Here is a 64,170-nt window from a genome sequence, read left to right on the forward strand (position 1 = left end):
TACCACCACTCCTTCCGTATGCATCTATCGCCATATTTTAAAGGGCACGCGGAATAACTATGTCCTCAGATTTTCAAGTGTGATAAACTTACTACGCTGAAGAACTAACACGTCAGTGAACCAGAAGTCAGAAAACAGTTGTTTCCTCTCAGCGCAGACAACCCCACAAACACCAAAATTCTAAATCATTAACTACTGAATAGCAAGCTTAAGGATTCGGAGAGGAATTAAATAACAGCATTACCATCACCAAATCACGATAAGAAAGGGAACATAAAACGAAAATGAATAATAAGGCAGCAAAACTCGAAAAACAAACAACCATTGTATCCAAACCTTCATCTATTATTTCACTGAAATCCTTCCAACAAGTTATACTTGAGCTATATGAATACACATATAATGAGAAGGAAACACGCGACACTACTTTTCCTCATGCAGATGGTCTGCTAAGATATGAGCTGCATCACTGCTTTCCTCAGAAAGATCGTCTCTTCACATGAACTAATTATAGAATATGACGTCGCAATCAGCTGTCGAATCCACAGGCTTGAATTCCAAAGCAGATATAACCAGCCATAAACAAAACAAATAAGTCATCCCCAAATAAGTCGGATACCTCGAGCATTCTATTAATCATTTAAACTTTTGTGAAACAGACTGCTATGATCGTGCATCGTTTCCTTGACCACTTCCCAGAGTACTCATGTGTAGGAAACAGACTTCCATATCATACAACAAAACATTTCAACCACCGGTGTTCACAACACATCGCTGTGCTACGATACAAACTAATGAATGACAATAATCAGTTACAACTGGAATACACCACAAAAGCCTGTTAAGCCTTCAGATAATTGATTGCTTTCAAGTCTTGATTATACGTAATGGATGTCTATATGAATAAAGCTGGCAGCGTAAATTTTGGAATTCATTCAAAGCCACAATAGCAATATTACGATGAGTACTTCTTGGAAGATGGAAATGTTTACTGAACCATGAATCCATTCCTACACCAGATAGATAGAAATGGGAAGATCGCAGTCTAATATTAGTTTCACTTCTGAATGTGATCTCCAGAAATACGCCCACTGATATGCCCACTAATACGAACAACTAATGAAAAGGTCAAATACAGGAACTACACAAGTTTCTTATGAAAACTTTGACCAGAGAGCTTACGGGAATACACTCGTCGGTATTTATGAATTGCCCTAGCCCGACCTTATAGGTGACACGATTGTTATCAAGCGCCCGCATATTCGCCTCCTATTGGTCCAATTTAATAAATGCTTTAACGCATCGACCGAGAGTTAGCTTACGAAAAATACACCTCTCCCACGTTTCAAGTTCCTTAGATTTGAAAGAGAGTTTTTGCTGTCTTAAGGTTTCTGCCTGTTCTCTGGCGAAAACCAACCAGTTTGAAACCGCTGTCAGGTCAGTGAAACCTTATCAAAATGGACCAATAGGAGGCGAGTATACGGACGCTTGGTAGCGATCGTGTCATTTATAAGGTCCGGCTAGAGCAACTCGTAAATGCCGGCGAGTGTATTTCCGTAAGCTCTCTGGTCAAATTTCATACGAAACTTTTATAGTTTCTATATTCGACTTTGAAATAATGCTGGATTTAATATCCACTTCATTTTTCTAACATTTGCATCGCCGAACTAAAGCCATTTGGTTTTTTATTTTACTAAACAAAAAGTCTTTTCCTAACGATGCTCTACCAGAACCCTATATCCGATACATTTTCACAGGTGTTATAAATCCAACTGCTAACTTTTATCAATACGTAAAATATACGAGGGGGGTGGGGGTTGTAATAATCACCATGGCGGAATTGTGGTGTCTGACATGTCTTCTTATATATCCTAAAAGAAAAATAACAAATTATTTCAAGTTGAAGAAACATTGGGGTTAAAGGGTTTTAAGATATCTTCTTTCTTGTGGTTATATCAGTTACTTTAATAACATTTTTGTTCTAGGTGTTTATCAGAACATTTCAACTACCCTTCTAAAGTTTCAGCTCACTCGCACTGATACATACACTCATACAGAACATAAAATTACTTCTACAGAATATTTTACATCATTTGATGAAACTACATATATTTTCATCAAATATTTTTCCGTATCACAACCACATACCACAACCTGTAACCCACAGATAGTCGCTCTTCAAGTCCATGTTTTGAATGTACAGCCAGTCACCTATGCATGAACTGACGACAACAGTAAGCACATGAAATATGTTCAGCGGTTTGAATTGTTTTTATTTCAGTTGCTTCGGGAACCGTTATTGCATTACAGCATCATTTTGTCTATTAATTACACTTCTTCTTATATTTGGTTTTCCTTTGTTTTTGGAAATGAAACCAGAATTTTCAGGAGCAAAAGTATTTCCAGACCAAGTGTTTCCAGACAACGGGAATGGCAATTGTCGACTGAGCTGCAGAAGGTCCACGTTCACTGGAGGAAATGTAATTGTTTAGTAACCACAACCTTTTCATGTTTGGAATACTGGCAAGAGAAACTCTGATAAGATCAAGCAAAGGCATATAAACTTCAGAGATTCACCACTAAACATTTGTTCTGATCATAAAAATTCTAATGTTAATCACGCAGTAATTTGTGATAATAACAGCTGCTGGAATCACCATAGGAATCCCACACTATTTTTTATCAATATTAAAACAGGCATATGGTAAACAAATAAGCAAGTTTATGTGATTATGAAAATCTCATTTGATATGAAAGGTCTGATGCATCTAATGCATTGTAAATCAGACCTCCTTCTTCACGTTACAGGATATAAGAAAAGTTTCTGACCTCCTATCAAAGAAAAATTCTCCAGTGATAATATATGTAGGTGTACTAATGAATTTTATCGTCTTATATAACTAGTCAATGCTTGACCACACCACAACGATTTACAAACACGAAAATTAGTTACCCGTCTTTACCATAAATACATATAGCAAAATAAATAACAAAAGGCATTGCAAAGTGGTTCATATCCCGTCTGATCGTAATAATAGACGAGCACAAGATGAACTGCCTATAGTATTCTGTACTCAATTGCCACATAACGTTTTCTGTGGAAGAAAGTGCATTGCTCAGGATAACTCGTCATAATGTTTCTTACAACGTTATAACCTTGACATCCTGTGGGTTTTGTCTGCGCTGATTGAGCATTAGCCCATCGCGATCTAGCAAGTTAGCAGCAACATCATTTAGTTTGGCTGTATATTAGCTAGCGTAGTTGACCGAGAAAAAAATAAGTGAAGAAATGTATTGAATAACGTATTTCTTCAATTCCATTTCAATACAGTACGAAAAATTATTTTCACTTCTTCAGAAAAAAAAGATCAACTGAAATTCCTTCACGTGTATTCTCCTAAAAGGAATTACTTGATATAATTATTTTTTATATTTTACTAAGATTTAGTTTTTCTCTATTTTCATGAATTCTATGAATGCTTTTCTCTATTGTAGGGTGCAGTTCCTTATCGCGTGAAGCAAATACATGTAATGAATGCCTCACTTATAATAAGAGCAATTTATTTTGCTGCTCAATACGTTCTGAGCGAGAAGATATACAAGAGGGTGAGTTTGAACTTTCGCCGTTATAAATGTTTTAAAATTTTCTAATCGTTCAGTTTAATGCTTTTCTTATTGAAAACCTCGAACTTTTTGCAGAATGGAATAAGACTTTTTTATGCTACTCCTATTTCTTCATCCGATATTCTTAGTCAGGAAAATATTTCAATTTTTTTTCATTTATAACAATTCTGCAGCTCTTTAGGAAGTTTCTTCTAGTATGGTACATAATCCACAAATCGAGTCAGAGATTAAAATTTTTTCAAGCCATTTTGGCATATGAATAAACTGGGTATTAGCTCCTTTACACCAGGAAATAATATCATCTACAACCTGAATAATTATCACAAACCTCCTTACCATCTCCTAAACTCGTATAGACTTAATGCATTCACCACTTAAACTGGTAAACTGTATCGTTCACTCACTCACTACTCAACGAGAAAACATCTAGTTCTAGCCCCCGTCGTTCTTAACCATACACAAAGGTATCTTCCATTTCTCATCTCCCACCTTCCATATGAATAAAACTTTCATAGCATAATACCTTATAACACCTTTTCAAAAGGTTAAAGATCCCCATCATATCACCATTCATTCTCCTGTTTAGTGTCCTGTCTCCAGCCCACATGCTCTCAATCTTTCCCAGTAATCTGCATTCCGTAATTCGGATAGTATCTTTTTAGTCTTCTTTGCGCCCTCTTATGTTTTTTTTATCACTACTGAAATGTTTATTCTCCAGGAGACCAAATATGCGCACATTAGTCCATGTGCTGTCATATCAAGACCTTTTAAACATGCAAAATGATTACATTATTCTATTTGTCAAAATTGGTTTCGAAACCCATACTTCAAATTCTTATACGCCAATGTCACAAGTCCCGTCAGTTTTATTTTTTATAGCATAATTCGCCAATATAATATTCCGTTAGAAACATTATCTTGCCAACGAGTATAACTTTACATTTACTAACATTAAGCTGAGAGTCATTATCATTTGCCCACATTTCCAGCCTGTTCATATAATTCTGTAAGTGCCGGATATCAGTAGCATCCATGATTAACCTGCCTATGTTGTCTTCTTCAACAAACAAATGAACGTCCCCATCAGATCCTTCCCAATACCATTAATTGAACAAAAATCTCCCAAGAACTGATCCATGTAGTAGACCACTCGTCACTTATCGAAGTCAGTAGTTTATATTCCTTCCAGTCACATATTCTCCAGTTTATGCAAAAGCATTTCATGTGGTGTCATTTCATGTGCCTTAGCAAAGTCGAATAGTATCATAGTTTAACCAATCCCTTCATCCAACTCACCCATTACATAATTTATTATAAATATGAACAAATTGCTAGAACATGGCTTCACTTGAGTAAACCCATGTTGTTCTTTGCAAAGTACAGCTCGCCTTTCAAACCATTTCTGTATGTTTCTCACATACTTCACAAATATCTTCATCGTCACTAAAGAGACATTGATAGGTCAGTAGTTAGACACATTGGTTTTTCCACCAACCTTGTACAACGAAATTTGGAGTGGGTAAATAGAGCAGCAGAATTTTGTTGAGGAATAAGGCAAGAACAAGGAAACAATAAGGCAGTAGAGGTCAAAAACAATGATCTCATGAAGGTAGTTTCTATTCTTATAGCGAAAGAAATAATGCAGTGTGTAATTTAGACAGTGACGATGGACGGTGTTTGTTGTAACTGCAAATTTGCATTCTGTCAAGAATAAGCTGTTTGATCCGTATGATTATAATTGATGTTGTATGTTATTTATAATGGAATTTATGCCACACATGTTGGTTGAATTAGTTTTTTTTTATTCCTCAGATGTGAAAGTAGATTGTGATAATGTGTTCTACAGTTATATCAAATTTCGTTTATATTATTATTATTTTTTTTAAACGGATTTCTCGTTTATGTCTATAGGATAAGAATTAAAACGAATAATTCTTCAAAGAATAATATTAAACGTGTTTTACGTTTTGTAATAATACAATAATTACTTAAATATAATCAAAATATAGAAAAACTAACTAAATTATGAAAACAAAAGAAGACAATTTGAGTAAATTAATCAAAAATTCTAAAAGGATAGGTAGGAGGAATTCTTCCTAACATTGCCTCCCACATACCACTGAACAGTCTCCACGCAGGACCTAGCAGAGTACGTTGCCAGCAGCATTGTGCACTAGCTGACTGGGATGCCTTCTGACTTGTTTTCTTTCTGACGTTTGAGTCCGTGTGCCTACGTCATGCGATACCACTGTTTTAACTGTTGTCTCCCCCCCAATGCCAATGAAGAAGATATGAAGTCTCCAAGTACATTTGGCCTGCCCTTCAAGGAAATGGAGGCTTCCAACCTTTACGGCTGAGTATAGAATTCCAAAACCTTAGGAAGAATTCCACCTACTCATCCTTTTAGAATGTTTGATTAGTTTACCCAAATTGTCTTCGTGTTTTTTCTTTTTTTAAATTTAGTTAGTTTTTCTATATTTTAATTATTTTAAAGTATTTATTTTATTTTATTTTATTTTATTTTTTTACAAAACATAAAACACTTTTAATATTATTCTTTGAAGGGTTATTAGTTTTAATTCTTATCCTATAGACATAAACGATAAATCCTTTAAAAAAATTTGATATAACTGTAGAACACATTATGTTATTTCTAATTAGACTGTTTTAAAGTCTAAACGTATAAAACCAGTGCTTCATGTTTTCTGTGCTGTTGCAGGTTGTTTTTCATGCTGATCTGGAGTCGTTGCATGAGTATATTCCTCCAGCCCTTCTTCCTTCAGATTACAGCGGTTATCTTGGGACAATACAAGAGCTCTCGGTGTATGATAAAATTGTCAAGTGGTATCCCCAATATGCTCAAGAACTTAACTTAAGTAAATGAAGAAGGAAGTCCAGAGGGCGGCTGGATGACTGGCCACCTCATTTTATTGATTGCTCACTTATAGAATTTCCAGGGAAGTGTAAAATGCATTGTGTGATTGTAAACATGAAATTCCACACCTGAAAAAATTTAGAATTTCTAAATTTAGCATTGTAATTCATTGACATTAACGAAAACGACGATTAAATATTTCTTATTTTATACTTAATGGTGTTAACTTTGAAAAGTGGTACATAATTAATTCTGAAATTTTCATTTTATTCCACTATATGAAAAGATATGGTTATGTTTTTGTAATAACTACACATTTTCGATTTAATTAAACACGAAGATAAAATATAACGTTGCTGAGTTATTGTGGGAATAAACATCATTCACTGAAATCAACCTTGAAAGACAACTGCAGAAACTTAAAATTAATTAAACAACCTGTACACTCAATGAACAAAACCTTACAGATAGGGGTGATCGGAAGTTGACTCTGGTATCTCCCGCGCAGAGTGAAACGTATGCACACCGAACCCATGTGGTAAATAGGAAGACATCGGGGCTTCCCAATAGTGTGTCACAATTGACAAACGTGGATAAATGTGGCAATCTTTTTTCTGTTCAGAGTGGTGGGGACACTGTGACGGTTTGGGGAGCCTTCTCACGAGATACATTAGGTCCCTTAGTGGGCGTGTGAAGAGGACCTTAAACTCTGGGAGCCACCAGAATGTGATGGCTGATCACCGACACACTTTCATGGCTTTCACGCATGCTACAGCTGATTGTCGCAACCACCCAGACAGGTCTCAAGGAACAGTCATTTGAGTTGAGGGCCATCCCGTGTCCCCTAAGGTCCTTGGATTTAAACCCGATCGAATCCCTCTGGGATGCCGTTTAGCGAGATATCCGTTCCATGTATCCAGCACCGACGTCTCAGGCGCGTATTGGACAACACTGGACTAATGCCATGGAGGGGTTGGTAAAAATTTGTGCTGTTGCACTTAATGCTAATATTCATTGGATTAGGCATTCAGGAATGTGCAAAAATTGTTATTTTGCAGTATGCATTCAAATATTTGTAATAGGGCGACCAATTTTCCTTTCGATTATTCGCTGCGGTTATAGTAGACCTTTCGGGGGAATCCTGTAACCCCTAGAGAACGCATCTACTGGGTGGCGGATAGGGGACCCCACCATGTATGTATGTGTGTGTGTTGATTATAAGGAAAATGTCACTCCTATGGTCCCCTATCTGGATCTATCCTCTTCCTCTTCTAATTTGAGGAAGATCCACTCACTTTAATCTTTCCTATGAGGCCTTATCAGCCAACTCTTCTTATTTTACGACCCTTATGCTATTAGAGTACTCGAGGGCCATGGGGTCTTTCCATTTCTGGCCTTATAACTATGTCCCCTCGATAAACCTTTACAATAATTCTTCTCTATTCTTCTATAATCTATTCTTTCCCCTTCAATATACCCTATTCCAGTTATGGGTTTAAATTTGGAAGAAGGCTAGTTCAGAAACCTTAAAGTAACAGCCCTAACACTGAATTATCTATCGTCAGGCTAGTCACCTGACATGGAGAACATAATTCTACTTTTGAACTGACAGATGAAGGTAATCGGAATGAATCTATCGGAAACGACCCTGGAATGGAAAAGATAAAAGGATAATGGAAACGACAAAATATAATACATATAGCAAACTGGAATGTAAGAGGAATAGCATATAAAGAAAGAGAATTAGACCAAATATTAAATGAAATAAATTTTAAAATAGCAGTAAAAACTGAAACAAAAAAGAAATTAAAAGGAACCATGAGAACAAAAAATTTTAATGTGATATATACAGTGGAGTTGATAGAGACCAAAGAGCACAAGCGGGAGTCATGATGTGGATTCATCACTCCCTTTCAAGACAGTTTAAACATTAAAAATTATGGAAATAAAAAATAATAGAAGCTAGAATAAAAATAGATAGAGGCTATTTAACAATAATTAGTTTATATCCCCCAGAAGAAGGAAGATAACAATAATATTGAATTTTATAATCAGCTACAAAACATATATAATAAAATAAATAAAAACGATTATGCAATTTTAGCAGGAGACTTTAATGCAAGACTTGTAAACACGAAAATTAATAATAATATAGGAATATATCGAGAACATACTCTAAACAGGAATGGTAAAAAATTGATTGACTTTGTAGTTTATTCTAACCTACAAATAATGAATTCTTTCTATAAACATAAAGACATACATAAATATACTTGGGCAGCAAGAGGATGGAAATCAATATTAGATTATTTTATCTTAAATGAAAAGACATCAAAATTTTCGTTAGATGTTAGAGTTCACAGAGGATATGAAATAAGCAGTGACCACTTCCTCGTTAAAATAAAATGAAGATTAAGATCTAAATGGCTACAATTAACAAGAACAGAAAGGCAAATTTGAAACATTTGTTTATAAAACTAGACTATTAAATGACACAAATATACAACGAACAAAGAATTAATCAATATCTAGATAAAATAAAAGAAAATGAAGAAATAGAAATAGAATGGCTTAATATAAAAACAATACTAAATGCAGCAGCAAATGAAAGCTTAACAAAGATCAAAAAATTCAATAAAAGGAAAAATCTGAAGAAATGGGATGATACAACCAAACAAATAATCAAAATTAAATAAGAAGCTTATCATAAATGGTTAAGCAGTAAAAGAATAGAAGAGGAAATAGAATATAAAAGAATAAGAGCCATAGATAAAAGAGAAGTCAGAAAAAGACATAGAGAATCATAGAACAAATTTGTTTCTAATTTAAAACATTTACATAAAATAAGACCCACTGTATATAAGATTTTGAAAAACTTAAATGCAGATACCAAAGAAAACATAAAATTAAATACCGAATTGAAATTAGAAGAATTTCTAAATTGCTACACAGACTTGTGGACAGACAAATATTTAAAAAAAGACAACTGGCAAACAATTAACGAAAAAAAAAACTAAAGAAGAATTAGAAATCAGCCTGAAAGAAACAAGAAATGGAAAATCACCTGGAGAAGGTAAGCTAGGCTCAGAACTATATAAATATGAAGGAACAAGATTCAAAGAAAGACTACTAATAATTTTTAATTAAAATCTATTCAACTGGTATTCCCCAAACGGAATAGAAAAAGGTTATTGTGTTTCCTGTCTTTAAAAAAGGTAGTAGAGATGACCGTAAAACTATAGAGGTAAAGTATACTAAATTGTTGTTACAAAATATATAGCAAACTTTTAAATAGCAAACTAATGGAATATTCCAAAAACTTTATTTTAGAAGTAGAGAGTGGATTTAGAAAAGGACGATCATATATAGACCCGGCCTTTTGCCTATAATAAATAATAGAGAAAAGAAATGAATACAATTTAGAAACACATATTGCAATTATTGACTTCGAAAAAGTATTTGATAAAATTAAAAGAAGCATTTCATTTAACATATTAAAGGAAAGACAAATACCAAATAATATTCTAAAAGCTATCACAAGTATATATGAAAATAATCAAATACAAATAAGATTAAATCACGAGCTATCATATACTAGAGAGATAAACCAAGGGGTTCAACAGTAATGTCCCCTCTCAGCAACTCTTTTTAATATTTACTTAAATGAAATAATAATAAAAAGGAATAAATATTTCCATTAAAGTATTAAACTTTCTCCTACTGTTAAGTTAAACACTCTCCTTTTTGCTGATGATCAAATCATAATTACAAATTCCGAAGATAACTTACTGAAAGTCATTTTACATCTAAATGAGATAGCCAAAGATTATGGTATGATAATATCAACAGAAAAATCAAAAACTATGGCCTTTAAAGGACAAGATCCAGCAAGAACTAAAATAGTAATAGATAACAAAATCTTAGAACAGGTGAATTCATTTAACAACCTAGGATGTATGATCACATATGAAAATGAAAAATATATAACCCTAAAACTTGCAAAATATTTAAAAAGAACAGGTGTAATTAAATCTATATTTAAACCAAAGCTAGTTCAAAAACAAACGAGACTAAACGTATACAATACATTAACCCTACCAGTCTTAATGTATGGAAGTGAAATCTGGACAATAAAACAAAAAGACAAACAAATTTATGAAATAAAGAGAAATTTAATCCCACATTGAAATAATGTGGGATTAAATATCCCCTTAATTTAAATAATAGACAAACAACGATTAACAACAGCAGAAATGAAGTTTATGAGAAAAACTGCAAAGTATACTCTATTTGATCACAAAAAAATAATTAAATTATGAAAGAATTAAACCAAGAATCAGTAATAGAAAAAATTAAAAAAATATAAACATAAATGGATGAAACACGTTCAAAGAATGAAAATAGAAAGATAACCCAAACAAGCCAAGTACAAGAAATTAGGAATATTATCATACTTGATAGGCATGATGATGATGGTTATAGTAGACAATATGATGCTTTCAGATTTCGATTGTAAATGCGGCTCTACTTTAAAGACACTAACTTAAATCAGAGCCGCATTATCACTTGTCTCTTTATTACATTACACTTGTATCTTTATTACACTTGTCACATTGTCACAGGCTTTACAGATGATAGTACGCTCCATTCCTAGTACCCTCAAGCATACTTTGCAATGCTCAAACTGCAGACCTTGAAGATGGTCTATATTCTTGGGATGATTTTGAAAAGAAACTTTCCCTGGACCAAATCAAGTATATATATATATATATATATATATGTTAAGAATACCAAGCAATTTTTTAAACCTGCTTTTACTCCATTTCCCAAGTAAGCAAACAGACAAATAAGTCAAGTTTGCGTCTGCAAGTGATGCAAGTCTAGCTGATCCTACAGGTAGTGCAAGACCAAGGCAACTCGTGGTAAAGGTGGAATGAGCTCTGATGTTGATTATTTAAATGGTTTAGGAAGCTTCGTAGTCCCTCTAAACCATGTTCCCAGATAAGGAAGACGTCATCTATGCAACGTAACCACAATTTAGGTTTTAATATAACGATCGAAATAGCTCTCTTCAAAATCTTGTAAAAAGATGTTTGCTAAGACTGGGGACAGAGGGCTGCCCATAGCTAACCCGCTTGCTTGTTTATATATTTTTTCTTCATAGCAGAAATAGCCGGAATTAATGCAGTGCGTTAGTATAGGAAACATTTTCTTAGAAACCTTGTCCTTAAGAAGAGTCAGAACTTCATCTGTAGCTACATTCGTAAAAAGAGACACGATGTCAAAACTCACCATTCTGTCAGAGTCTTTGAGATTTAAATTTTTTATTTTTGAGATGAAATCCTCAGAGGTTTTGATAAAGGAGGAGGAATTGCCAACTAGATGTTTTAAAGAAGCTACAAGATATTTAGACAGATTGTAAATAGGTGAGTCAATACCTTTCACAATAGGTTTTAAAGGAGTGTCAGCCTTGTGGATCTTAGGCAGGCCGTACAAACGAGGAATGAGGAGATGGAGAGAGCGGAGAGATATTCTTTTGTGTCTAGGAAGTTCAGATGTAGATTTCAGAAGATTGTTAGTATGGTTATGAAGTTCTCTTGTGGGATCACTTTCTAGTATAGAATAGGTATAAGAACTTCATAAGTTGTTAATCTTTGAACGATAGTCAGATTTGTCTAAGATTACAGTTGCGCGTTCCCTTTATCAACAGGTAAGATAATAATATCATCATCATTGTTAGTAACAGGTGGATTGCTTTTCTTTCTATCGGAGATAGATTATCTGTAGGACGACGACTGTTGTTCATAGTGAAGAGACCATCGATGCTAAGCAGACTCGCAGTTTGTTTTGGTAACTGCGCAGTATCCTTTTCGACTTTTGTAGGAAAGAGTTCTTTAGGAAAAGAGGTCGGAGAAGGAACGAAGTTAAGACCTTTTGAGAGCATACTAAGTTCTGCAGGAGAACGTGTGTGTGCGTATTTGTTAATCACAACATTTTTTAAATTTTGTGAGTTGATATGAGGTTGGAGATTAACCTTCAGACGAGGTTAATGTACATTATATCAGGGAATATCAGAAAACTTTGGCAAAAATTGGACTTTTCATGAACAGGTTAGTCTTCTTGAAAAGATGCAAGTTTCACTCTCTCATCCCCAAGTTTTTAGAGTTCAAAGAATGGATTCGCACTAAACGTGCTTATGATATCTACCGTAAGGCTAAACTTGATTTATTAAAGGAAAGAATCGCAGATACCAAGTTCACTTTAGCTTCTTTTTTCTCTAAAAGAGATTCTTTGGAAAATAACTTAAGTTCATTTTTAGATAACAGTTCCTGGATTGATATTAAAAACATAAACTCTCTCCGTGCTTCTCTCGCAACACTCCAACAAATTAATTCTTATCAGAAAATTCAATCAACTTAAACAGGAGCAAACTCTCCAATCTCATATCAACTCATAATATTACAAAGATTTTGTGATTAACAAATCCTCATACAGACTTTCTCCTGCAGAACTTAGCGTGCTCTCAAAATGTCTTAACTTCGTTCCTTCTCCGACCTCCATTCCTAAAGAACACTTTCTTACAAAAGTCGAAAAGGCTGCTGCGAGGTTACCAAAACAAACTACCAAAAATAAAAAATTTAAATCTCAAAGACTCTGACAGAATGGTGAGTTTTGACATCGTGTCTCTTTTTACGAATTTAACTACAGATGAAGTTCTGACTCTTCTTAAGCACAAGGTTTCTAAGAAAATGTTTCCTCTACTAACGCACTGCATTAATTCCGGCTATTTCTGCTATGAAGAAAAAATATATAAACAAGCAAGCGGGTTAGCTATGGGCAGCCCTCTATCCCCAGTCTTAGCAAACATCTTTTTACAAGATTTTGAAGAGAGAGCTATTTCGATCGCTACATGAACACCTAAACTGTGGTTACTTACATAGATGACGTCTTCCTAATCTGGAAACACGGTTTAGAGGGACTACAAAACTTCCTAAACCATTTAAATAATCAACATCAGAACATTAAATTCACATCAGAAATAGATATGAATGGCATTCTTCCATTTTTGGATCTAAAGATCAGTAGATTACCTGACTGTCTTAAATTTTCAATTTTTCGAAAAACCACCCACACTGATAGATATTTGCATGCCTCTTCTCATCACTTCCCTCCTCAAAACCTTGGCATCATCCCCACTTTTGCACATCGTGCAAGATGTCTTACTTCCACAGAAGAAGACTTTCAAACAGAACCCAACTTCCTGAAAAACAACTTCAAACAGAACTCAACTTCCTGAAAAACACCTTCTTAAATAATGGATATTCATCTCGTAAGATCACTAAACGTTTGAGACCACGTCAACAACCTCGACACGAAGATGTATTCAACCCTATCACTCACATCCAGTTACCGTTTATTAGCCCTCTTACCCCAAAACTATCTAGGATTATGAAGAAATTCAACATAAAGACCGACTATACCACTCTGCCAAAACTTCGTTCTTTTCTGAGTCGACCAAAACCAAAACACAACCAACTGCATTTTGCAAGTGTTTATAAAGTTATGTGCGACTGTGTTCTATCTTATTATGGCTAGACAGATAAATCTATTTCAATACATCTCGAGGAACATAGAATTGACATTTCCTAGAGTAGAACACGAGCGAACGCCCTTTCCAGTCATGTTCTTTTCTGTGCCAACTGCAACCTAGAACAACATCAACACCTAATTGATTTGAACCGCACGACCAATTTATATATATGCAATGATGAATTTGAAAGATGAATTGTAGAATCCGAAGAAATAGTTCTGGACCCTTCGCACATGAACAACAATACTGAGCTACAGTTTGCCTGATTCCCATAGCGCAGTAATCCAATACTGGAGCTCTAAAATTAGCTGTCCCTCACATTCAACACACGCTAACAATAGCATGCGGTCACCAATTCAAATATGACTGTTACTATTCTTCTTCTTTTTATTAAGCTAGAAAGTCCATGTTTTTTATCTTGTTAGTTTTATAAGTTTTGTGTTATTTCTTACTCACCTGAAGAAGTCGGGACACCGATGAAACTAGTTGTGATAGATTAATTTTTTTTGTGTTATACTTTCTCGGGTTCCAGTCCGTTAAATATTAATTTTCTAAATGTATACATCCCGAGTAAATTTTAATAACAATGTATATATATATATATATATATATATATATATATATATGCATGAAAATGAATTTTTAACTTGGGGATATTGTATATTAGGATAACGAAGTAATTTTATAAGCGTGGTTATTTTTACTCCTAATCCCAAGTAAGCAAACAGTTAAGTTTGCACCTGAAACGTAGTTCATGTCTAAAGATGGTACAACACCAGGGCAACTCATTGTAAAGGTGGATAAAGCTCTTATCACTATTCTTAGTATTTCCCATAATGTAAGGCACATCTCACTAAAAGATGTATACTGCAATACATTATGGGTGGGATCACTAACAAGACCGGTTTCAACCTTTTTTGAGGTCTCCTCGGTGAGTAGCTAGACCCTAAATACCAAGGTTTTAGTAATACAGAGCCTTATCAACTTTACCTATACAAGTTGCTACAAGGTGCTTTTATTTTTAATAAAAATCTCTGGAGGAGATATAGATGAAAATGAATTTTTAACTTGGGGATACTGGATATTTCAAAAAAGGTTGAAACCGGTCTGGGTAGACCCGTCCCATAATGTATTGCAGTATACATTTTTTAGTGAGATGTGCTTTACGTTATGGGAAATACTAAGAATAGTGATCAGAGATTTACCTCCTTTACAATGAGTTGCCCTGGTGCTGTACCATCTTTAAACTTGAACTACGTTTCAGGCGCAAACTGAACTGTTTGCTTACTTGGGATTATGAGTAAAAATAGCCACGCTTATAAAACTATTTGGTTATCCTAATATATATAGTTCAAGTCTAAAGGTGGTGCAACATCACGGCAACTCATTGTAAAGGTGGGTAAAGCTCTATACACTATTCTTAGTATTTTCCATAAAGTAAAACACATCTCACTAAGAGAGATGTGCTTTAAGTAAAACTAGGTTTAGAATAGCTTTAGGTCTTAGTAATACAGAGCCTTTTCAACTTTACCTATACAAGTTGCTACAAGGTGTTTTTATTTTGAATACGAATATCTCTGGAGGAGATACAGATGTAAATAAGTCTTTTTAACTTTAGTATTGTATATTAGGGTTGCCAAGTAATTTTATATACTCGGTAATTTTACTCCTAATCCCAAGTAAGCAAACAGTTAAGTTTGCGCCTGAACGTAGTTGAAGTCTAAAGGTGGTGCACATTTGTATATATGTATATACACATACATATATACATACATATATACATATGTACACACACACACACACACATATATATATATATATATATATATATATATATATATATATATATATATATATATATATATATATATATATATATATATATATATATATATATATATATATATATATATATATATATATATATATATATATATATATATGTTAAAGATACCAAGCTATTCTAAACCTGGTCCTGGTTTTACTCCATTTCCCAAGTAAGAACAGACAAACAGACAAACAAGTCAAGTTTGCGCATGCAACTGTAGTATCAACTATACCTGCAACACTTGCAGGCGCAAATTTGACTTGTTTGTTTACTTGGGAAATTGAGTAATACTAGGTTTAGAATAGCTTGGTATCTTTAACATTTATTATACCCGAGGCAAAATACTTTCTACATATATATATGTATATATATAAATTTTTGAACTAATTTTTAATATAAATTTTACTAAAGGAAAAATTAACATTATTCAATTATATATATTCGCCATCGTTAATTATTACCTTATTCCAACGATCTACTAAGTGTAGAGTTCCTTTTTTGAATTTTTTTTTTCTTTGGAGGCACAAAATGATATCAAACTCCTCTGTACATTGTCTTGCGAACGGAAGATTTTATTTCTTATGCTGTGTTCTAAGGACCTGAATAAGTGATAGTCACTAGGGGCAATATATCCGGCGAATATGGAGGATGTGGTAGAAGTTCCCATCCTAACTGCCTAATTGTAGAGTTCCAATTGCAGAATGTGGTTTTCCATTACCTTGCTGCAAAAATTACCCGTTTTCGCTTGACAAGCGCAGGACGTTTGATTAAGAATGCTTGATGTAGTCGCTCTAATTGTTCACAGTACATGGCTGCTGTGAAAGTCTTACCTTGTTTCATGAGTGCGTAATGAATAATTCCATGAATATCCCACCAAACGCACAACGGAACCTTTTGTGGATGAAGTCCATGTTTAGGTGTTGGAATTGGAATTTGAATCGGAGAATCCCACTGTTTTTTTGCTTTTAATATTCTTATACAGCACCCATTTTTCGTCACTAGTTACGACTCATTCCAAAAACTGGTCATTTTGTTGTCTGGTCAACAATGAATTGCAAATCGTCCTTCTCTGTGATCTATTGTTGTCTGACAGTTCATGCGGTACCCATCCACTCTGTTTAAGAACCTTGCCACTTGGAAAGTTGACCATGATGAATTAAGTTTCTCTGCTAATTCTTGTATGGTTTGTTTTGTATCTGATTCAACGAGAGTCTTAAGTGCATCGTCTTCTAGAGTAGGAAGTCTTCCAGATCGAGGACGATCAAAGAGATCAAAATTTTGTTCTGAAAATCTCTTAAACCATCGCTGACATTTGTTAACCTTCAATACGTCTCCATAAGTTGAGCAAATGATTTTGGTGGCCTCGGTAGCATTCTTTCCTTGGTGAAAAAAAAACAGCATACAATGACGTAAATGCTGCTCTTCAACTTTAAAGTCCGCCATATCAAAAAAAAAAAAAAAAAAAAAAAATCTGAAATTTAAAAAAAAATTTAAATAAAAAAGTAATCCTAATATTTAAATAAAAATCAAATTTAATAATTCATGTAGCAATAAAAAGTATTTCTCATAAAGTAAGAGCGTGAAATGGCAATAAAAACAAATTTTACGTGATGCAATTTACTTGTAGAATCAGCACTTGCATACGACATAAGTTACGCTTCATTGTTTATGTGTATTTTATAAGAAAGATAGGCGCCATAGATAGATAGATAGATAGATAGATAGATAGATAGATATAGATATAGATATATATATAATATGTGAATGCATATAACATAAAGAAAATTACAAAAGTCCAAAACTTACATGTTAACGAGAAAGATGAGAACCACCCAATAAAAGGAAGATCACACTTCTTGACAGGATCGAGGAGAAAAGCCACAAAAGAGGTCAGAATCTCATTATTCGTATTTAAAAAAATATGCAGAAAATACGAATAATGAGATTCTGAAAATTTTTGGTTTCAACAGCACTGCATTCAAAAACAGGGTCATTGCTATCCACTGTAGAACCTGGAAATATAGACCAAGGCTACAGTCTAGTTTTCATTGAACTTTATTTCGCTGTCTATTGGATTTGGATTCCCATTATTATGAGTTATTTTATCGATACGAATAAAGTGATGTTATACTGCTGCTTTTTTGCCAGCTTGATAAAATAATAATATAACCATCCCTAATTGAGGCCTGTGGTATGTAAAGATGCACAAGTGTTACGCTCTGAGCCTAACTTTCGCTTTACTTTCGTTCCGAGCACTTGAAGGAACATTGGTTGCACGGAGGATGCATCAGTGAAGGACGAACAGGACACTTAGGGAAGGTGTTTGTTAGAATTCGATATATTTTTATAGCATGTATCAATGGTATGCACACTATATTATGTGTGTGCTAGTTATAGTGCTAGCCTTAGAATATTGTAATGCGAAAAATTCAAAATAAAGGAAATCATAAAAAAAAAACTTTAGTTCGAAAAAGGAGAAATTCAAACGAGTCATCTTCATCAAGGAATATCAGACATACAAAAGCACAATTACGATCCTTGTGTCGGAAGGAATCGTAGAGTGTAGAGTCTGCATTTAAGTTGTAGTAACACTGCAAGTGTAACTTGGGATTCCTATTTGGAGAATAGAAGACTATTTAGGACTTATTATTATTCATATTTATTTGAGAATCTGAGAAATTTCAGATATACATGTGTAAATGAAGATAAAAATGATCGAAATCTTACTCTTACAATGTACTAAAATTTGCAGTTGATTTAAATTTTAAGTATAAATTTTACTTCTCAAAATAAAACCTGTTTTTAAGTACAGGATTACTTCAGTTATCCAAGGTTGTGTTTTCAAGCGTAAACATATTTACTATCCTTAGTACAGCAAAATCAGTTCTTGCCTCTTTGCGTTACAAACTGGAAGTGAGGCATAAAACATACATACTGACAAACCGATTAAAGTTGATTAGCGACCTGTATTGCAACTGAAGTAGGGCCGACACTTTATTTACGTAACTGCAGAATTCATATATATATATATATATATATATATATATATATATATATATATATATATATATATATATATATATATATATATATATATATATAAGCCTCTCATTTTAATGCCCATGTTGGTTGCTCATTTCTGTTGCAATGAAAGGCGAAAACAGCCTCTGGCGTATACGGAAAGGTCATGACGCAATGATGACATTGACACAACAGAAACCTTACCAGTCACATGGACACTGAGGGTGGTAAGCATTTATAATTTCATCGCAGAAAGCACCGAACGTCCAAGGAATACACATCGGCGATATTTTATTCAAAGGAATTTATCAAAGATTTGTGTTCTGTTCAGCTAGTAAGTACGTTTTATATTTAGCTATTGTTAAAACCCTCACTTTATCGGCACTTAACTAGCGAATATAGTTATAGTTATAGTTATAATTAATGATGTCTGTGAATACCAAGTTTCCGAAAGTAATGTCGTCATTGCGATACCTTTCCACCTAAAAGTGGAGAAGCAGTATTAAAAACTTCTCGCAAGACTTAGTAAGTTTACACAAAACTTCTCTAAGTTAATATTGATAGTAGAAGCTAGATAAAGCAGTGCCAGAAATAGCACTGAAGATAATTTAAGTTACTTTTTATTGTTTACTGAACAAAAGTGATTGAACTGTCTGAGAGATGTTGAAAAGTTAAATTGGCGTTACCATTTCGTGAAAATATACATGATCACGAAACCAGAAACTACACGGTACAATTATGTAATTAGTCTTTAAACAGCCCATTTTTCTGACAAACTGTGCAACTAACTTGAATATTCTATTCTGTAGAAATTATGATAATTATCGTTCAATTCTATTATATAATGAAACCTGTGGAATATTCATTAACTATTCACACGTATACCAAAGTAATTTAAATTTTAATAATATGTAGATATCTCGTCTTAAGTATCTTAAGACATCATCAGTGCAATTATACAAAACAATACTTGGAATTACAACTCAAAGGAACAGTTAGTGCGCATGCTTACACTGGAAGCCGTCTATGCGTAAAGTAGCGTGTTTGAGGAATTAAAAAAAATCGGCTTTAACTTAAAATTAAAATATATCTGATAAATTTATTTTAAACAATTGAGGACAATGATTGCTCAGACTTTTGGGATAGTGAGACAGTCATTACGATTCAGATTGGGTCTGTGATGTAAGGCTCCAGCACTTTGTTTATATAAGGATCTATGTAGGAGTTTGGTGGTTTTCCATTGGATCCTGTGGTTAGGGTTTTCAACTCCATGTTGTGCAAGGCCAGATTTGTACGGTTTGATAAGTCGGATGTGGTCTTGATGTTCAGAGATGCGTTTACTTGTAGATCTTCATTTTTGTCCGTAGTAAGACATATTACAACAACAACAACACGGAAATTCGTATACGCCAGGTAGCATCATAGGTGAGAGTTTGTCTTTAGTATTTCTTCATAATTTTTGACAGACGTTCCGAGAATTTATTAAACGAAATTAATAAATTCTTCTAACTATTTTTGTGACTCTCACCGCCGAAACATCGTAAATCTATAGTACTATAGGCGAGAGAATATTATTTTTTACTTTTATTAGTTCTACACACACACACACACACACACACACACACACACACACACACACACACACACACACACACACACACACACACACACACACACACACACACACACACACACACACACACACACACACACACACACACACACACACACACACACACACAATTAACTGCGAAAATGGCGAAGTTGAAACAGATAGAGAGACAATGCGGAACTTACAAAAAGTTGTTGAGAGGCATTTAAATGAGAATAGGTAGAAAAAGAAAAATGAACAGGAAAATAAGAAACAACAACGCAAGGAAACAGGTAAGTCAGGAAATAACGAAAGCCAATTAAGTGACATTGCTAGTAAAAAGAAAAATACTCTATAATAAAACATGCTATAGATGAGAGTTATAACATCGAGTTTTCCTGGAGCGAAAATTAAAACTATATCGCAAATAATTCAAAAACAGAAAAAAAAAAGTAAACGAAATCGCAATAGTAGTAAGTGCGAACGATTTAACGGGCGATAAGTTCAGTATGAGTGAGGTCATGAAAGGGTTGCTGGAAGAGGCGAGAGTGAAGAGTGAGAAATTGCAAATCGTTAGTATTTTACCTCGCTATGATAAAAAGAAATGGCTATGATGGCAAACGATTCGATGCATAGGATATTAGAAGGAATGGATGCAAGTTTTTGATTGTGTTGAGTGAGTTTGGAGGAAGATTGGATTTGTATAAGAGGGATGACCTACACCTGAATGCGTTTGGTATATCAGGAGTCTGGAAAAACTAACTGCTTTGAGACCTAACACAGATAGTCAAGGAAACTAAATTATAAAGGGAGGAATGGTGTGAATGTGAGTGTAAGAGCGATAATGGTATATAACTGTGTTAATGACGGGAATGGGCGTTGTCATGGAAATGTTGAGAAGGCGAGAATGATTTCGGGTTTGCGTAGAAAAATATGTGCAAAGATGTCTGCATGTGTAAGGTACTACAGAAGAATAGAGATCTGCAAGATGTCCAACTGGGTCAAGCAGACTGCAAACAAGAGTATACAATAGAACATGCAGGTAGATTATTGTGTCTGTACACGAATGCTAGGAGTATCAGAAACAAAGAGGTAGAGTTTGTTGCCTTAGGTTGGCGACCTCAGATTGTAGGAATTTGTGAGACCTGGCTATCAGAATCAGACCTATTAGCTGGTATCGACTGTCAAGGGTACAGTATTTTAGGAAGGATATAGTGGATAGGATAGGGGCGTGCTGCTAATGATATCTGATGACTTAAATCGAGTTGGAATTGAGATCTATGAATGTAGTAATACCACTAACAATATTTCATGTGGCAATGAGTTTGAAGCCATCTAGTGTAAGGTGAAATCTAACAAGACAAATTACATAGTAAAATGTTGTTAAAGACTTGGTGGTTCGGTAGCTGGTGATGAAGAAATGCATCACAAATAGAAAAGGTGAGCGCGAAAAGAGTAATAATAATGGGAGACTATAATTATCCAAATATTGATTGGGTAGCAGTAGAATCTCATGAGAAGAATGAAAATGCATTTATTACGCTGTTGCGGGACAACTTCCTCAAGCAGCATATGACAGAAGGAACTCAAGATCAAAGAATGTTAGATTTGATTATAGTGTCAGAGGGCGTGTCAGTCGAGCTATGTTGTCTCTAATTGGTGACAGTGATCGTGCGGTACTCACTTGGGAAGTGACTAAGTTTATGAATGTTCCATTCAGAAAATATTACATGCTGAACTACAAAGCAGGAAATTATGACCAACTGAGGGGTATACTGAGTTCGGTGGAATGGGATCGGTTGCTGGATGGAAAGAATATCGACAGTGCATGAGAAACATTTAAACAATACTTAAATGATGCGATATCAGAATGTGTTCGGAGAGTTCGAAGAATAATTAGAGCAGGAGTCAAATGGATGTTGTTACGTCTACTTTTTTCTCTATTTTTGTATGACACTATTTGATTAAGTGATCTCTACTCTTTCTTTTACTTCAATATGTAACTTGGCCTCTATCTGTTATTTCTAAACTTTATATACTTCTGTATCGTCTGTATATTTTGCATATCAGATCTTATTTGTTATCTAACAATTCTAAATTAGGGCCCACAGAAATGCCTGCTCACTGATCTCTATAAGTCATCCCCAATTACTTAGACAAATTTATATTGCGCCAGCCTAAGCTTAAGGACAGAGTAAATCTCAGCCTAAGGATGGTTATAAACTCAGATGCTACTAATATAATTCACTTGAAATTAGAAGCCGTAGATATTCTAGTTTGTTTGCAGTCGTGCCCCCTTTTCCATTCTTACATAGGATATCCCCACGCACATATAAAATCACCAGGTTCGTATTTTTATGAACGGTTTAGGTCAGTCAACATGGTCAGAAAAACAAACATGAAAAGTAACAAACAATTTTAATGAATTCATAACAAATTACAATATAAAGAAAAAATTGATATTAATGCTAAGTTAAATCTCTTACGTTTCTCTCACTCTCTCACTCTCAGATAAATGGATTTCTTAATCTTTATAATACAAATTCTTTCAAGTTATCAAATATTTAGTTTACAACTTATTGGAACCAGCTAGGTGTTTAGCACATTATTAATTTCCCTCGAGTGGGTCACGACAACATATCTAGTAAACTAATAGCTCTCATTAAGTATAGTCTCTGGGAAAAATCCCATGTTACTTCTCTTAAACACTATTATTATAATTGCGGCTATTATAGCCTGTTTTGGAAGGGTAAACTTATGTGGCAACTGGGGCAGGGTTAACGGGGTGTGGAACCGTTTCGGTTGTGTGACCATCCTCGGAACAAAAGTTCCGAGGATGGTCACACGACCGAAACGGTTCTACGAAACGATTTTTTCCCTATTCTCCCCCCCCCCCCACAAAAATGCGCCCTATATTTATATATATTTTATTAATATTAACCCGGGTTACCCAAACTTATTTTCCCGCGTCTAAACACACCCCCATGCTCCCCCCCTCTTGTGAACAACCTTCAGCGAGATCATGGAAGTAGAAGACATCGTATAATCAAAAAAGTATGTACCAAATTTTTCAACCTCTTTTATTCTACCTTAATTGCATTCTATACTCAACAATGATGCCCTAAATATATATACCATTTTGAGTATTGATAGCGAATGTATTTAAATAAGAGAACTCCTAAACAAAAATAGGCTATAATAGCCGTAATTATAATAATAGCTCTCAGAAATCAATCCAATGGTATAGAGTTATTCACACATATTTTAATTCTTCATGCTTCTTTTTATCACAAATTCGAAATACACTTTCTTCCGTTTCTGTCAGTCAATTTCTCTAAAAGGGCAAGAATATGTAAAAGTACTTCTTTACTCTAACTCAGGTTCTCTCGGGATTTTCTCCGTCCTTCCTTCTTACGAAATTCCGGCTGACTTGGTTCTGCTGCCACGTGGGAATCACCTGCTCTCCGTAAGGATTTTCGTCAATGCTTTTCCTCTTTGACGGCCTACGTTCGATCTTGCCGTGTTCTGTGGTGGTGCCATGCTGGAATTTCTGGGAGGTCAGCTCTTGAAGATAAGAATTGAACCACGATGATCACTCGAAGCACACAGTGAGAATACGGGAACAAACAAAACGGGAGGGGGGGTTCAATTCTTTTCAGGGTTTATACGCTCCCTACGAGCGCGACATTTGCGAGATTGTCTTCACCTTTGCGTCCTTCCGATTCCTCCCCGACTGGGTGACTTCATCGTTCCTCATACGGGCCTTTCCAATTCCGGGAATGTATGTGTCTTGATGTTTTCTTAGAGGTAGCACCCAAGGGCGCTTACGCTGCTTTTGTAGCATTAGGGCGACCTTTGCCCCTTCTTGCCGAATTATTGGCATTCTTTCACGTGTAGAAAAATCACTGATAATTATTCTTACATTTGCCCTTTTTGTGCAAATCAATCCCTTTCTTACACCTTACATTTATTATATAGATACATTCACTTCAATATAAACAATTCTTATTTTTATTTGCAAGTTGTTATTTCTTTTAAAACATAGTTAAATTGTGGCAAAATCAATGGAAAATTTCTGTTAGACTCTGAAAAGGTGACGTCATTTAGAATGAGGTCGCCCGTTTCAGATCTAACAATGTGTAATCTTATTAACACGTTCATTGCCAATCACGCGATATCGCGCGATGCGAGTTCTCACCAAACGGCCGATCACGCGTTATCGCGTGGACGTCGCTAACTAAATAAAAAAAATAAAAAAAATTTGGCCACCACACGAAATTCCAATTTTCAGCTTGGAAATGAAAGTGTTAAGGAAGAGATTCGTAAGAAAAGGATGATGCGGAAGGAATACCGTTTGCATAAGGATGACGTCTGTTATGAATGTTGTAAGCAGCAGGCTAGAATAGTGACAACTGTTGTACGGAAAGCAAAGTTTGATTATGAAAAGAAAATGGCTCTGCGTGGTAAAGACAACCCACGAGAATTCTATCGATATGCTGCAAGTAAAAGAAAGAATGAATATGAAAGAATAACTCTTCTAAATCCAGATGAAGTGAGGGTTACTGATGCAGAAGAGGTTGTTCAACTAATGAGTGACAACTTTTTAAAAGCTATGAACCTGGTGCACGCGACATTGAGCTCACCGTTACCTGTTCATTAGATGAATAAAAGCAAAAGGTGTGTGACGCTGAGGTATTAGAGCTGTTGAACAAATTGACTAAGAATTGAGCAATAGGGAATGATGAAATATCAGCACTTGTGCCTAAAGAGTGTTCAGCTGAACTGGCCATTCCCTTGACCAGGATGTTTAATATGAGTCTCAGAACAGGGAACATTCCGCAGGAATGATAAGATTGTATGGTAATTCCATTGCACAAGGGTGGTGTAAAGACCGATGTATCCAACTTTCGACCAATTAGTATCTCAGGAGTGCTGGTGAAGATTTTGGAAAAATTGGTTAGGGCCTGCATTCAGAAAGGGATTGACAATGAATCTCTACTTTGCATTAAAGAACATTGGTTTACTAAGGGAAGGCCGTGTTTTAGCAACTTGCTCACATTCTGTAACAATATTATCATTTAAGCAGACAAGGGGAATGGATACACCATGATACTTTTGGATTTTGCTAAGGCTTTTGAAAGAATACAGCATGGCAGACTGCTGCATAAATTGGAGAAAATGGGTTTGGGTTATACAATATCAGAATAGATAAGAGGATGGTTGACTGACAAATATCAAAAAGTGGTATACGGGGGGATCTGCGTCTTCAAGGTTTAAGGACTATTGTAAAATAACCAAGATCTAGTTAGTAAGACACGGGAGGAGCATCGGGTAACTCCGAGGTTTATTAGCGCCACCATCTCTTTTCATGGCGTATGGAGCTCAGATAAGTGTAAGGACTTAAAACAGCTTGGACGTACGCAGAAAGATATAAATGTTCTTTCCTTGAGGGCCCTACATGGCACACTGGTGGCATGGCGTTACAATAGAGAATGACTACAATTATAACTAGAACAGGCACTGGGTAAAACACTTGTAAAGGCTTAGGCCTATATCAAGTTTGGACGAGATGTCTGGACGTGATGTAAGGGTAGTACTGCCCATAACCAGTACAGAGATTAATAAAAAAATAAAATAAATAACAAGTGGTGTACAGCATGCATCAGTGCTTGGTCCACTGTTATTCAATCTGTACATTAATGATATTGGGAAGGATTTGACAAGCAACATACAGTTATTTGCTGATGATGCAAAGATAGGTAGGGTAATCAGGAATGGTGCTGATATACAGTGTTTGCAGAACGATTTGAATAGTCTGGAATTGTGGGCATGGGAAAATAGGTGTCAGTTCAATGTCAGTAAATGTAAAGTCATTCACTTCGGCATGATTATATATATCCAATGTCGTATTATATTGGTGGGATTAGGCTAGAAGAAACTGATGAGGCTGGGGATCTTGGTGTCATAATAGATAGGAAGGTGAAGTTTAGGGCCCATGTGGCAAAGATTGCAAATACAACTCAATATATAATTGCAATGCTCAAACGAACGTTCACTTTAAAGATAAGGATGTTATTTTGCCTCTTTACAAGGCTTTGATAAGACCTCACTTGGACTATTGTGCGCAGGTCTGATCTCCTGGTTTCCGTTGTGATTCTGATATATTGGAGTGAGTACAAAGGAAAATGGTAAAATTATATCAGGATTGTGGAATACTGATTATGAAGACAGATTGAGAATTTGTAGACTGCAGACACTAGCAAACAGAAGAAAGAGGGGTGATATGATTGAGACACAAACTTCTGAAAGGGTCATACATGATCTCAAATGATGGAAGTTTTCAATTTATGGAGGGTTTATATTGGTCGCCCTAACGCCGCCAAGAAGGGCGTGATGGCTACATTTTTCTCTCCGAGGGTGGTGTGTGATTGGAATGGATTGCCTTTGGATGTTGTGAGTGCAAGCAGTGCGAATGAATTCAAGAATAAGTATGATAGCTGGTATGATATCATCTTTAACATTCTCCTTTGTACTCTCTCCAATATATCAGAATCACAACGGAAACCAGGAGATCAGACCTGCGCACAATAGTCCAAGTGAGGTTTATCAAGGCCTTGTAAAGAGGCAAAATAACATCCTTATCTTTACATGTGAACGTTCGTTTCAGCATTGCAATTATATTTTGAGTTGTATTTGCAATCTTTGCCACATGGGACCTAAACTTCACCTTCCTATCTATTAACACACCAAGATCCCTAGCCTCATCAGTTTCTTCTAGCCTAATCCCACCAATATAATAGCTGGTGTGTGTAGTATATGGCATCCCTCGATGAGTCTCTGGCTCCCTGGCGGTCTCTCGCAATAATAATAATAATATAATTCATAAATTCAGGCCTCCATAATCAACTCGCTGGTTTAACATCAGATGGTGAAATTAACGTGCAACTTAAAGAGAGTCATAAATACTCATGCATGGAATTCGAACTCAGGTACCATTGGTTAGACAGCGGACATGCAAATCACTAGGCCAGCCTGGTTGACAGAAAGTGGAAGAGAAATTAATTCATATAAATTATTTATCCTGTTATATTAAACATCGTTTTATATAATATGTTATACTTCAACATTAACCTATTGAATTATTAATATAACTACCGTTTATGTTTTAGCTTTGTTATTAAACAAAGCCAAAACATAAACGATATGAATTAAACTTTCTGAATTAAACAAAATTCATTTTTATTGTTTTGTTCTTCTGTGCAAAATGTTGAGGAAGATAATTAGTTTATTTAATTAAAGAGAGAAGACGCATTTTGAAATCACTGCAAAAACAATCTATATTTATACTGATCATTGCATTCCCAGGAAAACGGTTAAACTCATTAATATAATACAAGAAATCATTTTGAATGACACTGCATATTAATACGGATCAATGCATTCATGGAAACAGATTTCTATTTTTAAACACATTTCTATTGTGAAAGTTGAAAATGTAATGAAATCTCTTAATACCTTTCATTCATAGTTATACGCTTAATTAAAGTTGAGCAGCTTTTACATGTAAACTATAGACTTCTCTATACAAACATTTTTGAATAAAATTTCAAACGGTTTGAAAACAAGAACCAAACCTTGGAGTTGCAAACTCTGAAGAAGACCTTGATTGAGTCAGCTAGGGCGGTATGTAGTTAAGTTGCCTGTAAAGATGGAAAAGTGAGAACCCAATGGTTGACAAAAGAAATTACGGAAGAAGTTATGGAAAAAAAAGCATATCGAAAGTTCCTAGCGAATAAGATCCCGTAAAAGAATATAGAGAAAAATAAACGCGAGCTAAGTCATGTATAAAAAGTAGCTAAACAAAACTCATGGGAAGACTGGCAAGAGTAAGAAAAATAAATATCAGGGAGGTAGCAAAATGTTCTGGAGGCTATTGAAAAAGCTTTGAAATGGGGGACAGGATAATACAAAGGAATCAAAGATGATAAAGGTGATATGACAACTGAAAATAAGGATATTCACGATGTCTGCGGTAATTAGTTTGAAAAACTATGAAACGAACCAGCAGTGACAGAATCATACTAGAACATTTTTTCAAGAGTAGCGCAAAGAAGGGTACATATCGATACTTGAAAAAGCCGCCAAAAACTTAAAATATGGAAAGACACCTGAAGTAGATGATATTCGACCAGAAATGCTTAAGTGTGGAGGTATAAAAATTTTGCAGTGGCACACTGCATAATTTAGAGTGCCTGATCAGCAGGTCGAATTCCAATGATTGGAGTTGGGCTATCATAGTTCCCATCTATATAAAAAAGGAAATAAAACTGAATGCGAGAATTACAGAAGAATTTATCTATTTAGTGTTCCACTAATTTTTATGCAAGAATACTTGTAAACGGGATGAGAACAATTGTGGAAGGGAAACTTGAAGAAGAACTAGCTGGGCACAGGCCAAATTGAGGTTGTCAGAATCAAATTTTCACGTTACGACAAATAGTTGAGAAATCATGGGGATATGACAAGGATAATTTTAGTAGACCTGAAAAAAAGCACACAGAAAGTTGCCCAGAAGAAGCTTTTCAAAACACTGTTAAAAGATGCAAATAGCACATTATACAAAGCAAACCATAGTATTTTTTTAGTTGTCAGTCAGTAGTTACGGTCAATAGTCAGTAGTTGACGGAAATGCAGGAAGTTGGTTTGAAACAACGTTACACATTATCTCTAATCTTATTCATCATCATCTATGGAACATATTAAGAATATAAGGCATTAGGACTTATTATTCTGTAACTAAATTGAATAACTGCCGTAATAAATTGCTGAAAATCTTCAATATAAGACCAGAACTGAAAATACAACATATAAACTGCATTCTGGATAGAGAGCTTATAGGACAAATAAAATATTCAGCTATGACCACAGATATGAGGGTTCTGAGAAAAACTAAAGGAGTGAACAGATGGCATCAATTGCAGAATCACATTAAAATGAAGATATTAGAAAGGAACTTGGGACTGTTAACATTAACAACGTGTAAACAGTGCTGATGTAAGGTGGTCTGGCCACCTTTCATCAGCAAAGAACCAAGTTTCTGCTATTTCATTTTTCTATCAAAGTGAAACTGCGCGGTATACATGGCATGCAAATAAATAAATAAATAAATAAAATAATAAATAATTGAGAAAAAATAAAATGATAAAATACAGAAAGAACCAATAGGATGGAAATAAAAAAAACATAATAAAACTACGTGATTTATTGTCGCGATATAATTACTTACTGTCGTTATCCACAGATTATTCAATTAAATATTAAATCTTACTGAATGATTTGCCACTTTGTTTTTGTCAATTTCTGCGTTATTTCTATAGTTGTTTATATGTTTTCATTAGGCATCATCGCAGATTCGGAATGTTTTTATTTCTTTCCGAAAAACTAAAAATAACTAGTCAGTAAAGTAAAAAAATATAGATCCAGATTGGCATTTATACTATTATTAAGGCTTAATTTGGTATCATACTGTTAATTCTTTATCGGTTATTTACGTAGAGCGAATATAACTCACACAATGGTATTGAAGAGATAGTTTTTGGCCTTTTAGCACTAGTGAGACAGTTGCTATACAGGTGAAACCTAACCGACGCACAAAAATAAATAAATAAATAAATAAATAAATAAATAAAATAATAATAATAATATAATCTTCTGGAACCGTAAATTCTAAGTGGGGCATAACTCCAGTGCAAAAGAATATAATCTCAGAAATTTCCTGATAAATTCTAATCGTTTGAAATTTGATTTTGTTTGACTATAAAATGATGTATCTTTAATATTCTCATTATGTATTGAACAACTAGTCAGTGTTACTTACTGTTTCAGTCCTCCTACCAAGTTAGTAATGTGATAAAATACAACCATATACATTTCATTCTAATTTCATTGAACCTTTAATGAAATACATTTATAATTCTTTTGAAAAAGCCACCTTATTACATCATTTCAAAACAAGAGCAGCCTGTCTTCTAATCAGTTTTGTATTCCATATTAGGGTGTCGTCAATGGCATGCACTGGAATATCCTACAAACCATTGCAGGAGGACCATGATTTACAGGACACACATATTGATAAGGTAGTGAAAAAGATATGCGAAGATCCAAAAACAAGAGACTCTTATCTGCAGCAACTCAAAAAAGCGACACCTGGTGAGTTTTAGTTAACTGTAATCATGCCTATAATAACTTCTTAATTTACCTAAAGTATTAAAGCAATTTAAATCTGGGCTGGAAAAATAAATACAGTTGGCAATTTGAGAACCGCAACAGCTTCCTGAAAGAGGATCTTGAGACAAAACCAGTTGAAAACCAATAAAAAATTTTGTGAATACCACGGATGGTCTTAAGAAATATTTTGTACTTTGAGAAAATGGAATAGGGCTCTTTTATGTAATATTATACAGAATACAATGGAATAGTTGTCCAAGATATTTAATACGTATATTTAACTTGTTTCCTGCAACTGCAACTGTGAATCCCTTTAACCGTATATTGTATGAAGTAAAATATTCGTTAGTACTATTATTGAACACACCGTTTATGGTCAGTACAGTTTGGGCAATACATTGCTAGTGAAACCCATCACTGTCCATCTTTACAGTAATAAATACTACAATAAATTAATTATTACTGTCAGTTCAATAGTAATCAGAAATTTGGAATGCGAAAACATAAAATATGTTTTAATCTTAGAATTGATTTGCCATTTGTTATTGTAGAAATTTACTATTTATTGTTATTAATATCACGTAGACATTCCGCAAATTAGATCCGGTGGATCAGAAAAAGTATACAGATCTATAGATGACAATGTCCTTAAGGAAGAAGATGTGCAAAAAGCAAGAGAGGAGCTAAATGAAAATCCCGAAACACGGGGACAACGCATGCAACAACTCAAGGAAATGCTGGGTAAGACTATGAATTTTCAACAGATTTGAACTGAATTCATTATTATTAACACACGTTAAATTACGATCTATATAATTAGGACATATGGAGTTATACATTAGATTATTTATAATTTGAGATATATAATCATTGTTTCATTTTCTAAAACATTTATTTTGTGTGTTTCAAATGTACATACTGATGGCATTTAATTCACGGTCATCTTTTTTGTATATGCAATCAGAAGATTGAGAATTTATGTCATGAGATAATCTATCTCATGACATATGGAATATCTCTCTGTTGACTTCATGAAACATCACCAGGTGTCTCCCAGAGAGCAGAATATAATCCAAATAATATATGGGAAAAATTTTAATGTTGTACACTGATTATATTTTTAAAATGTTTTCATATTTTAAAATATATTTTTATTATATTTTAAATATTTTTAATTTACTTAAATTTGCGAGATTTACGTAAATTATTTAAAATTTAACTTAGTGAAATACGTTTTTAATATCGTCGACTACAGCAATATTCATTATTTTTTATTTGTATTTATTATTTTTTCTTCACTGTCAGTTCCCGATTTAGTCGATTGTTTTCACAGGCCAGTAAGTTTTTTCCCCAAAAACTAGAGTGTTTAATCCTGAGCTCATAAATATCGACTCCAGCATTCATAGCATGTTGCAAAAACTGGGTTTAAATCAAGTAAAGAGCACACAAAACTGAATTTATGTGCTCTTTAGCTGATTGTAATACTGAAGGTGAGTTAATCGCTCTTATGCGGCCTTGGTTACATTATGCTCCTTAACTGACAGTCCGTTTCTGTTCTTATAATAACAAACAATCTGAGAACACACAATTGGTGGACAACGAAGGACTAGAGAGACAGGATTAAGTGTCCATTTATTAACTCTGTAATGAGTTGATAACAAGCATGGATAACTGTCATGCTACTTGGCTATTATTTAAAGAATAATAGAAGAAAAACGACAATAATTATAATACTTAATGATAAAATATAAATAACTGCGTTTGCTTATTGACACATGAATTTTCATACATAATTTCCCATTTAATTAGCATCGTTTATTAATAACTATTTCGAGTTATTAAAATTTTTATCTTTGATTATTAGTATGTATGATAAATTTATTTTTGGTACAGAGCAAGAAGATTTCGTAGTACCAACCAATCCAAAGTTCCTTTTGAAGTTTCTTCGTGCTAAAAAGTTCGATGTGGAACGGGCTTGCATCGCCATTAAAAACCTTTACAAGACCAGGAAGGAACAAGAGAATTACCTCGTGGTGAGGGATTTTGCAAAGATTCCCAAGGTGATGTGGGAAAAATACATGACGTTCCTTCCGTATCGCCATATCGGGGGAGAATCCATCTCGTTATGTCGTTACGGTATGTATGATTGAAATGTCTCTCAAAATCTATGTGTATGTGTGTGTGTGTTGTGGATGATATATACTTAAAAAGTCTCGAAGTGTATGTTCAACGTCTAATTATTTTAATCTCTGTTTTTTTCTCACTGACTCTCCATGTACCTCTTCCAATAATATTGTTTTATGCGCATGCGCATATAGAAATGATACTTGATCGAGTACATGTTTAGAGATGAACTGTTCGACACCGGTAGATACCTAGCGATACGTAACTGCTGAGTACATTTCGGTAAGCATACAGCACAAAATAATGGCATTTTCTTAAAGGCAAATACTTCGTTAGCAAATTTTGGGCAGTAACGTAAACTTAGATATCTATTTATTGTTCAATACTGAACAAAATTTGGATCAATGTTGAAATGAGATTTCATCAAATCCAACATGCTAATTAAGCTGAAAAAAATGCAACAAGCTGAGATGCAATCATTAAAGGTACAGTGTTCGGAAACTTAATTCTACAGGAAAACACCTCGAAGTTGGTTCATTGGTTGTTGATTTCCGGAATAGGTTACGTGGAGAAAGAAAAGGACGCTTCCTAGCCATCCACAACCGAAATTTTCAGTAGACGTTTTATATTGGAGTATAAGAAGATAACATTTATACCTAAAATGTCGCTGGTTTAGAAAAAATTATTAGAGATCAAATTATAGAGCAAGCAGCAAAAGATAAGTAAATTACCAATTACGAGTGGACCCCTAATTGAAGTTCACTCATTTGTTGCATCTCCAATTGTCATTCGGTATATTCCATACTGCGACATCTTTATTTTATACGTATTTACATGGCTGACATTACTTTTAGAGAAACGCTTAAATATCACACACGAGAATATTAATAAATACTCTCCAATGGTTCAAAGACTGGCACGAAAGGCAACGTTCTGAAAATTTTAATAAACTACTTACTTACTCGATGAGTAAGCAAGTAGTTTATTAAAAATGGAATACGTCGTATAAATGAACATATAATACAACAGATGTAGCAAGTATTTTCAATAATACAACTGAAAAATAATATATTACTAAAAAGTAAAACTACATATGTTATATGTATGTATGCGTGTATTTATATATAGTTTTATGGTGTTAATTTCAAGGACATTATTGCTAAACCACTTAGTAAGTTTCAATATATCATGGTTAATTCTATTCGCATAATGCTCAATGGTTGTTTCAGTATATATTAATGGCGTGTAATCAGAGAAGGATATCAATTTACCAAAACGTTTGTACCCACATAGATCATTTACATATATTAAAAGTAAAATAGTTCCAAGCATCATACCTTGTCGGACTTCTCATTTTATTATTTTTGTTGCACTATGGAAGGTTCCATAGTTGGTATATTGTTTGTTGTTATTTAATGAGAGTTGAACCATTCAAACCAATCCTTTGTAACGGCTCTAATGCCGTATGAAGACATTTTCAAAAGGATATTAATGTCGAATGCTTTCGATATCAGATATCAAGAAAAGCGGATGCTCTGTACATTCTTTTATTTATCCCACCATAAACTTATTCCCTTCGCTGATAACCTTGAATAATGATTATTAAGCAGGTATATAAATTACCAGGTGAGCACGTGGAGTCAACGGCCACTGCCTTTGTTATTCTGCAGCAGCTATATCAACACTGCACTAGCAATTTTGAAATAATGTTTTTTCAGAAAGGACTAAACCGATTTCAATGATTAAAACGTCTTTTTTTTTTAGATTAGCAAGATGATTCATATGATCAAATTTTAAAAGCATTCAAAATAAAAGAAAATAAATTACACTTAAACACGTACACAGAAATAAAAACCAAATACTGGCATCCAGTGTTTTTTTTATAATATATATATATATATATATATATATATATACACACACACACAAAATATTTATATATATATATATATATTTTTTTTTTTTTTTTTTTAAATTCTCACTCACGAAAGGTTATAGCGTGCACTGATATAGTACACTGGTACGGGGAGTGGGCTAAGGAATTTTAATTCTATTTTTATAATTATTTATTTATTTATTTATTTTTGGTAATTTTATTTATTTTTTGCATAGTCCAGAGAGTCTTCTCTAGAGACAAAACCTGGAACTTTTTCACGCCATTTCAGAGGGGGCGGTGATGAAATTCATCTCCTACTGAAGATAATCACAAACATCTATGCCCACAGCAGGATTCCAGCCCACGACTTGTTTAGTTAGTGAGAGGATACTATAACCACTCGACCAACTATCTTGGTAATTCGTTTAATTATTTATTGTTCTGTAATCTTCGAAATTATCGACGCCACATAGTAAAGCATTTTTGGTTTGTTTTAAACTTGCTAAATCTTCGAAGAAATGTTGAAAACAACTCCTCACAAAGAAAAGTCCATTACCAGCACAACCAGAAAGACGCTTCTCACGACCATTCGAACACAAATTGCATGATAATAGTTTCTTATTATTATTAGTAGTAGTATTACACAGTATTTCGTATCTGCTGGACTATCAATTACCTTCCGATCATGTTGAATGCAATGTTGATGTTGATCTGGAATTAAAAAGCAGAATGTCAGTAGCTACTTCAGCAGAAGTCATAAATCTTAAAATTAGTTTATTTTGATATTTCGATGATGCTCGTTGTACAGAATTGCGTTCTAATTTCGTTTCAAGGCGTGAAGAAACATTTATAAGTGCTTTATAATTCAAGGGGATTCAATTAAAACATATATAATTACACATAAGACTAACCCATTTATCTTAAAATAATGGTTAAGAAAGCCGAAGAAGAATATTGTCAGGATGTAGGCCTTTTCAGGACATGTAAGCACGAGAGTTATTATTAAGGTAGTTCGGTTTGTTCCTATAAATGTACTTTTGTGCGTAAACTGTGAATTCGCCTGGCAGGGTGTTTGAGTGCGTGAAGAAAAACTCGTTCATCTAAGGGGAAAACTTTGCAAACTGCCTATGACTCTAGTTGCGCATGGACTTCTAGTGAAACGCCCTCATGATGATTCTTCATTTAGATGGGCTGATACCAAGTCGTACCATCCAGAGGACGTCCGACATGTCTACTATGGAAAATTTCAACTATAAAAACTGCTATCATATCAAAGTTTCATTTTCGGTGCATAGTGTACACTTGAGTTAATAAATGGGAACCCGTTTTATTATAATAATTTTTAATTCTTAATGGATGTACACTCAACGGTAATTTTCATTTTGTTAACAGAATAAATACGATTTCACCGTTCATAAGCATCCCGATAATATGAGGCTGTAGATATCCTTCACACAGTTCGGAGAAAACTAACACGAGTCGTATTTATGTAGAATAAATACTTGTTGGATCCAACATTTGGAAAAATCCAAATGTTGGATTTTTTAAAAATATTAATGTCAAGCACTGATTGGATTTGGAATAAAATACTGTAAAGTATAGGTAATAACCCTCGTATAACGCGGTACTTATACAACGAGGTTTCGATATAACACCGTCTACAAATTGTAGTAATCCTTTATCTTTTTATATATTTTTCACCGTGCGACTTAAAAATCCAATTTCATCTTCGCTAAATTTGCGTCTGCCCGTATCGCGCATGTAGTTATAAGAAGAGAATTTGTATTAGGGAAAATACCCTTTAGCACGCATGTACGTCAGTTTATTGTTGAAAACTGCCTTCGTTTTTTGCCAGGAAAGTGCATTAAAAATCATAAGTCTGTTAATCTCGTGCTGAGTACTTATTTTCTGGTGAATTACATACAATATGTAATGTTTTTTTTATGTAAAAATTTTATTTTTATAGTAATGGCCACGTTCGACCATATCGCAAAAGAGGGCTTTTGCGATATGGTTGAAAACGAAATTAATGAATTAATTGATGGGGAAATAGATTTAAATGAGGAAAAACTGGCAATTAATAGATAATCGAACCAAATGGCAGGGAAAGTTCTGCCGAAGATTCAGATTGTGATGAATCCGGTAAAGAATTCAGTTTAAAGAAATTAACAGAAGGATTGGACTTGGCAAGAAAGTTGGGAAGTTATTTTACCGATAATGATCCATCAATGGAGCGCTCCGGAAAATTCACGAGACAATTGGATATTCGTTTAGCTCCATATTATGAAATTAATAAAAAAAATTTCAGCATAGTGGTAAGGAAGGTCATTACTGACTTCTTGATAACTAAACCTGTAGAGGTATGTGCAATGAGAATTATTCTAATGATGTCCAAGAGGTTTCAAGTGATGACTTCCGGCCACTCATAAATAAAGAACATCTACGAAATGTTAGTTTTGAAGAGAGTGATGACGATTAAAATATGCACTTTATTTTATTTTGTCTAAAACATTTATGTATTATGTGCAATGAAGTTTACAAACAATTTATAATTTTTTATAATTTTATACTATGTATTTGTTTCATAGTTTGTAACCATTCTTAACTTACATGAATTACCTTAATTAAATAAAAAAATATTTTTGTTGGATATGTCATTATTGTTTATATAATAATAATAATAATAATAATAATAATAATAATAATAATAATAATAAAGGATTCGGAACATAACCCTACTTTTTCTATGTGATCTGAATCTCGTATTACGCGATTTACATAACGCGGCATTTCTGCGGACCCTAACATCCGCGTTACAGGAGGTTAAATGTATGTTATATCAAGTAAAAATGTAAATGATGAGCATTTCAATTTAAGAGTCAGGAAAGGTAACTTTCTAAGTAAAGGTTTCCCTTTAATTGAAAATTTTAATCGAATTTATTCTTCAGTAACAGCTACCAGTACGGATTCAACCCACTAATACTAATGATCTCTTTCTAGCATACTTTGGTGTCGAAGAATGTACAGCTGTTGATACTGCTCAAGCATTGGTATATCTATTCGAATGTGACAGCGATTATGAGCTAAGTCAGATACATGGCGGTATAACCATTGCGGACTTGAAAGGTGTCAGCTGGAGTAATTTTTGCTGTCATATGGGATTGAGAGCACTCTTAGTTCTCCTTAAAGCCAATCTGGTAGGTTATCAGAATGCTGCTGTAAAATATGCTTAACGAACTGTAATTCTAAATATTTAGCAATGAATCTATCAAAGTTTGTTATGCAAAAAAACTATTTGCATTATTGATATGGACAATGGCGAATATAGAACATAAGGAATGCAGAAACTCTGTGAAGGCCTTTTTATACTGAAAGATATATTTATATGTGATATACCCAGTTTTAGTTGGGCTTATTTTCAATTTAGTATTGTTCTAGTGTTAGTATAGATGCTTTTTTTTTTTGGTTCTTCTCTTCTTCTGTTTCGTGGAAGTCATCATCATTATCATCCTCATTATTAGTATTGGACTGCTTCTCTATATTTCTTCCATTTTGGCCAGTCTTGTGCATCTTCCCATCGTAAATATCCACAACAACTTCTTATTTCATTATCCCAAATTACCACTGGTCTACTTGGTTTCCGATAACCATTTCTTGGTGTCAATTCTGTTGTTCTCTTTGTCCATCACTTGTCAGGCATTGTCATCGAAAGTCCTTCCTATCGGTTATTTCGGGAGTACACTCTGGTTGTAAAACTTTCTTTTTAGACAGTTTAGTAAATTGCATTTAAATATCTCTTTATAATGGTTACAACATCCTGCTTTTATTCTCTATGAATTTAATTATCAAGTTTATGGTTGTATGTAATGATCTATCCTTGATATTTGCATGAATTCGCTATTTCAATCTGTCTTTGATTTATTTCAATTTGTTTTCATTCCGAAGTATTTTCACTAAATAATATTTTTGACTTATTCATAATTATTTGTAGACCTGATTTCAAAAACCATCTGTTCTAGTTCTTTTGGGGATGTTGCAATTAGAGCGATATCATCAGCGAATCGTGTATCATCAGAGAGAGAGAGAGAGAAGAGAAAGAGGACTGAATATTGATGAATAACACTTAAGCAATATCCACCAATAGGCAATATCCATCATTCCTCTTTCCAGACGAAAAAGTCGTTTCCGATTAAAAAAATCCTCTACCTTATATATATATATATATATATATATATGAGTTAATATATTAATATAAATATCACATATTCCTGTATGTATTAAAGCATCAAACATATTACAGAGGACTATTGAGTCTGAGGCTTTTTCATCCTCCATGGAAGCCAAAGAAATTGATATATTATAGTATTTTTTTCATTAAGTGATTAATGGGTGTAAATGATCTAAAGTTTAGAATGATGTTCTGAAACCTGCCTGTTCGTTCGGTTGATGAAAAAAAAAATAATATATTGTTCATTCTTCCATGAATAATTTTGTAACCACCTTATGATGGACTGGTCAATATGTTATAGGTCTATAATTTCTTATGCCAATTTTAGCACCTTTCTTATATACAAGGAGGATTTTTACAGCAAGACAACTTTGAATGGTTCTTCATGTTCTTACACAATCGGTATACAATTCTGTTAGTTCTATACGCGAGAGATCTCCATTTTTTTTTCCATTTTATTAACATTCCATCAAATCCAGGTTCATTTTCATTTTTATAAGTGGATGTTTTACATCATTATCTCTGACCGCATATTCATTATAGTTTTCAGTATTAATCTTATTATTCTTTTCCCTATTGTTGTTTTCTATTACTTTTCCATTATTTGCATATACTTGTTGATAAAAATAAGCTATGATCTCCAACATGTTTGTTCTATTTGTAATCAGTATTCTAATTTCATCTTCTACAGCTGTCATGTAAAGTTCACCTGCATTATCAAGAGGAATTCTTTTTATTGTTATCATTTTTATGGCTGTGCTTATCATTTTTATATTGAAAAGTCTGACATCCTTTCTTATCTTTTTTTCTGATAGTTTTGCAAAGATCAGTATATTTTGTTTCTTACACAGTGCATATTCTGTTTCATGTACTTCAATTCTCTGTTTGGTCTTTAGTGTTCATTCTGAATTTGTGAATTTTTGCTCTCTTTGAATTCTTGGATACATTTTCAATATTATTCATTATACATTTTCTTATGATGCTGATAAAATATTCAATGTTCGATTTGTAAACTGAAAATTTGGTCCATATTTTTAATGCACTTTTCAAAATTTATATGAAATTTTTCTTTTTTCATTTGCATTTGTAAGTAAATTTCATTTGCATTTGCATTTATGATTCTTGTTTTCTAATTGGAAGTATAGTTCGAAATAGATTTCATCGTAATAAATGAAAAACCTTAAGACTTGGCAAAAGTACACATAAAAATACTATTTTTTTTCTCCTTTTTTGTGTTGTTTGGTACTGTATATGGATGGAATGTAGGCTTTTTTTTATGCTGGTGATTTGTCATATGTACATACCTGCTAAGGCTATATTAACTCTGTTGGTATAGTTTCCAGAGTTCATGTTTTATGTTCTGTAGCTGTCGATGTGTTTTAAATTTCTTGGTAGGTCGTTGAGTAGAGCGGGCATCAGATGCGATCTCACAAAAGTACCACATGCGTTGCTGAAGGAGCTAGGGATTTGAAGAGTTGTTGTGGGTCGTGCTATGCGATTTGTGTCTTTGCTGCTATGATAGGCGATGTTGAAGTAATCTCTTAGTAACATTATGTAGTGTTTCAGATTTTTAATGCTCAGGATTCTGTGTCGCCATAAGCGGTTCGGATATTGACTGTTGTGTATAAGGTCTCCAAATCACTATTGAAAAAATGTTGTGTATAAGGTCTCCAAATCACAATTTCCCTGTATAATATTTCTAAATTTCTATTTCTAATTTCTTTACAATTGTGAGTCCAAGTGGTTTTTGACTGAAGAATTGATTAATGGTGGTGATGGGAGTATTCTACGAGATGGATGAGCGCCTCCGTAGCGCAATTGAGAGAACGACGGTACATTGCGCCCTTCAATTGGAAAAGGCCTAAGTTCCAGTCTCGTCATGACGGGAGGAATCTTTATATGGATTTTTCCAATAGAAGGTGAGTTAGCCGATCTCATATGGAGATAGCAGGGTTTTTTCTCCCGGGAACTCGAGTTTTTCATCTCGATTACAGACAAATCGGCACTTCAGAACACACGCAATTTACAGACAAAAAATACTAGCTGTGGTGGTGGTGGTGGTGGTGATAATGATGATGGGGGTAGATTGCGCTGATGTAGATGATTAGTAGTAGAGGTTGGGTGTAGAGGTGGAGACGGAGAGTTGTACAATGGGTGTCCTCCCGCGATGAGTCTTCGGACTCATTGGAGGTGTCACGAAAATAATAATAATAATAATTTTGTTAGGTGGCTGTTTGATGATGATTTTTTAATACTTCATTTTGTCTCTGATAAATTGCGTTCATATGATATAGAATTTAAGGAATGATACTACATTTTCTTTCATGTGTTTCAAGAACAATTTCTAATTAATATCATTATAATATGCATAATGTGCAATGCTATAACAGGATAATTTCTGTATTATTAGTTACAATTATAATACCACCATAATTTGCGTGTATTATTGTGAAAGTTAACATTGCACGTTGAAATTTAAAGTTTTTTTTTTCAAAGTATGACAAAATATGATCATATATATATATATATATATATATATACACACATAATATGGTCATTCATATGAATAATATATTAATATGTTTAATATCAATAATTTTTTTGGCTGTAATAACATTTTGTTTATCATAATACTGTACAGGGTAAATAAAGCATACTTTTACAATTTCTGTTCACTACAAAAGTAGTGTGTAGTGATTTTTAAAAAAATATAAATGTACATTCTTTTTTTTTTTACATTATCAATATCATATATTATTTTTATACAGCCTATATACACAATTATTAATACTAATATTTTTAATAGTAATAGTAATTTATTGATTGCTAAAATATTTACACATACAATAAACATCTTCAGTGACACCGGAACTTATGATTTTACAGAATTCAGCACTAAGTGCTGCATTTTCTACATTGATTTCAAATAAAATTATTAATGGTGCTTTTTTGCCTCTATATTTACAACGCATGTTCTTCTAATGTTAAAAATGAAGTTTATTCAGAATTTTTTTGAATAATAATTTTTTTTGTTTATATATTTTTTTAATTATAAGAATAATTTATTACATTATTTTTTTCGTGTTACATAAGAATATCATATTAATGATATCACATAATAATCAGTATCTTCAGTGTGTTCTTTATTGTTGCATACTTTACTATTTTATTACCCCTACTTCGAAGCTTGGGTTAGCTTTTGTGAAGAGAGTGGGATTTAGGCTTCACTATTTTTGTTGTTGCTACTGTATATGTATGGGATGTTGACATTGGATATCTGTGATTTACGATGTGTATTTGCCAGAGTTCGTGTTTTAATATTCTGTAGTTATCTATGTGTTTTAACTTTCTTGGTAGGTTGTTGAGTTGCGTGGGTATCTGATGTGATCTCACAAAAGAACCGTATGAGTTGCTGAAGGGTGTGGGGATGTAGAGAGTTGTTGTAGGTCGTGTTACATGATATGTGTCTCTGTTGTTTCGATACGTGATGTTGAAGTAATTCCTTGTTAATGTCTTGTAGTGTTTTAAGTTTTTAATCCTCAGAATTCTGTGTATCGCCATGTGCTTGTCGGATATTGGTTGTTGCGTGTAAGGTGTCCAGACCACTGTTGATACGATTTTACTGTAATGTTTCTAATTTTGTTAGGTGACTGTTTGATGTGTTTGCATAGACTGTTATTCCGTATCTGAGTAGGGATTCGCAGATACCGTGATTTAGAAGTTTTTTTTTTATGTTGGCTGGAATAATGTCTTTAACTTGGAAGAGTTTTGCTGCGATGATCCGGAGTTTGGTGTGTAGGTATTCTATATGTTTTGTCCATTTAAGGTGGGAATCTATATAGAGACCGAGGTATTTTGCACGTGTTACAGGTTTGATTTCGGAACATTGGCAGGTATTTTTGCTATTAATGCAGCGGTAAATTTACACATGGTTACAATGAGTATTATGATTATATTACAACGATGATTAGCATTAGAGCTTTTTTTGCATTTTTACATTCTACATATACAATAACAATAGATATTATTTTATGATATAATAATTTTTTAATAATAATTTTTCTCATTATCATCATACAAATTATTTACATATGTATATTTAAGACATAGTACATTTTCTGCTGTGTACAAAATTCTGTGCGCTATTTGAAGTACTTTATTTCTTTATAATATTGTTTTCTTTAAATATAAAGACACTTTTTTCTTATCAGTATTATCATTTATTATTATATACGGTATGGAACATATACGTTACAATATTTTGCAGTCTATGATGAGGAGGATTAGTTGAATGTGGCGGGCTACTCCGACCTACTTCGAAGCTAGTGTTAGCTTCTGTGAAAAGAGTAGGATTAGCCTTTACTATTTATTTTGTTTGGTACTGTTTATAGATGGAAAGTAGGCGTTGGATGCTTCTGATTTGTCATGACTCATCTGTTTATAAGTAGTTAATGTAGTATAATATAGTTAATGCTATATTAACTGTGTTGGTACAGTTACCAGAGTTCGTGTTTTAAGGTTCTGTAGTTGTCTATGTGTTTTAAATTTCTTGTTAGGTTGTTGAGTAACTCGAGTATCAGATGCGATCTCACAAAAGAACCGTATGAGTTGTTGAAGGATCTAGGGATGTAAAGAGTTGCTGCGGTGGGTCGTGTTATGCGATATGTGTCTCTGTTGTTACGATAGGTGATGTTGAAGTAATTTCTTAATAACACTAACACTTATACATATCACTTAAATATCGCTTCACTAGCTGGCAGTGTTGGTGTTCGTAGTCGCAATTCAAAAGCGCGTGGTGTACTGCAGAATTTCTGCTACGTAATTTAGTGTGTGATAATTGCTTTCAAGTTGCGGCGGTGGGTGATCCATGTTAGTAACAAGGAGTAAAAAGACAGAAAATGTATTTCGGAACACGTCTGCAATTAGCAAAAGATCTTGGACTCTCCGAGTCCACTTTGAACACGATAGTAAAAAAAAAAAAACAGGTCAAACATTGAACTCAATGGAAAGCAAACTGGCGCTATGTCAAAAAAACTAAACTATATCTGGACATCGACATACGATGAACTGGATAAACTTGTGGCGGAGTGATTTGTTTCTATGAGAGCGTCGAGAGTTAAAGACTATTATTCAGGACTACGAACCGAAAAAGATTTTCAATGTTGATGAAACTGGGCTATTTTATAATTCTGCCAAGTAAAACATTGTGTTTTAAAGGAGAGAAGTGTCACGGTGGAAAACTCAGCAAGCAGACGGTAACTGTTTTTCTCATGGTCAATGCTGATGGATCAGAAAAATTACCTCCGCTGATAATTGGTAAATTAAAAAAGCCAAGGTGTTTTAAGAACGTGAAAAATCTGCCTACTGCACTACATGGATGACCAGCAGCATTTTGCTCGTCATCAATGAGAGATGCTAGAACAAATGTCCTGTACAACCTGAAGATCTGCAGCTCAGAAACATTAATTAGTGTTTTACAATTGTACAAGTGAGCTTCAGTCATTAGATCCGGGTATCATCGATGCATTTAAATGGAAATATAGAAAAATGCATGTTGAAAAGGCTGTGTTTGTGCATGATAATGGTAGGGACCCAAACCAAATGACCATATCATTCCTTGGTGCCTGCATTATGTGGCCAAAGTAAGGTTGAATGTTACTCCTGAAACCATATCTCACTGTTACTGAAAAGCAGGAGCTACGTATGTGGAAGAGGAGGAACAACTACAGGAGGAAGAAGAAGATATATCAGAGCCCGACAACTGGTATGTGATGGATGAGTCTTCCTCATTTCAAAACTATGTTGATGTTGATGCTGGTGTGATTACATGAATGGTACGAAGAGTAGAAGACATCCTTTCCAACACCTTGGTGAAGAAGAAGAGGAAGAAGTGGTTGAAGAAGACTGTGATCAAGATTCTACTGTCCGTACTAGTAAAGAAGCAATGGAAGATGTCTCTGTTTTGAGGCGGTATATTGCAATTGCAATTGCATCAGGAGACGATGGGGCATTTAATGCCTTACACACTGTGGAGAGGCAGGTGGAACTTACAAGAGTGCATAAAAAGCAAAAATAATCAACAATTAAAGTCTGTTTCAAATAGATAAATGTAAGTAATTATAAATTCATTTATTTTCAGTTATTAAATTTTGTAATCTAGGATGAACAGTCCCATACTCGCAGTAAATCATCTTTTAGTCTTTTTTTCAATGTTTTTTACACTTCCTGCTATTTACACTTTCCTTCTATTTACACTTTTTTTTAAATAGAAGGAATCAATCAGCCCTGGGAAAGTGTAAAAAAGGGAGTTTTACTGTGTGTGTGTGTGTGTGTGTGTGTGTGTGTGTGTGTGTGTGTGTGTGTGTGTGTGTGTGTGTGTGTGTGTGTGTGTGTGTGTGTGTGTGTGTGTAAAGTACACACGCCCACGGTTACCACTGCAAGAGCTCGGTTTAACCTTTTAGAAGGGGAGTGGTGGATAGGATGTAGCTGGTTTGAGTCCTTTTAATGGTGTTTGAGAGGAATTCGTTGTGTGTGTAGTAGGTTAGGTTAGGTTAGGTTAGGTTAAAAAACTGTTGAAACAATTTTTTAATTACATTAAGCTCTCTTTCAGATATTTATGCTCCGTTTTTTTTAAGAATTTATTGTCCTTTCCACTGTCGAATTTATTTGATTTTAATGTTTTTCTTATAATAAGTAACATAAGTGAATTACCGGAAAGCAGTAGCGCACTCAAGATTTAATCTTGGGGGGGGGGGGGGGGTTGAGTAGACGATTTCAGAATACACACTATGCATCGCATACGACCTATGCAATAATATATATTAGCAATAATCGCTAATTTATAAGTAGAATAAAAATAGAAGACACTCTCCAACATAAATTTAAAAAATAATAATTTTAATTAGGAAAGATTTTTGGAAAATTTTCTAGCGTTTTTCGTTTTTCTTTTGGGGAAGGGCCCCTTGCCTCCCCCCCTCTGTCTGCCACTACCGGAAAGTCTTTCGCTTATGTTATCTTAATATAAATTCATATAATATTGATGTTTTTCTTTTAATAATAAGAAGCTTCGTTGTAAACAAACAATGTTTTTTTTTCTCTATTACAGAATGCATTTCCATTTCGATTGAAGCAAATTCATGTATTGAATACGTCACCTCTTTTAAGAGCGATTTATTTTGCTATCCGATATGTTCTCAGTGAAAAGATCTGCAACAGGGTAAGTTAGTCTTTTCATTCATTTAAAACTTCCTCCATTACAATAACTTTCCAACTTCGTTTTTTCTCAGATTCATAATTTCACTTCGAAAACGCATATGTTTTAAAATATGCAGATAATTTCCATGACACCAAAGCTTCGTCAAATGTTTACAGATGGAAATAGTAACAATAAAGTTTTGATTACTCCATCTACGAGGATGTGACTATACTCCATTTGATGATTTGGGAGGGCGAATGGTTAAATCAGTCGTGAACCGTAGTGAGTGTTCGAACCACTTTAGCAATTGTATGATAACTCACAACACACCCGAATTAAGCATTATGAAGAGAATACATTGATATTATCGATTTGGTTAATCATGCCGGAAAAGGAAAACTCACATTTCCAACCAATCGACTTTTCAATGAGTGCATTGCAATGATGTGTAATATATTGTATAACCGTTATCTCAAAGCCGTGGTTATAAAACAACTGCGACTATGAGAGGCCGAGTGTTATCTATGTGTGTGTTCGTCTGTAGAAGACACAACTGAAGTTACCGGAACGACACCCGCAATGCCAAAAGACAAAGTTAATTCACTTTAAGCAGAAAAGTCATAAAAGTTTACGACGCATAGCAGGATGGATCACAATTATTCCACACTAAGGACAAATGCAATGACTGCATCCATAGGGTACATCTCTGTAATTCATTTCCGCTGGAAATAGACTGAGAAAAGTTCACTTTTCATGTTTTTATTTTAATTTTATTATTCGTTTTATTAATTTAATTTCATTACACCACATATACATATGCGGGTTTTTCATCTCGCATACAGACAAATCGTTCCTTCAGAACACACGCAATTTACAGACAGGAAATACTAGTTGTGGCGGTGGGCGATAGATGGCGTTGATAGGGATGATTCGAAGTACAGATTCGGTGTAGTGGTTGAGACAGTTGTAGGAGTCCTCCCGCGATGAGTCTTCGGACTCCTTGGAGGTGTCAGGAATAATAATAATATTTTTTTTATTATATTATTTTATTTTTTATTGTTGTTTCAAATATTTACATGTATACAATGATCATCTATTCAGTATATTATTTTACAACGTTCAGCACTTTGTGCTACATATAATGAGATTTAAATAGTAATGATGATAACAGTTTTTTTTTATATAACAATCATAATAATAATTTACAATTATATTGTTCAGAGTTACATAAGTTGTATAATATTACATGTTGTAGTTTATTATTTTTTTATTTTATTTTCAAGTTTGAAAAGGTGTGATTATACAACAGTATTTACACATATGCAATTTAAATATTATATTTCCTTATGCTCACAAACATACGGTGTAAACTCATGATTTACATTTAAAAGAATTTTTTTACATTGCATACATTTGTTACAGTTATTATATACATTACTTACATTTGTTTACATATGATGCATTACTTACATTTGTTTACATATGATATTTACATTACGTACATTGGTTTACATATAATACATACATTACATACATTAGTTTTCTTGTGATACGTACATTACATGCATTTGGTTACATCTTGGATGAGAAGTAATTTCTTTGCTTTCATCCTCGAAGCTCATATGTAAGCTTATCTGAGGAAGCCACCAGTTGGTTATTATGTATTGTTTTTTTTTCTTTATAATAATAAAAAAAATAATAATAATATACATATTTCAAAATTACTTTTAATATAAACTACTTTTACTGCTATCCCATAAACATGATAAAAAATATAAGGTTTTTAATTGATTCGATGAAGAAATATTCGAAATCATAACACTGCACCTTTATACTTTAAGGTAGTGTCGATATCTCAGGATGTTTATTAGATTTTTATAATTATTTATTTTCTTTTCGGTTGTAGATTATTTTTCATGACAATCTGGAGTCCCTGCATGAGTACATTCCTCCAGCTCTGCTTCCTTCGGAGTACGGTGGCGATCTCGGAACCGTTTCACAGCTGTCGGTTTACGAAAAACTTGTCGAGTGGCATCCGCGATATGTTGAAGAACTTAAATGTTGCTTTGGATCATCCTGATACGAATATTAGATTTATGGATCTGTAGATAGCTTTAAAAATTGATTTTCCAGAGAAGCTTGAAATTCGTTTACTGTGAGTGTAAATTTAAAATTTTGCAAGAGAAATAAATTTAATTTTTAATAAAAAAAATGCTAATACTGCCTAAATATTTTCAATATTGAAATGCTTCAATAACTTTTTTTTATTTATTTTGAAATATCATGAGATTCTAAAACTTGTACTGAATGAACTCAAAACTTCTTCCTTCACGTAGTTAAAAAGACATGCAGCCGTTTTTAATGTAACCGTCAATTTAAATTTAGTTATAATTTCGAAATTATTATTTTTTCTTTAAAATTAGATACAAGAACGCCATCATGATATGATGATATGAAGTCAAAATTATTGAATTTACAAAGACAAATCAATGAAATCAGGCACATTTGTGCCTGAAAATTATTGCATGTTTATTCAGTCAATTATTATTATTATTATTATTATTATTATTATTATTATTATTATTATTATTATTATTATTATTACGAGCAACTCCAAGGAGTCCTCAGATTCATCGAGGGAGCCTTAAACATCATATGAAGAACAATTATTCGGCATACGCACAGTATCTATCATACTTTGCTTTGAATTCATTTACAGTCATGGGATCTACAACAAACTCTGGCAGCTTATTCCACTCATTCACCACTCTCCAAGTAAAAAACCTATTTTAACACCCTTGCTAACTCCACTCTTGCTTAGTTTCCATGGATGGCGCCTAGTTCTCCCATCACCAGACCTGTTCTGAAAATTTTCCTCTGAATTAATTGAATGTCTCAATAATACCACCTCATTTCGCCTATCAACCAATTTCTGTAACTCACAGATCTACGACCGGTTCTCGTAAGGTTGATTCCATAGACCAGCTATCATCTTAGTTACTCGCCTTGGATCCTCTCTACCTCTTCCGCATCAAGAAGAAACTTAGTGGCCCAGATCTGGGCACAGTAGTCAAGATAGGGTCTTATCAAGGGTCGATAAAGAAGAACAATAACTGGCTTATCTGTGATCGTCAAAGCATTCTTCATTAAACAAGTGATCTGATGAGCTGATTTATCCACGTTTGCTATGTGCCTCCTAAGCTTCAACTCCCTATTCACCCTAATCTCTGGCTTCCCCCAACCTCCTAGAGTACAGTTCCACGAATGTGATATACTACTGCTATTTGTTTCACCCCAAAACGCATAACCTTACGCTTTGCAATATTAAACTGACACCCATTCTCATTAGCCCAGATTGCCAATCTATCTAAATCATCCTGCCAAATTTTGACATCATGTGCATTCACTGTTGCTCTACCCAACTTTGCGTCATCAGCAAATAAATGAACAGTTCCTCTTGGAACCTTTCCTATAACATTAATGAACAAATTAAATAGCAGTGGTCCAAGAACAGAACCCTACGGCACATCACTAATAGCAGGCCTTCTTTTCGACTCTACTCCTGAATAAACTGCTCTCTGAGTAGTTTATTCAGGAGTGGATAAACTACTCACGATCTCTCCATTAACCATCCTCCTATCCATCTCGCCACACTACATCGATCCCCATTTGCTGCAGTTTACTGATTAGAATTCCGTGTGGTATCCTGTCAAAGGCCTTAGCAAAGTCCAGCAGTATCTTTGTGAATCCATTACCCTTATCCAGTTCAGCCGTCACTGTATTATAAAACGTGAGCAAGTTAGTGAGGCATGATCTATCCTTCAGAAAACCATGCTGTTCTCCATAAAGTGTGCCATTTTCATCTATCCATTCCTGTATTTTGCTCTTGACTAATATTTCCAAAACCTTGACAACGATTCCTGATATGCAGATCTGCTGGTAATTTACAACACGAGTCTTGGAACCTACTTTATGCAACGGAATTATTTTCCCCGCTTTTCCCTCTCGAGACTAACCCAGAGCTGAGACTTAAATTAAACAAAATGGTCAAGGGCACTGACAATTCCTTTGCCGCTTCACGTAAGACTGAAGCTGGCATAACATCCAATCATGTAGATTAACTGACATTGAGGTTTTGTAATAGAATATTCACCTCCCCTTCATTCACCACAATTCCCGTATAATCTATTGGTTCATTCATTCCTGCAATTCACCACCTGGATGATATACTCTTGCAAAGTGTTCGCTTAGTAATTCCACTATTTCAGCTGATTCAGTTACCTTCCAGCCACCGATATTCCTTAGAACCATTCGCCGTATACATTTTTTTTTACTTGCAGCATATCGATAGAACTGTTTGGGATTCACTTTAGCTTGCATTGCTAATTTCCTTTCATAATCTGCTTTTTATTTTCTTACCACACTAGTTACCCCTCTGGCCTGTGCTTTGTACTGCCTGTTCGTGTGCCTACAGGTCACATTTCTCCTTAAATTTCATCTACATTTTTTTTTGCAGCTAACGCTTAATGGTGTTATTCATCCATTTAACTCCCACATGATTTACTCTCCGGACTCTAGGTATGCAGTCAGCCATTACCGTCTTCAAATGCTCCTTAACCACTTTCCATGCACTATCAATATCCCACCCTTGCAGTTTAACATGCCATGGAACTGATCGAAGCAATCTGCTAAGCTTGTCATACTTACTAGCCCGGTAATTCCACATGTACCCTGTCTTAATTGAAAAATCCACACATTTAGTCACTTCCCAGGTCAAGAACTTATGATCACTCTCACCAATTGGTGGCAACGTGGTAATATCATAATAGTCAATTTCTCAGATGTAATTACTAAGTCAAGCACTCTCAAACCCCTAGTATATTCCATTACATGCTGTCTTAGGTAATTATCCCTTAGTAAATGCATAAAATTCATTTCCTTCCTCCCTCCAATCAATGTTACCATAGTTGAAATCCCCATAATAATTACATGTCCTCACTCATTGAGTCTATTTTCCTATGCATACTGTCTCCATCATCTGTTCCATCGCCTGGTCTATAGAAGCGCCCAAATGTAAATTTTATTCTGCTGACCTCAATCTCACACCAGATAGCCTCAAATGTGTTATTTTCATTATGCTTAAGTTGAACTTCTATTCTCTTTGGTTGCAGTCCATCAGCTGTCATCAATAACTCCTCCCACCATTCTTTTCTCACTCTATTTCTTTCTTGAACACACTATACTCCTCAAATTCTACCCCGCTAACTATATCATCTTCTTTTACCTATGGCTCACTAATGCCAATAACCTCTGGTCAGGAAGAACTAATCAAGGCCTAAAATCCTCCCTCTTATTCCGAATACTCCTGGCATCAGTATACATAAAGTGCAGACGTCCCCTAACCTCAGTGCTATTTTGACGCCTTTTACTAACTGTCCCATTTTGGTTTGTTATCCTTCGTCCTAACTCAGGCATATTATACACATTCTTACACTCAACTACCTCACTGATGTTTGCATATCCACTTAACAGCATCTCCACGATCCCTAAAAGATCTACTTTCCCTGATTCTGCACATCCACTTTCACTTCTTGAAACAAATTCATTCAGATGCAAACCATCCTTCTTGTATAAGGCCTTTTGCCCGTCAAAGTCACTCCATACATCCACAAACTCCACCACTCATGCATAACCTTCACATAGAGTCATTCGCAATTATGGCCCGGGCAACAGACTAACTATCTTAACTCTCTCACGCGTTCCTTTTGCTAGCGCTAGTAATTCTTTCAAGTCCTCTCTCATAGCAAATCTTTCATCTTTTAAATCATTCGTTCCGGTCACTAATATCATTTCTTTCACTTTATGCTTCTGTGCTCTAATAGCCTCACTTACATTATTAATTTTCGATACCGGAAATTTTGTCAAACTCTCATCTATTACACCCTTCAGTACTGAATCACCATATGTAACTCGCTCCTTAATTTTTCTTTCACTCCCGATCATTCTCCTTTATCTTATCACACGCTTGCTTCTTTTTGTTAGCTGATTCACTCGTAAGACACCTTTGATCGCTCCAGCTGCCGCTTCGCCCTATGTATCACAACCGAGCTATCTCCCTCTTTACAGCTTTGAAGAGATGCAATGGACTCCCATCCTGAATGCAAAAACCTTTAGGAGTTTCTTTTTTTTCTCTCTTTTAATTTAATCTACAGATATTTTCGCCTGTATCGTTGAGACATGGTAACGCTTTTACTTACGGAATCATGAAGTTTTTGTACTGCAAACTTAAAACAGGTCCTAAGAGCTAAGGCAAATAATAGACATAACAGGCTGAAGTCAAGACAAATTTCTTTCGCCGTGATCCTAAATTAAAAATAAAACAAATCGACAATTGGAAGAGTTTATTAAGACCTTTAGGCTCCGGGTTTTATAGATAGTATTATATATGCTAGGGTTTTACGAGAAAATATTAACTGCTCCAAACTAACAGTCTCCATTGCTGACTTTGATGTATAAACTGAGTCCATTATTATAGATAAATTTCCTATCACCATTTTTCTTTGTTATGTAGGTAAGAATGCATCGAGAATTATGTAAATTCACCATGTGACGATTCAGGCTAATTTATAGAGAGGAAACAACTTTTATCTCTGCAGAAATTACTGCATATATTAGAGACAGATTAAACTACATTGCATAGAATATACCTTAACACAGCAATCACTGCAGTCTGTCTAAACGACACTCTGTGGTTTGAAAGATCAGCGTTCGAATCTCGCGAATCCCATTCCTGCTTAAAGGCTTTTTCAACTGAACGTCATAATTTCGAATAATAACATAACAGCAGTTGTTTCAATTAGTCACAGTAAATAATTATTATATTAGAGACCCTTAATTATCTTAAAAACTAATCATCACCATGCCATACAAATACTGTATTTACCCCCTTATATCTAATTACTGCTTGCAACACTATAATAAACAAAGTACTGTAGTATAACACAGAATAAAAGGCAAAAGGCTATTTTCTGGCAACCTTAATAATAATGAAGGGGATACAAATCCTTTGATGTTTATCTGCCAGTAAGCGAAACTCTAAGAACTAGGACTAAGATCTATGAGTTTCATACCGAAAAAATTATCGATAAATCCAAGTGTAAGTAACCACTTGGATATGCCGATAGTACACCACCAAGGCAACTCGTATCAAAGGTGGAGCAAGCTCCCTCACTATCCGTGATATTTTCTCATAATGTAAAAACACAGCCCCTAGGGATGTAATACTGTAATTACATTATGAGGAGAGGTCACTACCCAGACCGGTTTCAACCTTTTTTGAGGTCTTCAACCTCTTTTGATAAACATCAAAGGATTTGTATCCCCTTCATTAGTACTGTATAGGCTTAACAATTTAGTTTTGTAAAAAAAAATTTTGCTTTGTTAAAAAAATCGTTAAGTTTTAACTAAAATTAATATAAGTTGATATTGCTAATAATAGGATCTTCAGGTGGAAGACGTGATAAAAAACAAAGTGAAAATAACTTTCCTAATGCAACACACTGATTGGTAACGTGCAAAAATATCTGCAAGGATATTTCAGATTGGTGGTCTGTTGTTTGTTAGATTAATTTCTTTAATATAATATGCTTAGAATTGGCGGTAAATAATTCATATTCAGAACAGTAGCAGCTAACTGGATTATAAGTGAACTACTTGTTGTATATAATTGTGGATTTATTTATTTATGGGATCCGTATTCTGATACTCGAAGTGGTTCACGATGATGGTAACTAATAAATACCAGTATAGCTATGGATGAGAACATATTTAATAAGGACAGGAAAGGAAATTTACCGCAGTTAAATTGATGCAGGGGTGAAGAGCACTAGGAGGAATGTTCACAGTGACTGTAGTGAAAGCCAACACTGAAATATTTGCAAATAATATATTTATTTACTTTTGCAAAGAATAAAAGAGAAATTAACTTGAAATTTTAAATATATTTGAGTCTCGTCTTAACACTTTCATTGCCAAGCTGAAAATTGGAATTTCGTGTGGTGGCCAATTTTTTATTTTTATTTTTTTATTTAGTTAGCGACGTCAACGCGATAACGCGTGATCGGCCGTTTGGTGAGAACTCGCATCGCGTGATATCGCGTGATTGGCAATGAGCGTGTTAACCAATATGTTCACAATTTGAAAGACTCTAATGTTAATGAAATATGCTCAGATGATATCCAGTATTACACACACACACACACACACACACACACACACACACACACACACACACACACACACACACACACACACACACACACACACACACACACACACACACACACACACACACACACACACACAGAGAGAGAGAGAGAGAGAGAGAGAGAGAATTGTTGCTTCTATTGCTACGATATAGGTAGTAAGCAGAATATTTTTATTCGCGAGAGAGTTTGAGACAGAGTAGCTTATACTTGCGGATAGGACTGTGTTGTCGTAGTGGAAATAACTTTGACATTTCATGACGTTTCTGGAATAAAACAACGTAGAAACAGAAATTAAGTAGATAATTAATTAAATAAATATATATTAACTCGCAACCCCAGGGGTACCAGATCGATCTGGCACGAGCAAGTGAGTTTTTTCCTCGCGGAAACTTTTCTCTCGGGTTTTTAGTCCTGTAATCGACCATAGTAACCCAAACTATTCCAGATATTAAAACACTATGTTAGGTTTGAAGACCACGATATGGTGGCACTTGTTGAGCCATAACTTCACTGTGGGCTTAATTAGTGATAAGCTTGGACCAGGTATCTCCGATTGACTACCAGTGGAGATTGAACTGCCCACTCAGTCTCCAACAGTTAGATAGGGCTAGAACGGAATCACCTATTCCCTATACGGGAATAAATAGGCATTAGCTAGATGTTATGTATTCATACTTGACCTTTTACCAGTTGAAGCTAGCGTTGTCAAAGGCACACTGAAGAAACACACCGAAGACAAAATTAAACATGCTCCAGTGCAAGGTAATCACGTGAGTGGATGCGGAGATGTTCTGTGATTATTGTTACTGAACAGCGTTTCAAACTTTATGTAGGATTAAACCAACATTTCTAATTACATTTGAATTGATCCTGTAGCAAGCCGCTTCTGGAACAGTTTTTTTTTTTTATTTATAGGGAGATCTGATTATTAGCTTTGCTTTTACTACGAAGATTACTAGGAGGTAGAGAAGATTCTTGCGGCCCTTAAATTATTTAAATAAAGTGCAACACAAAATATCACAAAATACTATTGCAATTTTGTGTTGTTTCAGGTGGAAGCCCAAGTTGTCTGTTATACCTTTAATGTTTTCGGGTAGGTACGGATATGATATGTATATATATATATAGTCGGGTTGGGGGAAATGGGGGATTGTTGTCATTTTTAAGGAACTTGGAGTATATTTTTGTTGTAGTTGTAAGTGTTCTCTTCAAAAATTCGAAGAATCCCCCATTCTCCATAACTAGACTATATTACACCATATCCCTACTCCATCCTTAAAGGTTTATAAAAAAACCCACTTTTGAAGAAAACAAAACGGTTTTGGAATTTTTACAAAAAATAAAAATAAAAAAAAAACGATATAATTAAAAGAGTAAAAAATATTTATACTTATTTTAATTTTCATTTTCAGTTTACTTGATATTGAACTAAAAAAAATTAAAAAAAATATACCCCATACAAAACGAATTTAAAAAAAAAACTAAAATAACTAAAATCCTTACAAAATATAAATTTTAATTTTTTTATTTGATTTAGTATCATTCTTCGGTTTATATTTTCAGGGCATCAAATATTCTTCTTCTGCAGCTTCTCCCACTTAAGTGGGGTCAAATAATAAATCTAAATTTTTTTTCTTTTATCGGTTGCCTCAAATATTGAAAATTCTTCCTTCAGTGTCTTTGGATTTGATATTATTTCTTCAGGTTCCTCAAAAATCTATGAACTGATTTTTCCATGGCTTCTTTTAGAGCATTTCCCTGATTAATAGTTTCTCTGTCTCTGATATGTTCTTCATTGGGATCTGTTTCCATATAAGAATTTGGATATATTCTAGACAATATTTTTCCATATAACTTAATAATATCGAGTTTTGAAGCTAGTGGAAATAAACTAGATTTCTTTGTTGAAAGGTTTGGTGGATTTTGTAAATATAGCAAAAGTGATACCAATCCAACTTGTCTTCTTTCTTGAATTCGTACTTCTAAAGCGTTTAATAATTTGGAACTAATTTCAGTCTTTAAATTTTTTAGTTCATTTAACAGAAATTCAAATTCATTTGTTAATAAATTAGCATCTCGCCTCCCTAAGGCCTCAGCTGCTAGAGGTACTGGTCCCAACACGTTAAGAAGCACCATGATTTTAGGATATTGAGTGGCATTCCCCATATGAGAATATATATATATATTCTGGAAAAAGCAGTGCGATGTGAAATGTGAAGAAAACATCTACAAAAACTGTAAATGAATAGATAGCAAAATTTTTCCTACGGTTTATTTGGTGTTAGGGATCATAATTGCTAATAGAAATCATTACGCCTGCAAAGCTCTTCTAAATCACTTAAGATTTGATGAGAAGATTTACAATAAGAGGAATAATACGCCCACCTAGAGCATCCCAGACATGATCAATAAGATGAAATCCACAGTCAGGAAATCTGGCAGGCGTGTCCATACATACGATTGTCTCTTCTTGAAGATTGCGGTGTCCAAACCACCAGAACTTAGGAGAGGAGAATCATGATCATTCTGCATAGCTTTTAGGTTATGTAGAATGATCATGATTCTCCTGTTGGTTTTATTTGCACATACACCTGAGTATAAATATATACTGTAGAGATGATGGATAGGCGTTAGTCCAGAAACTCATCCCTTGTATACAGATAACACTGATGTTATTATGTCTGTGTTGTCTGCGAATGATGTAGTTTTAAATTTAAACCATTTAAGATATGCTTTTTATCTTATTGCACCGCACTAACACACTTTTAAGAAAGCCATCGCTTAGATATGGACTGAAATTTTGAAAGGAATGCAGAATGCGGGACTTCATTCCAATATGTAAAATTTCTGTTAGGCCAACCTGGTAGGCCGAGTGTAAAGTATTCACTCTCCAGCCAAGAGGTTGCAGATTCGAATCCCGCCAAGGGCATGCATATTTGCGATTTTCCTACTTACACTGTGTGGGAAGGGCATCTACGACCCTACCACTTATTCTAGCAGAAGACTTCACTGCCAAACCCCAGTCAGGTACGGCGTCTACGGACGCAAATGTGAAAAAAAAAAGATTACAACAAGTATTTAGATCTGAAGAATGAAAACAATAGTCCTATCTATCATGAAAAGGATGACTGAAAGTCTCTGAGGTCTTCCCATTTGACTTGTATAGACATGATTGTGAATGGCTGAGAAGATGGTGGTCCCTTCCACCATCTTCTCTTCAAGCAGATAAAAATTGTATTACCAGCTGCCACTGTGTGCCACATACAAACTCTAAACTTCTACAAGAAATTAAAAATCTCATATAAAAAAAAACCCAGAGCCAGCCAGCAATAGCACAGAACAATGCCTTGAGAACAGCAAGAAGTTCTGAGGGCACTGTTGGTTGGTTAAGAATGAAATTCAATATGTTCTTAAAATCACAGAAATCAACAATGGGAGAAAAGATTTATTCCTTAAACAAAGATAACCACACTCTCTGAAAAATGATCAGCGCTCTGTGCACAGTCCATAAACCCTATTAGTAGGGTAGCCACTAATAACCAGATCAAGATCAAGATAAGAAAAGGAATCGTGACGTAATTGGTTGTTCATTTGATGATGTCATTGTGTGTGTTACGTCATGGGGTTGGAATGTTTGGAATTTCCCTGTAAATATATATGTGTCAATGGCTTTAGTTCTTGTGTTTTGGTTCGTGTACGGAATTATGGGTAATAGTAGAGATAAGGAATCGTGTCGTGATTGGTGGGACAATTTTAACCAGATCAAGATCGAGATAAGATAAGGAATCGTGACATCAATGTTTGTTGTTATCAGATGAAGATAAGTGACGTCATTTGTTAGTTGTAAATAAGTGACGTTGTTGTTTTGAATGAAAAGAAAAATATATTAGTGGATAAGGAATCGTGTCATGATTGGTGGAACAATTTTAACTAGATCAAGATCAAGATAAGATAAGGAATCGTGACGTGGATGTGTGTTATTATAGAGTTCAGAATGTTTGGAATTTCGCTGGGGCCCCCATTCTGTCAGGGACATCATGTATTGTGGGTATTTTTTTGGAGAAAAGAATCGTGACGATATCTGTTTGGAAATTTCTGGGGAACATATGTCTCTCTTTGATATCACATGGTGTTTCGGTTTGCCAATGGAATTGTGGCAGATGTTTTTGAGATAAGATATCTTGGAAATTTCCCAGGGTGACACATATCATTCATTGTTGTCATGTTTTGTCTTTGGTTGTGTATAGATGGCTGTACTAATTTTCCAATACATTTTGAGGTATTTCTTTCCTGTTAAAGGGTGGGAATTCTTAGAGTAGCGTCATGATGGCGGCAGTGGTTACTGTTTTCTGAATATTTAATTATATGCTGGTGTCCCTCACACACACACACACACACACACACACACACACACACACACACACACACATTAGACAGATAAAGTCGCTAATGTATCCAAGTGGATACTCTAATATGTACCCTATCATTATTCTTATGAAGAAAAAAAATATTCAGCATTAGAATTGCACTTACCAAAACATACGAGCAATGATTATTGAAATTACAATTATAAATTGTTATGTTTAAGTTAAAAAAAATTAACTTACATTTCTTTCCAGAATGGGAACATCTTGGTACTATCTAGGTTTCCTGAATATTCGAAATTGCCGATTTTTAACATATATTCACACCACAGAACACAAACACAAGTCTGAAAATGCAGTTGTCTTTTTCATTATAGGTTACTGAAGCTAAAATATATTCATAGCACAAAAACAGACAAAACATAGGAGTTGAAAGATATTTCTGTAAATAACCAGAAAAGCTACTTGACTACTTAATTTAGATTACTATCCGATTGGTTCTCTGTATTAATTCTTTCCCACATTTGCTCATGCTATGTTTTCCCAAGCTTCGTGGGAAAGTCTATGTGCCATTTTTTTAGGGTAAGTGATATTCCCTGTTTCGAATTTCGAGTGCATTAGAGTATAGAATTCTGACAAGTGAAATTATTGTTTTTTCAAATTGAATGGTTATTTTCTCTATTTTAATTTTAAAATTCAGTTTAACTACATATTCTAACAGCAGAACAGAGCAAAATTCATAAATAAATAAAATGCATGTGAATTTATTTTCCAACACTGTAGATTTCTCATTAAGTCTTATCTTAAAGATATCTCTCTTATCCAGTCGTCAATTTTGTTGTACGTAGGTGAGAAATCATGTGTTTATGTTGGTAATTTTGGTTCCCATGGGATATTATTGTTGTAGTAAATTAATGCTTACATTTATTTTTTTAAAAACCAATATGACTATTAATTTTATCTTATATTCGTTGTGCATATAACCTATTTGAGTAACTGGAATTTATTATTTTTATTTATTTTTTCTTTAGCATTAGTAAATTTAGGTAACAGATATCAGACAAACAAGGTTTGAACTCTCCGTAGCATTTTCATTCAGAAACTGCTTTTGCCTGCACAACATATAAATATTTTATATGTTGTGCAGGCAAAAATAAATTATTTCTTATTATTACAAAGGAATATTAGCTCTGTAATATAAACTTTGTTAATTTCTATGTTACCTTTTATTTGACTGTAATATTATTAACAATTTGTATTTACTGAATCTAATATACAGAAATTAAATAAAGCGAAAAAGACAGTATTTTTTTCTTATTCTTTTGATTTAACATTTGCACTGATTTTCATAGTGTATGATTTGCCACTGGTGCTTACATGTAATTCATGCGATTTTTCTCCATGTGACATTTCACTACAAGTTGAACTATGATTTTTACATAGTTCAATTATGTAAAACTCATTTCTGTTAGTCCCAATTGACTGTTGTCCTCTCAGCCCGACATTTATTTCACAGTAAGGATATATATATACAGGGTGTTCGGGATAAATTTGACAGTTTCGTAAGGAAAAAGAAAATCTTCTTTGTATCTATTAAATTTAATGAATTGACAAAAAAACATTACAGGCAGAGTTAATTACAATACTATCAACAAGATTTACTCAAAATAACCACCATTAGCATCGATCACAGCTTCAATTCTGCTTCGGAACCTCGAACAAGCTGATGCTACAGTCTCCCTGGGAAGGGCCGCAAAAACTGTTTTAATTTTATCCATTAACTGGGCTTTTGTATTACTGGAAGTGCGATTGGTGTCTTTTTCAACTGCGCCCCATACAAAATAATCCATGGGGTTAAGGTCTGGGGAGTTTGGAGGCCAAACATTTGGACTGGTGAAGTCGTAGAAATTTTCAGACAACCATTTTTGACTTTTCCCAGAGGTGTGGCAAGGGGCCGAATCCTGCTGCCATACATACGGCCTACCATTGGCTACCCTTGTTATCCAGGGCTTGACTACAGTTAGCAACTCCACGAACAAAGCCCGAATTCCAATGCCAGGGTTCTTCAACACCTGTTCCTGCAGATTTGCGAGGAATTCTGCTGTACGAACGCAATCAGATCGTCTGCTAGGGATCTTTCTTCTTGCTACATCCTCGTAGTCACCATTGCAAGTCTCTAGTTCATTCCTGATTGTTTTTACTGTATTCAGGGAGCATTGGGCAGCAGTCGTAATATCCTTATTTTGATGGTGGGCACGAATCATCATGATACAAGTTATTCTCTTCCATGATTCAGGTGGGTTCCAGCTATCCATCCTTTCTGACATCTTGTATATGAATGAAGAAGGGTCCAAACTTTTAAATGAAGAGAAGTGTGTGTTAATACATGTAACTTACGGAAAAATATAATTAATTATAAATATGTCAAATTTATCCCGAACACCCTGTATATATATATTTAACACAATTATTATATTAGATATTCTTTCCAAAACAAATAAATAATTATTTATTTTTATTTCATATGAAAATTAGCTCAGAAAGAAAGAGAGAAAAATTGTAAAGAAAAAAAAATGTTTACCCTGAAATAAATATTTATGATCACAGCAAACAAGAAATTCATCAGATTTTTCAAAGTTTTGAAATTCATGCACATATTGTTTTTATCATTTGGTGTCATTTAAATGAAGAACGGGTCTGGCTATTATGTTCGAGAATGTTTTTTGATTTTTCAATGGTGAGTATTTTTCCAATGGCAAGTATTTTTTTTCAATATATGCATGTTGATTCACTTGTTATCTGCATGCTATGATACCTTTTTAATTTTCATGACTTTTCATGTGAAATATTCTCCACTAAAATTCTGCCTCCACATTTAATACCCATTTCCTTTTGTTTCCAAGATTTGAAACAGTTTCACTGAGTGGATTGTCAAAAACAAGTCTCCAGTTAGTTTGTGGCATGAAATTTCACAAGGAAAAAAAATGTTATAGTCTTACTTAAATTTGTATAACATATCAATGACACCCAATTTCTTCATTTAAATTTACACATTTATTTGAATGAAATACTATTTACAAATTGTATTTATTGAATCTAATATACAGAAAATAAATAAAGTGAAAAATAGAATCTATTTTTTGTTCCGTAATCTCGTTATTGTTAAATTTCAACTGTTGATCAAAGGTTCTTCCCATATTGTGGAATTGCCATTATGTGGTTTTTGACAATGTGAGTCTCATTTGAAAGTTAATTTTTATTTGGTGATCATTGGGAATTTATTACTGTAGTAAAATTAAGGGTTGCATATTTACTTTTTTTGAAACCGATACATATATTTCTGAACATTATTAAAAGCACAGAATCTTTCGTTATGTTTCCAAAAGCATTTAAATGCACACATTATGTTTTCACATTTTGGGCATCCAATTTCATTTAAATCAAGAACAGTCCTCCCTATTATCCTAGTTAATGTTTTTGATTTTTCTCTTCCTTTGGCGAGTAATATTTGATATTTGCATGTTGATTCTATCATCCAATTTCTTATTTTGTCCACAGAGTGTGAACTAGTTTCCCACTTCAGCTAATGGTTATATTTTATTAACCAAGAATTCTGTTTTTAGCTATTTCAGGTAATTCTTTCCAACTACAAGGTGATTTTTTCAATGCATATCTTACAATAATTCCATCAGAAATAAAAAATTTTTTAGGAAATAAATTTGAAGTGTTATTCAAAAGAAATTGACAATCAATAATTCTATTGATAACTGAAAATTTGTATTTTTCACCCACTGTCGATTTTTCATAATTGGTTTGCTTCATTCTTTTTTTTCTTAGATTACTTCATATGGCACCACAAATAAATTGTTACTTATTATTATTATTATTATTATTATTTCACTGATTATTAGCTCTGATCTTATATTTTATGTTAACTTTCTGTTACAAAATTCTAAACAATTAAAACTTTTCACAAAGAAACTTTCAAAGAATTTTGTGGCTCACCCATAATTTTTACATTACCAAACACAAAACACCACAACACAAAACAGCAGTTGCAGTGCATGAACGATTACCTTAAGTCTAAAGCCACTCGACTCAGTGGTTTTTTTATGCACTGTTTACCCTTATTATGCCCTACCTTGATCGTTCCTTCAAAAAATGAACCTTTTGCAAAGATGACTCAATAACATGTTTTCGCATGCTGCTGGATATACTGTTGGGGTGTTTTTATATTACTTTGTGTGGGGAAAAGGTAAAATTTGTATATATGTGTTATCTGGAGAATGCAAATATTTTTTCTATACCAAGCTTTAAGAGTATAAGTCATGTTTTTGAGTTAATTATCTGCTGTCCCTCTGTAAAATAACCAAATTCTAACAGATCGGATTTTCGATTATGTGAATGAATTATTTTCAGATAACTCAAACAAGGTCAATAGGTAGAGACATTGTTTAAGAATATCTAAAATAATCAATTACATGGATATCAGCTTTCAACCCCCCCAGTTTCTGGCATCAATTTTACAGTAGCGATTTTTTTCACAATAATTATACAGAATGCATTAAGGTATAAAGTTATGGATTTAAATATCAAATTCTAATCAAAATAACTCAGTAAAAAATTCACTGTGGAGAAACAACAACAAAAGCACACATCTTTGTTCATTTAAGTTTACAAATGATATTTTATTTTGCTGAAATACTATTTACAAGTACATGCACTGAGAAAAAATAGAAAATGTAATTACCCAAAAATATTTCACAATATTTACTTTACACTCTTATCATTTTCCAAAGAGTTCAATGAATCAAATTTTTGCTACTCACTGTTTCTTGGCTACATTACATCAAAATAGCTGGTCATGCAAAAGAGTTTTTTATATCAGATACCATGCTAAGCACAGATCCATACATTTGATATTGGGTCAGTCTATAAATGACACCATGCAACCCTAAACATTCTGTGTAGTCTTTTGTCAGCAAATATACACAAATAGTGTTCATAAATGTCCAAAAATAAAGAATCTTTATCGAATTGGATAAAATCTTGAGTCTAATTTTACCATTGATGAATTTAAATGATTAGCAATAATTTTCACCATGATACGAATACCTGGTAATTCAGTTTCCAAAAATAGTAAATGATTATCAATGTCATAAATTTTTGGTGAAAATCTCTCAACTTTTTCAAAACTATTAGAAAAAACATTACTTCCATCAGCTCCTGTATCATCAAGTATTAGTTCCCCATCTTGGCATTTCAGAATATAACACTCACAGAGGTCCATTTCGTAGTTAACTCTTCTTTGCAAGTAGGCGAGGATATCAGACCACTTCCTGTATAACTTTTCCCAAGT

The 64,170-nt window shown here is 34.0% G+C and overlaps 1 protein-coding gene and 1 long non-coding RNA gene across 2 annotated transcripts; both read left to right on the forward strand.

Annotated features, from left to right (window-relative positions):
* The first annotated feature begins 3,501 nt into the window (after positions 1–3,501).
* LOC150092055 (uncharacterized) lies at positions 3,502–6,815 on the forward strand. Its single transcript, XR_016550628.1, has 2 exons — positions 3,502–3,606; positions 6,344–6,815. It is a non-coding gene; the product is annotated as an uncharacterized LOC150092055 (long non-coding RNA).
* A 12,372-nt stretch (positions 6,816–19,187) lies between these two features.
* On the forward strand, positions 19,188–46,406 carry LOC150092056 (alpha-tocopherol transfer protein-like). The gene is made up of 7 exons (XM_090415345.1): positions 19,188–19,273; positions 30,585–30,739; positions 31,343–31,498; positions 32,651–32,893; positions 37,758–37,954; positions 46,091–46,201; positions 46,317–46,406. Exons 2-7 carry the CDS (start codon positions 30,595–30,597, stop codon positions 46,404–46,406), a joined length of 942 nt encoding a protein of 313 aa, XP_090271471.1. The 5' UTR covers positions 19,188–19,273; positions 30,585–30,594.
* The last annotated feature ends 17,764 nt before the right edge of the window (positions 46,407–64,170 follow it).

This window comes from Typopeltis vanoorti, unplaced genomic scaffold (assembly GCF_054136105.1).
Source record: "Typopeltis vanoorti isolate ZY-2024b unplaced genomic scaffold, IOZ_Tvanoo_1.0 HiC_scaffold_913, whole genome shotgun sequence".
Taxonomy (NCBI): domain Eukaryota; kingdom Metazoa; phylum Arthropoda; class Arachnida; order Uropygi; family Thelyphonidae; genus Typopeltis; species Typopeltis vanoorti.

What these genes read in the sequence shown, in the direction of transcription:
- LOC150092056 (XM_090415345.1), top strand. Translation starts at nt 30,595, where the DNA reads ATGGCATGCACTGGAATATCCTACAAACCATTGCAGGAGGACCATGAT. An exon ending in ACAACTCAAGGAAATGCTGG is followed by an intron (nt 31,499 to 32,650) that starts GTAAGACTATGA and finishes TTTTTGGTACAG; the next exon opens with AGCAAGAAGATTTCGTAGTA. An exon ending in CATCTCGTTATGTCGTTACG is followed by an intron (nt 32,894 to 37,757) that starts GTATGTATGATT and finishes ATCTCTTTCTAG; the next exon opens with CATACTTTGGTGTCGAAGAA.